Source organism: Culex pipiens, chromosome 1 (assembly GCF_016801865.2).
Source record: "Culex pipiens pallens isolate TS chromosome 1, TS_CPP_V2, whole genome shotgun sequence".
Classification (NCBI taxonomy): domain Eukaryota; kingdom Metazoa; phylum Arthropoda; class Insecta; order Diptera; family Culicidae; genus Culex; species Culex pipiens.
Window position 1 is genome coordinate 79,830,016 of NC_068937.1, and position 67,215 is coordinate 79,897,230.

The 67,215-nt window shown below is 41.4% G+C and overlaps 2 protein-coding genes, 1 long non-coding RNA gene and 3 pseudogenes across 3 annotated transcripts; 3 read left to right on the plus strand and 3 right to left on the minus strand.

Moving 5' to 3' along the window:
* Positions 1-2,239: 2,239 nt before the first annotated feature.
* Positions 2,240-3,866, minus strand: LOC120429563 (uncharacterized). The gene is made up of 3 exons (XM_039594615.2): positions 3,698-3,866; positions 3,205-3,637; positions 2,240-3,124 (listed from the first exon to the last, which is right to left on the minus strand). Exons 2-3 carry the CDS (start codon positions 3,273-3,275, stop codon positions 2,854-2,856), a joined length of 342 nt encoding a protein of 113 aa, XP_039450549.1. The 5' UTR covers positions 3,276-3,637; positions 3,698-3,866; the 3' UTR covers positions 2,240-2,853.
* An 18,013-nt stretch (positions 3,867-21,879) lies between these two features.
* LOC120429553 (uncharacterized) lies at positions 21,880-22,678 on the minus strand. Its single transcript, XR_005607433.2, has 3 exons — positions 22,432-22,678; positions 22,070-22,356; positions 21,880-21,999 (listed from the first exon to the last, which is right to left on the minus strand). It is a non-coding gene; the product is annotated as an uncharacterized LOC120429553 (long non-coding RNA).
* Positions 22,679-26,645: 3,967 nt separating this feature from the next.
* On the minus strand, positions 26,646-28,219 carry LOC120429561 (uncharacterized). The gene is made up of 2 exons (XM_039594613.2): positions 27,741-28,219; positions 26,646-27,680 (listed from the first exon to the last, which is right to left on the minus strand). Exons 1-2 carry the CDS (start codon positions 27,914-27,916, stop codon positions 27,392-27,394), a joined length of 465 nt encoding a protein of 154 aa, XP_039450547.1. The 5' UTR covers positions 27,917-28,219; the 3' UTR covers positions 26,646-27,391.
* Positions 28,220-43,993: 15,774 nt separating this feature from the next.
* LOC128092344 (DNA replication complex GINS protein SLD5-like) lies at positions 43,994-49,747 on the plus strand (annotated as a pseudogene).
* LOC128092345 (60S ribosomal protein L6-like) lies at positions 49,693-50,225 on the plus strand (annotated as a pseudogene).
* Positions 50,226-50,820: 595 nt separating this feature from the next.
* Positions 50,821-51,618, plus strand: LOC120429574 (uncharacterized; annotated as a pseudogene).
* The last annotated feature ends 15,597 nt before the right edge of the window (positions 51,619-67,215 follow it).

The following is a 67,215-nucleotide window of genomic DNA, read 5'->3' on the forward strand; positions in this document are numbered from 1 at the left end:
GCATGTATAACGCCCTTGGTGTAAACTAAATGTTGCATTATTTTATGCAATTTTATGTAATTTTACACCCTGAAATATGTAGCCCATCAGTATGGGAAACCTACTTGACCGAATTGTCAAGCATATACATGCGTTTATCCTTAAGCTTTTCATCGGTCTGATGGTCAAGTGGGCTAAGGCGCCAGTCCTTACTATTGGTGTTGGGTTTGAATCTCGGCGGTTGCAACTATTTTTTTGTGTTTGCAAATATTGTACATGCAGTGTGTAGTATAATGTGTTTATTTTGACAAAGGTGATGTGCATGCTTTTGCATGCGATTTTACCATCGGATTTTTTGCTGTGTAATATGTATTTGAGCAAAGAAAGGTCGAATTTACAATATTCAAAATATGAAACATATTTTTTTTTCAACATTTTGTATGTTTTGAATAAATGGCAGCTGGCAAAAAAGCAAAGCAATCCACTTTAACGACCCCCGGGTCTTTTGTGGTCTCTGTTGCAAGTTTCTGCTCATTTCTAGACGTCCGAAGGTTATGTGTGGTGAGTCACCCAGTGGCAGCTGGCACAATTTACAAATTTGAAACGAATATTTGTAGAAAAAAAATATTCGACCGTGCACTTTATTTCAATTTCTTAAAATTTCTTAACAAGTGCAAATTATTTTTTTATCACTCAATATGTTTTGAACATTTTCTGATTGGTCAAAAACAATTCGCCCGTAATTCACTGCACTTTAAATATGGTATTATTTTTTTGCTTCAAATCTGTTTGTATTTTTTTTCTCTCAAATATTATGTTTAAATGTCCACCATTACGGGGTTTGTCTCCCGGTACCCCCTTAGAGCGCTCGTGGTACCCCTAGGGGTACATGTACCCCAGGTTGAGAACCGCTGTACTTGGCCATATACTCCTCGTCTGCGGTGTCTTTACCGGTTCCTAACGCCAGTTCCTCTTCCTTCAGCGGACTTCCAAACCCGGAACATTCTTTTTCGGTTCGACAAGCTAAACAATCTCTACTTTTTCCTCTTTTGACATTTCAAAATGAAGTGGTGCCAGTTTGGGAGAAAAAGTGACAGTTCAGGGCGTGAGCTGTGGGCGCGGACACCGCCAGCACCGTCGCGCACCATGTTTCACTCTGAACACAAACCCTCTTTCCGAAAACCGTGTAGAAAGTCTAACCCCTTGGAATTTTATTAAATTTTAACACTGGAAATTCATATTTTTGATTAAAGTTAGATTTTTGTGAATTTTTTAAACTAAGATTTTTTCTTATTCTGGGATGTTAAAAGTATTAGAAATTTCAAAATAGTTAAGATTTTTTTTGTTATTTTCAAAAATTTAAAAATTCATGGAATACGAGATGGAATATTAAGATTTTCTGAAATTCCTGGAACTTGAGAATTTTTGGAATTTGAAGATTACAGAATTCTCAAAATTTATAAATCCAGAAATTCTTAAAAGATCAAATTTCAAAAATTGCTAAAATTCTAAAAAATCTAAATTTTCTAAAATTTCGTAAGCATTAAAAATTTATAAAAAAAAACTATAATTTCCAAAAATTTAAGAATATTCGGAAACGCTAACATATCTAAATTCCAGATTCTTTTAAATCACATTTTTTTTTTAATTTTAAAAATCCAAAAACATTTGAAATTTCCAAAAGGTTTCAATTACTGAAGATTTTAAAATTCTAATCATTCATAAAACTTTAAAATTCCAAAAACTATACCTCAAAACAATCCAACAAAATACTTGAGTAAAGAAATTCCTGAAATTCTAAATTTACAGACATTTTTTAAATTCCTAAATAACCTAAAATTTCTGAATTCCCAAAAAAATATTAAAGTTCTTAAAACTTCTAAAATTCCAGAAATTTTTGAAAAATCTAAAATTCCATTAGAAAAAAAACTCTAATTTTCTGTTTTTTTTGATTCCAGAAATCTCTTAAATTCTATTATCCCAAAAAAATACTGCTTAAAATTCCAAACATAAGGCTGGATTTTTTTTTATTTTTTAAATAAATAAATATTAATATATAAAATCACGCATTTTTTATAAAGAATTTCATGAGTTCTAAGAGTTAATGTTATTTCAGGTATTTCTGTAATTTTACAAATTTATTATTGTTTTTTTAAAGAATTTCAAATATTTTTCTATTTATTTAGGTATGTCTGAATTCATAGATTTTTTACAATACCTGAAATTTTAAATTTTGATTATTTCTGGAACATTACGAATATAAGAGTTAATACACTGAAATAAATATCATGATTGTTGCTATTAGTTTTGCATATAGATTTTTGCAAAATGCTTCTGTACATAAACGGTGTGAGCCCTGCATATAAACTCTATCAGCATTACGTATACATGGATATGAATTTTAAATATGCTAACGCATATAAAATGTATGTTCACAGCACATGAACAGTATATGCAATGCTCACAGATTTTAATATGCACCCACTTATAATATGTTTGTTGCAAATTCATAGTTTTTAATATACTTTTCATTTGATTTTTAATAGAAACGTGCTTTATTTTTATTTGGTATCGCTAATGTAAAATTTCTGTTTCAATTTTCTTTCAATATTTATTACAATGTTTTTATTTATGATGCTACTAATTTACGTTTTTTATTTGAAAGTGTTTTTGTTTTTCGGGGAGGGTTTGTTATTTGTGAGTGTGTTTTTTATTTATATTCTAAGTCTAGTTCTAAGTACTCTTACAAGCAATCGCATTTGACAGCGGGAACCTCTTTTGGCAGGCCGTTGGTAAGTGGCCGGATCTTGGTGGCAATGATTCGTTGCTAACTCACTTCGCTGCCAAGGTGCACTTCCTGAGTTCGACGTTCTCCTATTCGTGAGCAGGACGATGTGGCCCGACGCGAAGAAAGTGGGTTAGGAGGTAGCACCAATCCCCAATGGAGGTCAGGCAGATCGATGGAAGATGTGGATGGCAGAACCAGCTCCATCGAAAACTGGTCTCAATCGACGCCTCCGGTCTCGGTAAGCACTTGAACAAGCCAACAGTCCTCTCCGAATCGCGACCAACTCCTTTCCGGAACGAATCTTTGGAGATTCCTGCAGCAACTGATCCTGCGTTAACCGGGTCATCTCGGCACCAGCTGAAATGGCGCACGCACTTTTATCATCCGCACTAAAGTGGACCCTTTGTTGGGGGTTCAACATCTACACCAAAACTCACCCCGAAGTCTGCTCAGGTCCGACAGAATGTCTTTGGCCGCCGGCGCTGTGACATCCTTCCGAGCAGATCATCGTGCGTTACGTGGAGCTCCTCGGCGTGGGTGTATCAGGGGGTTGACGAGCTGACTCCCAGGTTGGCGTAACGAAACGTTGCTGTATCTTGATCGCTTTTGAGATGGGTTGGTTACGGCGGCCGCCGGAACGGGTTTGCGGCGTCCACTTCGTCTGCCCTTCTCACCTTCCAGATCTAACAGTGGCTTGCACACCAATCTCTTTTCCTTTTCGTCCCGCTAGCAATCCTCGACCTAGATCGCTTCCTGCAAGCGTCCTGGGCACAGTACCCGCGATCTCCCCTCGACGGCGGAGGACTCCTGTACCGGTCGCGGGTTTCCATTTGCGGGACCACGATCCGACGCCGGAGATGGGCGTTTAAGCTGGAAGAAAAAAGGATTGTAAAATCTCGCCGTTCGAAACAATACCTAAATGTCTACAACCTTTTGCTGGATGGTTAAATGTTTTAAATAACTACCTACACCTTTTTTACTTTTGAAAACAACTCGTTTTTAAAGAAAATTCGAAATTATTTTGCACCAAATCACGAGCAAACCGATTTTATGCAATTCTTCGCCATGTTGTATGAGTGGTTTTGCACACCTTCGAGCATGCTGAGTATCACTCATAAATGTTGTGAGCATTGCATAAAAAGTTGTATGTGTAAAAGCATCCCAGTCAAATTAATCCGAATTCTGAAACGGAATCTAATTAGAATCGTATACAAATTCCGTTTCAAACGCAACAACCGGTTCGAACACGGAACCGGTTGTTGCGTTTGAAACGGAATTTGTATACGATTCTAATTAGATTCCGTTTCAGAATTCGGATTGATTATACTGGGATACTGCAAAAATCTATACTATCGTGAACATACAACTTATATGCGGTGCTCACAAAGTTTGTTTGCGAGAATAATATCGTTTAATAGGCAGGAAACAAACTCGGTTATGTGCAACGCGCATATAAAATCCATAAAGGGTTTTATCCAAATTATATGTGGAACATATAATGTTTAAATCGACCATCTATATATTTTATAACGCTAGTTCAAGACAAAGTTATGTGCAATTAGCATATAGAATTAATCATGATTTTAGCACAGACAAACAGACGTGACTCTCCATACAAATATTTTTTGAAATTCATCGTCCTTCGTCAAACCAACAAATCACGGCGACGCCAGCGCTGCCTGGTGAGCTTATGCCGAAGCGCAGCCCAAACATACCAATACAAACCCATTACTGTCATGTGTCATGTCAGTGTATGCGTGAGACAATCAAGCTTAACGATTGTAAACATCAACAGCTGATTTAAATAATGTTGTTGTTGCTTATCGTCAGTACTCGATGAAATAAAAATAAAAATTAACACCGACGGCCGAAGATGACGGCCAAACCATGCGGCAGCATCAGCAACGACGCACCACAACCGCAACGACAGAGACCAAACCAATAGTGGGGCAAAGAGTATGTCCTCGCTAGTCAGCCGCTCATCTGACCCTGGTCGAAACTGCCCCAATCTTGTCCCGCAAAGCCTGGATTGTGGATCACCGTTAGAATTCCTGAATTCTATCATATTTTGTTGTTTTCATTTGCTGCCACGTGCTCACGCTCAACTTTACAACAACAAAAACACATTACACACACTGAGGAAAGACGGGCGAGCTGTCACGATAGCAGCGCCATCAGCGCCGGGTGAGTGGATGCCGAAGCTAAATTGCATTTGAAATAACCGTTTTGGCTCGGTTATTGAAGGACGATGATTCCGAACTCGAGTGTCCCGTCTGTTTGTCTGTGATTTTAGTTTCCGTGTAGAATTTCAGGATTTTTTAGATCATGTTGAAAGCTTGGAATTTTTGGTAATATTAAGAACCTATAAAATTTAAAATAATTTGTAGAGTTTGAGAATTTTAGGAATTTCTGGAATCTTAGAATTTTAAAAATTTCTCGAATTTTTGGAAGCCTAGGAATTTTAGGAATTGAAAAAAAAATCATTTATTTCCTAATATGTACAGGAATTTTAATTGGCTTGCAAATTTGAATAATTTTCAAAAGAAGTTATGTTTGTTTTTCTCAAATAAAATTACGGAAATTATGTTTTATTGAATTTGGATAATCAAGTATCAATAAAACCACCTTTTTCATTGTTTGTTATCATTAGAACATCGTATTTTGCTTTTATATTAAAATGGGAATTGAAAATGGATGCTCAACATTCAAATGCGTTTTTCTCAAAAAGGATGAAAAATTTCTTGATATCTTTAGAATTACAGAAATGTTAATGGTTTTAGAAATTTCATAAATTTTATGAATATTAGGAATTTTAGAACTATACGAAATTTCAGAGTTACAAATAATTATCTTTTTTTTATTTTAAAAGTTTTTTGGATTTTGGATCTTGTAATTGAGTAAATAAGGTTTTTTTGAGTTTTTGGAATTTGTAATTATTTGGGTTTCCTTAATTTTTTTATATATTGTAGTTCCTGCAATGCTTGGCATTTTTGCCTGAATTTTAAAATTATAGATTTATTTGTAGCGACGCATGCTACATATTGTCATCAGGTACTATGGAAAACGTACTGGACGGAACACTTCGCTCAATTGGGTACTAAAGCCCTATGTCAATTTTCATGTACAACGGTAAAAAACACGATTAAAAACCATTTCTAATCCCTTTTTTTCATTTTAATGCAAATTTTTTTTTGACAAGACAACATTTTTTCGATGGATCAACTATGGTCCCCTTGGAACAAGCTGTCAAGTAGGAGCTTTTCTGTCAAGAAGGACCACGAGGTTAATTTTTCAAAATTGATTTAAAAATCCATTTTAAACTCTTTGGGGTCATACAAAGGGTCATTGTGCTCAGAAAAATAAGCTTTTTCGCTGTAAACAATAATATCAGCAATCTAAGCTTCATTTTAGGACCCAATTGAGATAAGACAAGTTCATTCCGTTTATCCTACTGCTTTGTCCCGGGACCACGTTTGGCTGGTCCAACCCGACTATGTTCACGGCGGGAAAGTCGACTTTCTTATAGCAAAATATTTTAAGTATTCCCCAAGTAACATTTTAAGCTTTATCAAAGCTGTCACAACCGCTATAAAACCTATCAGCCAAAACCAACATTAAAACCACCAAGTCGTAACAGCCTCCCCAGAACCCCGATAAACCTCACTTAAAACCCAAAAGGACCTCCGCAAAAGGTTGTTACGGCCTATTTATAAAACCCACATAGGAGTTCAAGGCTTTACGACGAAATCCTAACAACCTCCTTAAAGCCTTGATAAAGCCTTTGTTAAAACCTTGTTAGGAGTTAGGGAAAATGACATTTCATACGTCTTCATGCGTCTTATGACAAACAGATTTTATTCTGGCAAAAAAAATAAGTCTTCGTCTTGCCAAATGAAATTATGGAGATGGTTGTCAAAAATGGTGATGATGATATGATAGATATTGGAGGTAATTGAAATAATTTCAAACCTTATTTCTCGAAATTGGTGGCTCAAATTCAGCTGCGGTTAAAATTTTATTGATGATTGTAGGGGAGATAGAGCCAAAAAAATCAACTCGCTTCATCAAAAATCATTATTTTGTAATCATAGTTTTTAATGTTAAAAAAATATTGTGTTGCAAATCTTTGCAAAAAATGTTCAAATTATGTTTAAACTTCTGTGGCTATGCTAACGATGTCACAAATTCATCATAATTGTGTGTTTTCATCAAATTTATGATTTTTAATTTTTTTCTGCCAATATGGCGGTCAATCATATTCAATCAGAGCACGCGTTTAGCGCCATATTTATGCACTGCTTTTTGGCCGCGATAAATGCTCTATTAGGAGCTTATGGTTTTAAGTGAGCTTTTTGCATGCCTAATGGCACTTGACAGCTACAACACCCTTGGTTTTAACAAAGCATGCGATAAAACCGTTTGGCATGGCATTGCCTCTATTAAAACTTTCATAAAACCTTATTGAAAGCCAGTCGGCTTTTATTTTCACCCGGTTTTATGTCCGAGGCATAAAACCTTGTTAGAACCTATTAATTAGCTCTTGCTTGTTGGTTGCGGTGAATGCCCAAATAAAACTAGTAAGCAATCAAGATGCTACAATAAAACCCTCATAAAACTTGGTGGTGGCTAGTTGGTTTAAAAATGTTACTTGGGAGTGTACTTCGCTGTTATTTAAATGTTGAATTTCTCGATATAAAACGCCGTTCATCAGTGCTTTAATAACGAGTTTTTCCTGTAAATTTTACAATGACAAATGCTGTTCAACAGTGAAATTTAATTTTGTTAAGAATAAATTAAAACAGGTCATTTTACGCAGAAGTATATATTTTAAAGCAAATTATTTCACAATTTTATTATTATTAGCACTCGATTCGACTCTTCTGGTGGCCCTCGCATCCCAAGTCCAGCTACACCCTAGAAACATTTTAGGTTTTAAGTAGGCCATAAAAGCCTATTTACACTCAAAATCAGAAGTACCCTTCAAAAAGGGTTTTATCTACCCTTTATCTGTCATCCCAAAGAAAAAAACCCTTTTTGAGGGTTACTTCCACCCTTTTTTCAAGTTTACCGGTAGTAACCCTTTGCAAAAGGGTGACGACGGGTGAACTTGAAAAAAAGGGTGGAAGTAACCCTCAAAAAGGTTTTTTTTTCTTTGGGATGACCAGGGGGTAGCGAAGAAGCCGCCATCTTGGAAGTTCAGATAACAAACACTCAGAATCAGTATTATTCATATTACTATGGTAACACGAATGTGTTATCCTGGTTAAACTCAAAAGTCCCATGCAAATGGGTAAAACCAAACTGAAAATGTGTAATGCCGATTCACAGTGTACGGGCGCACTGTTTGATCGACACGCAAATTCCAGATAACACAGATCTGTGTAAAAAAATTACACAGATTGTAGAACATGTTCTAGCTGTCAAAACTGTGTAGTTTTATAACACAGATCTGTGTAAAAAGTTACACAGATTTCCGATCAGCTTTCCTTTCAAATCTGGGTAAAAAAGGAAAAGCTAAGATGGCGTCGCTATTGCAGCAAACTATTGTAAGTTTTTCCTCGTGATCAAAATATTGGAAAATTATTAAAATACTTCAATGTTTTTAGACTTATCAGCAAACTGATCATCGTATGCACCATAAACCCCTTGGGAGCAGTGCTCGTATTTGGATTCAAGGTAATGTATCTCATAAATATTTGCTTGGTAATCCTAACCTAACTCAATGTTTATTCAAGTTGTCTCACACACACTGATTTCCTCCGACGTGGTGCTTTTGCGGAACCTCGGAAGTCCAGAGCCCCGGAACTCGAGCCCGCGCTAACCATTTTCCCAGTTCCGGTTCCGAGCGGAGAGTTCCATGGACAGCATTAGTAAACGGACACTGTCAGCTTTTCCGGGCCGGGGAAGTACGCTGAGTGGTCAAATATTTAGTTTATGTTGTCTTATGTATAAAACCCAAAACAAAGATTAATAATTGACATTATATTTTTTACTTGTATTGGCCTGAAAAATCAAAATTAGATTCTGATTTTTTTTTTAATTTTTACCCGGATTCTGTGCAAAATTTTACCCAGAATCTGTGTAATATTTTACCCAGAATCTGTGTAAAATTTTACACAGATTTGACAGACAACGGTTGTACACAGTTCTGTGTACAAGGCTTTTACACAGATTCTGTGTATTCCAGGTTTTGAGCGATCTGTGTCAAATTTTACACAGATCTGTGTTATTTGGATTTTCGGTGGACCACACGGAAAACATGCATTAGTCTTTAAAGACTTATTTTTAGCCTTTTTTGAAGTTCGGTCGGTATTGTCAGAAAAAAGCCTAAAAATTAGTCTTTTTTTGGGCCTAATTTTTAGTCTTTTTTTAGAACTTGGTGCAAAACTAAGAAAAAGACTAAATTTTAGGCTTTTCTGTACTATAAAGTTTTGGCTCACGTTGTGACATGTCAAATCAGAAATCTCAAGTCAAGTCTTTTGTTTGTGTCTTGTTCCGGGTTATATTTCGGGAGGAATTTGGCCAGCAGCTAGGTAAGTTGTGGTGCCTTTTTGCAGGAAGGAACCGGTCGGTGTGAGCGAGCTGGCCGAAAGGTGTTTCCGCGGGAGATTGCGTACGTTCCTCCAGTGGAGGAGGAGGATGAAACTGCGGGTGCTGAATGTTCCGCTCAAGTGATCAGGAAGAGGACGGAATATTCAACTCCCGGCGGCTTCTAGACGGTAGACAACGGCAGCAGCGGAAAAGGAGTACGAAAGAGAAGAGGTATTTGTATCCGCCGGAAGTTGTTACGTCGTGTTTATGAACGCTGGAGGAGGTGCATTTTGAACGCGGGTTGTGACGACGAAAAAGCTCAAAATCCATCCGCCGGGGATTCCAAAGTGGAAGTGGAAGAAGACGCAGAAGCGGAAGCGGTGATTGGGGTCGGTGGTAGTTTGTGGTTGTTGTGGATGTGGTGGTGGTGGAGGAGTGTGTGTGTGTGTGTGTTTCCGAAATTTTGAGAATTTGTTTGTTTGCTACCCGGATGTGTGTGTGTGTTCAAAAATTCAAAAAAAAATTAAAAATTTAAAAATTTTAAAACTTCAAAATTTAAAAATTTAAAAATTTAAAAATTTAAAAATTTAAAAATTTAAAAATTTAAAAATTTAAAAATTTAAAAATTTAAAAATTTAAAAAATTTAAAAATTTAAAAATTTAAAAATATAAAAATTTAAAAATTTAAAAATTTAAAAATTTAAAAATTTAAAAATTTAAAAATTTAAAAATTTAAAAATTTAAAAATTTAAAAATTTAAAAATTTAAAAATTTAAAAATTTAGAAATTTAAAAATTTAAAAATTTAAAAATTTAAAAATTTAAAAATTTAAAAATTTAAAAATTTAAAAATTTAAAAATTTAAAAATTTAAAAATTTAAAAATTTAAAAATTTAAAAATTTAAAAATTTAAAAATTTAAAAATTTAAAAATTTAAAAATTTAAAAATTTAAAAATTTAAAAATTTAAAAATTTAAAAATTTAAAAATTTAAAAATTTAAAAATTTAAAAATTTAAAAATTTAAAAATTTAAAAATTTAAAAATTTAAAAATTTAAAAATTTAAAAATTTAAAAATTTAAAAATTTAAAAATTTAAAAATTTAAAAATTTAAAAATTTAAAAATTTAAAAATTTAAAAATTTAAAAATTTAAAAATTTAAAAATTTAAAAATTTAAAAATTTAAAAATTTAAAAATTTAAAAATTTAAAAATTTAAAAATTTAAAAATTTAAAAATTTAAAAATTTAAAAATTTAAAAATTTAAAAATTTAAAAATTTAAAAATTTAAAAATTTAAAAATTTAAAAATTTAAAAATTTAAAAATTTAAAAATTTAAAAATTTAAAAATTTAAAAATTTAAAAATTTAAAAATTTAAAAATTTAAAAATTTAAAAATTTAAAAATTTAAAAATTTAAAAATTTAAAAATTTAAAAATTTAAAAATTTAAAAATTTAAAAATTTAAAAATTTAAAAATTTAAAAATTTAAAAATGTAAAAATTTAAAAATTTAAATAAATAAATTCACCTCCGTGTACGCACGAGTGCAAGCAGCAGTCAAGTGCTCAGTGCTCCATCGTTTTTTCGAAATTTTTCGCCGTAATTTACCGGGATTAGCCGCGAGTTTGCTCCTGCAGCATGCCAAGGGCCGGCCGTGGCCGTGGCAGTTCGAGTGCGGCCTCGAAAAACCCGCGAAGTTCGTCTACCGGCCGTGTGCAAAAAGGTAAACAACCCAACGCCGCGTCGTCCGCCATCGCGCCGGGGAGTGTGTGCGCCAAAGGATTCGACCCGAAATTATTACACGCTAATTACCGCGTCCAGGATCGCAGCCCTATTAGGCTCCGTTCAGCTACTTCCGGCAATCCGTCGACCGATGGCGCTTCAACATCCGCCAACATTCCCACCAGTAACAAGTTCGCAAGGCTGAGTGACGAGGAAACCAACAACAACAACACCGACGGTAGCACTACCGACGACGACGACGACGATGGTCGTACACGGAAGAAAGTGATTTCGCCAAAAAAAAGTAATTACTCCAAAGGAACGACGACCACCACCAATTTTCGTTTTGGACACGTTGGCGGACGATGTTGACGAGCAGCTGGAAGGCCTCGTGTACTGCCTCAAAATAGGTAATTCGTCAGTGCAAGTGTTCACATTTGACCAAAAGAACTTCGACCTGGTTGTGGAGAAATTGAAGCGTAAAAACTTCAAATTCTACACATTCGACCCCGTGCAGAAGACCGCTGTTAAGATCGTCTTGCAGGGGTACCAAGACCGCCCGATCTCCGTCCTCAAGGAGCACCTCTCGGGTGTCGGAATAACGCCGCGAGACATAAAAGTCCTCTCGCGGAAGACAACAGTCACAGGTACACACACACTGTACCTGTTGTACTTCGATCGCGGCACCGTCAAACTTCAAGACCTGCGGCGGACTAAGGCGTTGGACGGTTTTTGGGTAAACTGGCGGTTCTACTCAAAGAACCCGTCGGACGCAGCACAATGCCACCGTTGCCAGAAATTCGGCCACGGCTCGCGGAACTGCAACCTCCCGCCCCGTTGTGTGAAGTGCGGTGAAACACACCTCTCTGAGGCGTGTGCACTGCCGTGCAAGGCGGACCTGGGGGACAAGGCAGAGCAAACCAAGGCGCGCATCAAGTGCGCGAACTGCGGCGGTAACCATACCGGTAATTACCGCGGATGCGTCGCGCGGAAGTCCTACCTCGAGGAGCAGGAAAAGAGGAAGAAGAAAGCAGCAGCGTCCCATCCTCCTCAGCGAAGTACGAGCGCAGCCGTTCCTGCAGCTGGCCAGCGTACGGTTCCAGCGGACAACCCAGCGTTCCCTCCTGGATGGGGGCGGTCGTTTGCAAGCGTGGTCGCTGCCGGTAGCGGCGATGCGACCCAGCAAGGAGTCACCGGGGAAGATCTCTTTACCCTGCCGGAGTTCTTTGCTCTCGCGGGGGAGATGATGACGCGGTTTCGGACCTGCCGTAACAAGGCGGAGCAATTTCTGGCCCTCGGGGAGCTGATGATCAAGCACATCTATAAAGGATAAAAAATTGTGATCTAGTTTTAAGCTTTCTCTATTTCTATCCCCTTTCCCTTGCAATTTTAGTAAGTTTTTTTTCCTTATCTTTTTCTTACTATCGGTAACCCCTTAACTACAAGCAACAATTGTTCCAAAATGGATTATGATGTAACACACAGCTGAAAGGAACTCCAAAACTCTGTTATGTATTTCAAAAGAACTTATTGTATATTGATAATTCACCAATAAAACCGAATTGAATTGAATTGAAATAAATAAATTTCTTAAATTCTTAAATTCTTAAATTCTTAAATTCTTAAATTCTTAAATTCTTAAATTCTTAAATTCTTAAATTCTTAAATTCTTAAATTCTTAAATTCTTAAATTCTTAAATTCTTAAATTCTTAAATTCTTAAATTCTTAAATTCTTAAATTCTTAAATTCTTAAATTCTTAAATTCTTAAATTCTTAAATTCTTAAATTCTTAAATTCTTAAATTCTTAAATTCTTAAATTCTTAAATTCTTAAATTCTTAAATTCTTAAATTCTTAAATTCTTAAATTCTTAAATTCTTAAATTCTTAAATTCTTAAATTCTTAAATTCTTAAATTCTTAAATTCTTAAATTCTTAAATTCTTAAATTCTTAAATTCTTAAATTCTTAAATTCTTAAATTCTTAAATTCTTAAATTCTTAAATTCTTAAATTCTTAAATTCTTAAATTCTTAAATTCTTAAATTCTTAAATTCTTAAATTCTTAAATTCTTAAATTCTTAAATTCTTAAATTCTTAAATTCTTAAATTCTTAAATTCTTAAATTCTTAAATTCTTAAATTCTTAAATTCTTAAATTCTTAAATTCTTAAATTCTTAAATTCTTAAATTCTTAAATTCTTAAATTCTTAAATTCTTAAATTCTTAAATTCTTAAATTCTTAAATTCTTAAATTCTTAAATTCTTAAATTCTTAAATTCTTAAATTCTTAAATTCTTAAATTCTTAAATTCTTAAATTCTTAAATTCTTAAATTCTTAAATTCTTAAATTCTTAAATTCTTAAATTCTTAAATTCTTAAATTCTTAAATTCTTAAATTCTTAAATTCTTAAATTCTTAAATTCTTAAATTCTTAAATTCTTAAATTCTTAAATTCTTAAATTCTTAAATTTTTAAATTCTTAAATTCTTAAATTCTAAATATTCTTAAATTCTTAAATTCTTAAACTCTTAAATTCTTAAATTCTTAAATTCTTAAATTCTTAAATTCTTAAATTCTTAAATTCTTAAATTCTTAAATTCTTAAATTCTTAAATTCTTAAATTCTTAAATCCTTAAATTCATAAATTCATAAATTCTTAAATTCTTAAATTCTTAAATTCTTAAATTCTTAAATTCTTAAATTCTTAAATTCTTAAATTCTTAAATTCTTAAATTCTTAAATTCTTAAATTCTTAAATTCTTAAATTCTTAAATTCTTAAATTCTTAAATTCTTAAATTCTTAAATTCTTAAATTCTTAAATTCTTAAATTCTTAAATTCTTAAATTCTTAAATTCTTAAATTCTTAAATTCTTAAATTCTTAAATCCTTAAATTCATAAATTCATAAATTCTTAAATTCTTAAATTCTTAAATTCTTAAATTCTTAAATTCTTAAATTCTTAAATTCTTAAATTCTTAAATTCTTTAATTCTTAAATTCTTAAATTCTTAAATTCTTAAATTCTTAAATTCTTAAATTCTTAAATTCTTAAATTCTTAAATTCTTAAATTCTTAAATTCTTAAATTCTAAAATTCTTAAATTCTTAAATCCTTAAATTAATAAATTCTTAAATTCTAAAATTCTTAAATTCTTAAATTCTTAAATTCATAAATTCTTAAATTCTTAAATTCTTAAATTCTTAAATTCTTAAATTCTTAAATTCTTAAATTCTTAAATTCTTAAATTCTTAAATTCTTAAATTCTTAAATTCTTAAATTCTTAAATTCTTAAATTCTTAAATTCTTAAATTCTTAAATTCTTAAATTCTTAAATTCTTAAATTCTTAAATTCTTAAATTCTTAAATTCTTAAATTCTTAAATTCTTAAATTCTTAAATTCTTAAATTCTTAAATTCTTAAATTCTTAAATTCTTAAATTCTTAAATTCTTAAATTCTTAAATTCTTAAATTCTTAAATTCTTAAATTCTTAAATTCTTAAATTCTTAAATTCTTAAATTCTTAAATTCTTAAATTCTTAAATTCTTAAATTCTTAAATTCTTAAATTCTTAAATTCTTAAATTCTTAAATTCTTAAATTCTTAAATTCTTAAATTCTTAAATTCTTAAATTCTTAAATTCTTAAATTCTTAAATTCTTAAATTCTTAAATTCTTAAATTCTTAAATTCTTAAATTCTTAAATTTTTAAATTCTTAAATTCTTAAAATTTCTTTAAAATTGTACGCAAATCCAGTTCTGAGATAAACTCCTCAATGAAATCACCCAATTTCTAAATAACTATCAAACTCTCACAACTCATCTTCAAAATATTGATTTTTTTTTATTTTCAGGTTAAATCTAAACGCATACGTGAATCTGCCGTATTCCGAAACTACCGAATTACCGAATAAAAACATTTTTTATAAATATTTAAATAATATATAACAATATTTTATTTTCTACCTTTTATTCCCGCCATTTTGATCCCCTAGGCTTTTCTGGCATAAAATAAGTATTCCGCCATCTTGGATTATGTCCGATTTGACCCCTCCCATTTCCTGTAAAAGCCTAAAATTTAGTCTTTGAAACCTATAAATAAGTCTTTTTAGGCCTAAAAATAAGTCTTAATCAAGTTCCGCCATCTTGAATTATGTCCGCTTTGACCCCTGCCATTTCCTGCAAAAGCCTAAAAATTAGTCTTTTAAACCTATAAATAAGTCTTTTTAGGCCTAAAAATAAGTCTTAATCAAGTTCCGCCATCTTGGATTATGTCCGCTTTGACCCATGCCATTTCCTGCAAAAGCCTAAAAATTAGTCTTTTAAACCTATAAATAAGTCTTTTTAGGCCTAAAAATAAGTCTTAATCAAGTTCCGCCATATTAGATTACGTCCGATTTAACCCCTCCCATTTCCTGCAAAAGCCTAAAAATTAGTCTTTTAAACCTATAATAAGTCTTAATCAAGTTCCGCCATATTGGATTTTGTCCGATTTAACCCCTCCCATTTCCTGCAAAAGCCTAAAAATTAGTCTTTTAAACCTTTAAATAAGTCTTTTTAGGCCTAAAAATAAGTCTTAATCAAGTTCCGCCATATTGGATAATGTCCGATTTAACCCCTCCCATTTCCTGCAAAAGCCTAAAAATTAGTCTTTTAAACCTATAAATAAGTATTTTTAGGCCTAAAAATAAGTCTTAATCAAGTTCCGCCATCTTGGATTATGTCCGCTTTGACCCCTGCCATTTCCTGCAAAAGCCTAAAAATTAGTCTTTTAAACCTATAAATAAGTCTTTTTAGGCCTAAAAATAAGTCTTAATCAAGTTCCGCCATCTTGAATTATGTCCGCTCTGATCCCCTCGCATTCTCGAAAAAGACTAAAATTAAGGCTTTTTGACGATAACATAAAGCCTAAAATTTAGGCTTTTTCGTACTAAAACGAAACTAGTCTTTTAAAGACTAACCCATCATTAGGCTTAAAAAGACTTAACACGGTTAGGTTCGATAAAGCCTAATTTTAAGTCTTAAAAGACTAATGTCGTCTTTGCGTGCATAAGAAAAAAGGTGCAGGTGGTTATGTTACACATGACCAGTATGACAAAGAACTTTGCTAGATGATTGTTGAAATTTTCGATTAGAACGTCCGACCCAAATTTCCCCATGATTCCCTTATAATTACACAAGACAACTCTTTTGTGGTCTATTTCGTGGCTCTGAAACAGACTGTTTGATTTGTAAAGTTTTAAGACATAATATCAACGTCCTATCGAACTAAGGGGATGAAAATTGCAAGTGGAGCTGAACTGCCCTATTCAGGGCTCTAATTGATTACGAAATAGTTATTATAAATTTCCAGAAACAGATTTCAGAAGTTTAACAGTCATTTTTCCCCAACTCTTATGGTTCGGCAAATGTCCCCCCATCGGAACATCCGCGGGGCCCTCCGGATTGTGGCCACTACTGCTGAAATGTCAAATTTCATGTCCAGTATCAAAAACCTTAAAGTTTAATACCCATATTGCAACAACTCTTATGATTCGGCAAATGTCCCCCCATCGGAACATCCGCGGGGCCTCCGGCCACTACGGATTGTGGCCACTACTGCTGAAATATCAAATTTCATGTCCAGTATCAAAAACCCTAAAGTTTGATACCCATATTGCCCCAACTCTAATGGTTCCGCAAATGTCCCCCCATCGGAACATCCGCGGGGCCCTCCGGAGTGTGGCCACTACTGCCGAAATTTCAAATTTCATGTCCAGTATCAAAATCCATAAAGTTTAATACCCATATTGCAACAACTCTTATGATTCGGCAAATGTCCCCCCATCGGAACATCCCCGGGGCCTCCGGCCACTCCGGATTGTGGCCACTACTGCCGAAATGTCAAATTTCATGTCCAGTATCAAAAACCCTAAAGTTTGATACCCATATTGCCCCAACTCTAATGGTTCCGCAAATGTCCCCCCATCGGAACATCCGCGGGGCCCTCCGGAGTGTGGCCACTACTGCCGAAATTTCAAATTTCATGTCCAGTATCAAAATCCATAAAGTTTAATACCCATATTGCAACAACTCTTATGATTCGGCAAATGTCCCCCCATCGGAACATCCCCGGGGCCTCCGGCCACTCCGGATTGTGGCCACTACTGCCGAAATGTCAAATTTCATGTCCAGTATAAAAAAACCCTAAAGTTTGATACCCATATTGCCCCAACTCTTATGGTTCGGGAAAAGTCCCCCTATCGGAACACCCGCCGGGGACTCCGGTCACTCCGGATTGTGGCCACTACTGCCGAAATGTCAAATTTCATGTCCAGTATCAAAAACCCTACAGATTGATACCCATATTGCCCCAACTCTTATGGTTCGGCAAATGTCCCTCCATCGGAACATCCCCGGGGCCTCCGGCCACTCCAGGTGGTGGCCACTACTGCCGAAATGTCAAATTTCATATCCAGTATCAAAAACCCTAAAGTTTGATACCCATATTGCCCAAACTCTTATGGTTCGGGAAAAGTCCCCCTATCGGAACACCCGCCGGGGACTCCGGCCACTCCAAGTGGTGGCCAATTCCAATTCCCGCTCATGCCGGCTGGCATGTCTTGGCGTGTCCATGCCTCCAGGCCATCTGCTCCCGGGCCTCCAGGCCGTCTGCATACGGGCCACCAGGCCATCTGCTCCTGATGTGTTCTCGTCGACGGCCAGCAACAGACTGAATTTTCGGGACCGACCGAGCCGAGTTTTGTTAATTTAGATCGGGGACATTCTCCTACATCTCCTTATTCGCTTTTTGCCGCGTCGACGATCCGAAAATTATGAGGTAAAGTGGGGGTGATTTTAGATACATCAATCTCACGTCTCTATATTGACTGATTGGGAAACGTTTGTTCAACCAACCAGCGTGCACCAAAAAGAGGGGAAATTTGCCGAGAGAGGAATTCGTCACGTAACGTTTTCGCTTCGCGAAAATTTTGGATTGACACCCAGTATAGAAACCTTAGGACAAAGTTCTTTGTCAAAAAAGCAAAAAAAGGTAAACAGAAAAATCGTTTTTTTCGATATGAATTTTCAGCCAATATTGGGATGGAATCTCCAAGGATATGATAGAATTTGCCATCAGCAACACAATTCACGTGTTTTTTCAGATATTTATCGTTTGAATTGCGTGAAATTTGAAAATCAAAAACCCAAACAATGATTTGTTATGGGCTACCATTTGACAGCTAGTGCTTTTGTTGTGGGCTCTCATTTGACAACCGTGCTAATGTCGACTGTTGTCAGTTTGCTTTGGTAGGAATAGGGTTGCCATCCCCCCGGGGATGACAGATAAAGGGTAGATAAACCCAAGGGGGTTGACACATCGAATATTTTCATTCGAATCATTCTGTTCATTCCAGAATTATTCTGGAATGATGCTGGCATAAACATAATAATTCCGTTTCTACCTAATTTTGTTTTTGCGTGTTAGCAGTTTGAAACTGTCATTCTCTTCTTGGAAAAGTAAACATCTTTCCAAAATCAAACATTGAAAATTCCGTGTCCTTGTTCGTGGCAAGCAAAAGTCCCTGCGGAGGCGTTTTTCAACGCGTACCAGATACCCTGGAGTGGACCTCGCGCTGGCCTACGAGATATTCGGTGACTGGATGGCGGAACAATTTTCGGTGGCCGTCAACCGATGGGGGTGAATGTTTGTGTGGTCACCGGCAGGACGGATCAGCTACTGGTGGTGCAACGGTTGCAGACGCGGCCACACATTGTGGTGGCGATGCCGGGCCGGTTGGCGGCCTATTTGACCGTGTGCAACACACATTTTGTTTCTAATAGTGAACGAGGCGGACTGGATGCTGAGCGGAAGTCTCGACGAGGATTTGAAGGCGATTGGGCGGTTTCTGCCGGAGACGCTGGATCAGAGGTACATTTGTGTGTGGCCTACGATCGGAACATGGTGCTGATTGAGACGCTGAGGAAGTTTAAAAGGAACACGAGGATGCGAATGTGCCAGGTTTTGTCGTTGACGTTGAACAAGATCGGGTTCGATAACGTTTGTTTGCTTGGATCTCTGCAACAGGAAATCGAAGCACGTGATAATCTTGACTGCCACGGATGTGGCAACTGGTGGCTTGGGCAACCCGAACGTCCACCTTTAGCTAAGTCACTGATTGCCCAAGGTTCCAAACGAGTACATTCGCCGGGTCGGTCGCACAGCTCGAGTTCGCCGGAATGGCCTTGTGATTCCAATCTTCCGATTCTCGCGCGATCTGGAATTTCTGGGGGGAAATTGAGCTCTAATCAACACGAAGCTAACGGAACATCTGGTGTCAAGCATATCTTCATGCAGGTCAGCGTGGCGCATGCACTCCCGGTTATCTGGTACGCGGTAGAAAACGCCTCCGCAGGGACTTCTGCTTGCAACTAACGACGACGGAACGAACCCTCGATGCATAAAAACAGTTCCACAAAGGGCGAATATTTTAGTCAGTGGACGACGGATCGCGTTCGCGAGGTAGGCGTCAAGTTTTGGCCCAAGAAAAAAATGCGTGACTTTAAAATGTGTAGGTCACGTCCCATTACGATCAACTATCTACCCAACAGAACGCCGGTTCTGCTTAAACTGGTAGAGGATGTCGGTTGAGATTGGCTCGTGTAATGATAATATCTGAAGTTTAGTACGAAGGCGTCACGATTCCGAGCCATCGAACGCAGCTACAACGCCGACCCAATTTCCACCTGCGAGTTTTCCTAACATGTTGTGCACGTCGTGTTAAAACGAACTCATCTCGCTCAACATCTTTGCCAAATCAGTTTACAGATTCTCGGAGTCCAGTTCGGCCAACTGGCTAACTCGACGATCAACCAGCGAGTGTTCTCTGGGATTGACGCAGTTTGGTAGCCTTTCTGTTGAACTTCCTGTCCAGCAAACTCATTGTGAGGAACTCTACCGTGGCGTCAACTTCGGCTTCGGTGTTGAGATTGGCGACTTCGGGGTTCAGCAAGTCAAGCTTCAAATTCATCTCCATCTGAAAACGCGGCCAGTCAGCTCGAGCGTACCAGCAAAACATGGGAGATGACTACTTAATCAGAGCTTACAGACTGACGTCGAACAACACATGCTTATGGTCTGCAGAAAGCTCGTTCAGAGCGACCGGATTTGTCATGGCCAGCAAGTTTTGGAGAGCGCTAAGTCTAACGTTGAGTGTCGACCACGCCTCGCTAGGTTAAAAGGCCCGCGTAACGTTTAATTCTTCATTTTACTTCCAGCTGCTTCTTCGAGTAAAGGTACTCGGAGAAATGTTCTCGGGCAGCCCCATCTCCCCATACAGCAGAAACGACTTCTCACGTGGCAGCTTCTGCCAATTTGTAGGCCAACAAACACCCTACGAAGTAACTGAAGACACGATCGGTCCAGGTTCACCGCGTTGATCTTCCATATCACTTGCCTGGTACCCACGTGAAGTCTTTGCGACGGATCACATGCGAAGATTTGGCGGGGCTCAGCTGCATGTTTCCGGTCATAATTAGCGTTATGTTTCCCGTTCGCAGGAGTGGACATCAGCGGCATGAACGGAGCTCACAGCAGATTGCGAGTTTCTGGCGAGTTCGCATTGCGCTTGAAAATAAAGTTGCATCGATTCCAAATCTCCGAAAATTGCACACAAGGTCTTCGATATACGCCTCGGTTCTGGACCAGCACATGTAACAGCGCGCAAGAGACTTCATGTGCACGATCCCGAGAGGCGCGTTGTGCAGCTGCTTGAGAATGCGCTTGCGCTTAGACTTCCGGAACCACGACGTGTTCATCCAGAAGAAGACATCTTTCGGCATCGCTAAGACCAGAACGGCCGATTCGAGTTTACCACTTGCAACGGCCACTACTCCGACGTAGCCTTTCGGATCACGGCGTGCGTGACCAGAATTTGTGAATAAAAACTTCGAGTTCATCATCCGACGAGATTGCGAGGAAATCGTTGGTGAGCCGAATGGTAACCCCACCCTGCAGTCGGTCCGCCGAGTGGACTGGGATGCCCTTGTGCAAGCCGATAGATTGCGGACGATGTCCACTAACTGATGCGGCGGTTACGTCACCGAGTTGGATGAAATCAAATTAACTCAGTTTAATTATACTTTATTTCACAATATCACCAAATTGCATTACACTGTCCGCCATGTTGTGGCCCTTGACCCCGTACCATCTGGCGTCGACGTCCAGATGGTACGGGTCGAGGTGTCAATTTTTGCATTCTTTCGGTGGTCATCGTCGGTTGCCCCTGACTGGCCACTCCGAGTGCGCGCAGTATGGATAGAAATCGGTCGATAATGTTGAACAGCACGACGAGAACGGTGTGGCCCAACGCGTTGCAGGATCAATCTCCACCGGAACGACCAGCACGTTGACCTCGCCATTGCGTAACTGGTCCACGAAGTTACTCTATGGGGTGTTCAGTACCGGGATGTTCGTCGAGCTGAAGATGGCTCGCGGATAGTTCAATCGCCAGACTCACAAGCGGCTGGATAATGGCCTTCATGAAGGCAGCCAGTTTGAATAAGGCTCACTTGAGCGCCCGGTACACATAGAAGTTGAGCAAGTGGATCCTAGGCCAGGTCGTAAAAAACGCGCGGCAAATTTAAGAATCGTTGGGCAATGTACTGGGTGAGGCCGGACTTCAGTTGTGTGATTCCGTAATGAAAAGATTTGTAACACGCCTACTTTAGCACTTCAGCACGTCCCAGGCGTTATCGAGAAATTAAAAGTGAGAGTGTGTGCAACATGGAGTTAAACTTTCTATGAAGATGCTGTGAAGGTTACCATGACTCTTTGAAAAGTTTAACTCCATGTTGCACGCACACACTCTCACTTTAAATTTCTCGATACATGTTGAACCTATTAGTCGAAATCTTCTGCGACTGGATCTGAATTTACGTTTGCTTCTTTTTGATTTTGTTCATGACGATCTCGGCCGGCAAGGCAAGCACGTTTTGACGCCGTTCCTAAAAGTTTAAAAAAATACGTTAATTATTCCATTACTTCAACTCATAATATCTCACAAAAATATCGTACTTGTTTTGAAAAATCTCCCGCTCATCCTCCTCGTTAATCTTCAAATCATCAAAAAAAAGTCCTGCCCGTCGGCATCAGCCTCCTCGCGAACTCCTCATCCGACTCGTCCAAGGAATCTCCGCCACCTCAGTCCCTTCCCTTGCTATCTACGGCCCAAACAAGTCCCCCAACAGGTTCAGTTCCGTCTGCCGCTTCCGAGCCTGATCTTGGATGCGCTGTATCAACCTCCACCGGAATAACTAGCACGTTGGCCTCGCCGGTACGTAGCTGGTCCACTTAGATGCTGTCTAGAGAAATCATAAATTGAAAGTCAGTTTTAAAAATCCACTAAACAACCACTTAGCAAATCCAATAATACCAACCTCGTCTAGTGGCCAACAGCAGCTCGGTCAGATTCCAGTGAAAGCCAATCCGGCCGTTGCTCTGGATGTCGCACGGCACCGGAACAGTACAGAACAACCGCCGGTTCTGTTGTCCTACCGGGTCCTACTCAATGCTGCAGAGAACCGTAACATGTTTTGGTTTAGAAAGATAAATATTATGACAGTTACACTCTTACCCGCACTTGATCGTTTTTGCTAGAATCATCATCGTCATTCCGTTCATTCCAGAATTAACCCAGAATTATTCCAGAATGATCGAGTGTCAACCCCCTTGGATAAACCCCTTTTTGAGAGGTACTTCTGATTTTGAGTGTAGGCCGTATGCGGAACCATGAAAAAACCTGTAAGTTTAAAAATGTTACTAGGGCGGTCGGCCTCTTCCAGCACGGGGAAGCGAATGTTGTACAGGTCCACCGTTTCGTGCATACAAGACGTTTCTTTGAATATTTAAAGATTTGCTTGTCCAACTCACGAATCTAGGTCAACACCAGTTTCAAAGGGTACTGCATGCGACGGTTGAATAACCGATTTGAGCTTGCGCTGCAAGTTGCGGAGGATATCGCGATTATTCATACCTCCGATTCAGGTACAATCAAACCCTTCGTCGTCCAGGGATTCCATCGTAAACGTCATCCTGAGCACGGGCGGCAGCCTCCTTCTTGGCCATCTGGTCCTTGGCCTCGAGCAGACGTTTGCGTTTTTTTTCGAAGAATCTGGAATATCGAAAGAAACTTTAAAAATCCTACTAGCGAAGTAAAAAAATGGGACTCCCCCAAACATGTACCACTTGTCTCCGGTGCAGTGATCTATGGTGAGAGTGTGCTCCAGCAGCTCGCGCGATCCGCTTGATACGTACACACAAAAAATATTACGGTAATGACAAAAGTACCTTACTTTAGAATTAAAAAGTTGTTAAAATTTGCTACATTAAAAGTTTTTTTCTTGTTTTGAAAATGAAAACTTTTACTGCTACAGTTTTTGAAAATCTCAATGCTCACTGATTTAAAAGTTTTCACTTTTAATTCGACTGAAAAATTTCTTTCATTTTGTCGTTCTCGTGTAACCGTGTCGCCTAAGTCCAAAATGTAAACAAACGTTTTGGTGATTCCGGTGAGTGGAGGTCCACAACGACTATCAAAACCGAACGCGGCCGCTGCCAGGACTTGGACGCGGAAACCTTCGAAAGAGGATGGTGCGGGCTCGGTGCGGGTGCGGAACAAGGTTGGGAGATTAGGAAAAAATTGGTTTTCAAAAGGATAAGGCCATGACTGTAGCATCCTGCAGGACCTGCAGCTGTTTCATGACCGAAATGGGTAAGAATGAAGCTTGGGTGTTTGGTGGCGTTTGAGATAATTTTGTTTGTTTTTGTAGGACGCTGTTTATGTGGTTGCCGAAGATCGGAGGTCGGGATGTGGATTTGCACCGGTTTTATTCGGTGGTGGTGGCCCGTGGTGGGTAGACGAGATTAACGTTGAAGCAGATTTACATCCTCTTTTTGAACAAGTACGAAAAAGTTAATTTTCACGATCCGACGGAAGAGGGAAACGACGAGTAGCGGCATAATCGGAGGTGGTCAGCGCGGATGTTGCACTCGGTGCCGGCGGTTTACGACCATCAGCAGCATTATGTGCCAGAATTGATGACGGGACAGTGTGGGATGTCCCGAGGGTTCGGAGTCCATTTCTCGTTGCGGGACGAGTATTACCTAAACATCCGGAAGAACAGTTTGCACTAGTTCTGGAAGGACCGTCTGTACGAAAGCCGCAGGTCCTGGAGCTGTCGTACTCAGATTACTTCCAGAGGTTGGAGCGAGATCCGACGAACCTGATCTAAAACATCTACCTGGAATACCGAAGAAGTTACAGGTGAGTATTGAGAATGTGTTCAGTGTCTAGCCAATTTCATTTACTTTAAAACTCTTTCAGCAAACGCTCATCTCGCAACGGCGCAGCTTCGGCCGGATGAACTTTGACGGCGAGTTGGCAATATCTGTATCATTCTCGAAGGAGGACGAAGTGATCGTGAACTATCCGTTCATGCGCTTCACTTCCTAGCCGGAAAACGTCGACTTCCCTTCCCGAATCACACGGAAAAAAATCAATTCTCGAAATCGTGAATTAAATTCACGAATGCGAGAACCACGAAGGAATATATTCACGTTTATAGTGCAAATGCACCATACTCATACAATTCCTTCGTGGTTCTTACATTCGTGAACTTAATTCACGATTACGAGAATTGATTTTTTTCTGTGCAACAACCAATGGCCAACTCCTCCAAGCCTGTCCTGATGATGGCCGGCAACGAGACCTGTTCTCTACATCGCTGTCGCGCTCCAAAATAAAGGCCGCGATGTTGCTCCCCAACGAAACATCCGTAACCTGCTCAGCCTGGGGCCTTCGAACGTGACCGGTAGCGTACCGTAAGAATCGGTGCAGCTTGGACGCGGAAGTTGGCCAACCATAAGCAGATCCGTTAAATACAAAAAAAAAAATCGAAAACATACTGTTTTAATATTAAAATATTGAAATAAAATCCATCACATGTTTCGAAAATCATCACTGTAATGATAAATGTTATTTATTTTTGCCATAAAAAGTTTTTTCTTATATTAAAAGTAAAAAACTTTTACCTATACAACGATTTTGTTCCAGAAATGCATGGTAGTATCAACAACTTTTTAACTTTTAAATTAAAAAGTTTGAACTTTCTACGAATATTCACCAACGCGAACTTTTAATCCAACGAACGATCTTTTTAAATTTAGAGTATTTTTTCTTTGTGTGTAGTCGCCCATCCGCGCGTTGTTGATGAAGGCATGCGCAAATTTCTCTTCCGCGGCTTCGTCGACATAGCTGATGAGGATGAGGACTCCGCAGATGCGCGCCTTTGCTCCACCTGGAGCAGACGTTTGATGAAGGCGCGACCTTTGCTCCCGCATTAATCGACGGAAACGCCACTACTATCATTTTCTGGGAACTCGTGTGGTGGCAGAGTTTACCCTGAAACATGTAAGTACCAAAGTTAGTGACATAATCACCTGCCCCACCCAAACTCTCACCTGGGAAGTCAGCTACTGCTGAAGGTGTTGCTGCTGATGCGGGTTTCCACACCGGCCACCGCCGCCGCGATTTATGTAGCCACCTGTTGTGTTCTGGGTAAAACCAACTAACAGTGTACGGGAAGGGAAAATGTCAGAGAGTATCGGAACGTAAATAAAGTACAACGTGGAGTAAAACTATCAGATTAAATTCGGTTTTATTTTACTATAAATCGTCCGGAGTAGGACACAACATTTGGCGACGAGGCGGAAAGTAACCCGGGGATTGAATTCGAATCGAATTTGGTTGAATCCGTAGAGAAAAACCGGTTCCGCGCGGTAGGAAAAAGTGTCGCGTGAAAGTAAACAAACGAACTTTTAAGATGGATGACGCGGGCCGCTCGAACATTCCATCTTTCGATCCGGAGGACACTTCCACAGTTTCGGCAAGGTGGAAGAAGTGGAAGAGAAGTTTTAAGATCTTTTTGGACGTGCAAAATGTGACCATCCCTGCCCGCAAGCGTTCCTACCTTCTGCATTATGTAGGGCCCCAGGTGCAGGACGTCTTCTTCAGCCTGCAAGGGGAGACAGCGCCGCCGGTTCCGGCGGGCTCTGACGAGTACAAAGAGGCGGTCAAGCTCCTCGATGATTACTTCCTTCCGATGAAGTGCCTCCCGCTAGAGCGGCACAAATTTCGGAACCTGGAGCAGGCCGAAGATGAGCCGATTGAGCGTTTCGTCCTCCGGCTGCGCGAGCAGGGGAACCTGTGCGAGGACGGCGATCATCTTGACGAGGAGATTAAAGAACAACTATTTGAGAAAAGCGCTTCCGACGACTTGCGCGCCCGAATCTTGAACAAACCGGAAATGACGCTTGTGGAAACGGTTGAAGCTGGACGTTCGCTGGAGACCATCCACACAAAGAAAAAATACTCTAAATTTAAAAAGATCGTTCGTTGGATTAAAAGTTCGCGTTGGTGAATATTCGTAGAAAGTTCAAACTTTTTAATTTAAAAGTTGGAAAGTTTTTGATACTACCATGCACTTCTGGAACAAAATCGTTGTATCGGTAAAAGTTTTTTCCTTTTATTATAAGAAGAAACTTTTTATGGCAACAATAAATAACATTTAACATTACAGTGATTGTGTGTGTGTGTGTGTGTGTGTGTGTGTGTGTGTGTGTGTGTGTGTGTGTGTGTGTGTGTGTGTGTGTGTGTGTGTGTGTGTGTGTGTGTGTGTGTGTGTGTGTGTGTGTGTGTGTGTGTGTGTGTGTGTGTGTGTGTGTGTGTGTGTGCAACCAACCAAACGGGACCACGCGACCGCTTCTTACAAACTGAGTTGTTTCCATGTATTTTTAGATCTACATTCTATACATGCAAATAACTCGCATAGGCATATGGAAGGTGTTAGCTCTGCCGAGCTTCGGTGACCCATTTCTACGCTGGCTAGCCGAGCGCGAGGTACTTCAGCTTTATCGACAAGCCCCGCCCTGAAGAACGTTTGCACCAATCGGGTTCAAACGTTATTTAGAACTTCCGAACCCTTGTCAAATGGACAAGGACTCAGCGCGTATATATTTGATAGCAACAGTATTCCTAATTCCAGTTATAGCTCACCAAGTCGCGATGGCCTAGTGGTTAGCATTTTTGCTTACCAATCCAAAGGACGGGGGATCGAACCCCGACTCGAGCGACTTTGATGTTTCGTTCATGTTCAGAGTTTCAAGATTTATAATTCCTATACTTTCTCGTTGGGAGCAGATGGGAATCGAACCCAGGACCATTCGCTTACAAAGCGAACATCGTAACCAGTCAGCCACGGCCGCTCCTATTTAACATTACAGTGATGATTTTCGAAAAATGTGATGGATTTTATTTCTATATTTATTTTTATTTTAATATTAAAACTGCTGCTTATGCTGCTTAACATCGCGGCCTACATTTTGGAGCGCGACAGCGATGTAGAGAACAGGGTGGTCTCGTCGCCGGCCATCATCAGGACAGGCTTGGAGGAGTTGGCCATTGGGTGTTAATTCGGGAAGGTAAGTCGACGTTTTCCGACTGGGAAGTGAAGCGCCTGAACCGATAGTTCCCGATCGCATCGTCCTCCTTCGAGAATGGCACAGATGTTGCCAGTTCATCCGGCCGAAGCTGCGCCGTCGCGAGATGAGAGTTTGCGGGCGGGAGTTGCTGAAAGAGTTTTAAAGTAAATTAAATTGGCTAGACACTGAACACATTCTCAATACTCACCGGTGACTTCTTCGGTATTCCAGGTAGATTTTCTTTATCAGGTTCGTCGGATATCGCTCCAACCTCTGGAAGTAATCCGAGTACGACAGCTTCAGGACCTGCTGCTTTCGTACAGACGGTTCTTCCAGAACTGGCGCAAACTGTTCTTCCGGATGTTTATGTAATACTCCAAACATGTCCCGCACCGAGAAATGGACTGCGGACCCTCAGGACATCCCACACTGTCCCGTCATCACTTCCGGCACATAATACTGCTGATGGTCGTAAACCGCCGGCACCGAGTGCAACATCCGCGCTGACAACCTCCGATCGCTTCTCGTCGTTTCCCTCTTCCGTCGGATCCTTCTCCTCACAATTAAAATTAACTTTATCGAATACAACCGGTGCAAATTCACATCCGCATAAACGGCGTCCTACAAAAACAAACAAAATCAAACACAAACGCCACCAAACACCCAAGCTTCCTTCTTACCCATTTCGGTCGTGGAATAGCTGCAGATCCGGCAGGAAGCTAGCCTCATCCTTTTGAAAACCAACTTTCCCCTAATCTCCTAACCTTGTTCCGCACCATCCTCCTTCGAAGGTATCCGCGTCCAAGTCCTGGCTGCGGACGCGTTCTGTTTTGATTGACGTCGTGGACCCCCCACTCACTAACCACCGGAATCACCTAAACGTTTGTTTACATTTTGGACTTAGACGTACACGGTTTCACGAGAACGACAAAATGAAAGAAATTAAACAGTCGAATTAAAAGTTAAAACTTTTAAATAAGTTAGCAATGAGATTTTCAAAAACTGTAGCATTAAAAGTTTTCATTTTCAAAACAAGAAAAAACCTTTAAATGTAGCAAATTTTAACCACTTATTAATTTAAAAGTAAGTTACTTTTGTCATTACCATAATATTTTTTTGTGTGATCGGCAAGCATCGCCAGTCCATTAAGATGAGCCCTTGTCTGGAGGAGGTCAACAAAATGGCTCGAACGACCAGCGCTTCGAAGAACAAGGCAAACAGGGAGTGCTATCGGTGCGGAAGATCGGGTCACTACGCAAACGACGAGAACTGTCCGGCTCTGAACCGGAAGTGTGAGCGGTGTGGATTTGTGGGGCACTTCAAAAAGAGGTGTAACACGAAGAGGAAGAATAGAGTGGGTGAAAAATTGCAGAGGCGAGTGAGGGTGAATCAAAAAGTGGAGGACTCAGATGATTCGGACGATCTGGAAGAAGACAGCGAAGATTCCGACTCAGATCGAGTGCAGTATTTGTTTGCTACCGAACCGGACTGCATAGAAAAGGTTGTGTGTGCTGTGGGTGGAGTGAAAACCACTTGGGTTGTAGATTCCGGCGCGGGAGTTAATGTTATCAATCGGCAGACTTGGGAACACCTGAAGCAGCAGAAAGTGCGCGTAATCCACCAAACCACGGCTGTAAACAAGTCGCTGAAGGCTTACGGTGGCAATCCAATAAATGTGGCTGGAATGTTCTCGGCGGAAGTAGCCACCATGGAGAGCGTAACTGAAGCGGAAATCTACGTGGTGGAGAACGGAAGCTGCTGTTTGCTGGGGCGCAAAACGGCTAAGGCCCTCGGCATCCTGAACATCAATACGGCCGTGTGGGAGGTGAACGATGATTGCAACAGTAGCATCGACAAGGTACTTGCAGCAGTCTCCAACGCCGAGATTGAACCAGAGGTGAAGCTGGTACAACAAACGCGGTGCCGCACCCCCATCTCGCTGCGAAAGAGGGCCGAGAGAAGAATGCAGAGACTGCCCAATCAGGAAATCGTCAAAGAAGCATCGCGAGACTCAACCAGGATCTCAAGGATTGTTGTTCGACCGCTGCTAGAAGACCAGAAGTGGTTCCTGGAGAAGATTGCTTCCCTCGGAGGTAAGAACACCGAAGCTACGCCGGCCTGTAAGGGCAACCAGCTGCACACCGCACAGTTGAAGGAGCTGAAGGTCTTTGGCGTAGAGTGCGCCTCTTCGAGGCTTGCCGTTCGCCGCAGATGTGTGAATGCTGTGCTCAAGACTGAGAACGTTGCCTACACGCCTGAAACGACCAAGCGGCTCCTGTCGGCGATCAAAGGGGGGGGGAGTTCCGACCATGAAGCTCAAGGCTGAATGACAAGAAGAATCGGATGGGAAAAAGAACAAGAACTTAGAAGATGCTACTCCAGAGGCTTCAATCTCAACTTCGACACGTGGAGCTGAAAAGCAGCAACCAGCAGTCGGCTGTTCGAGTGGGGTCTCAAGTACAATGATTACATAATCAATTTGAATACAGATGGACACTAGGAAAGCAAGCTGGAAAAAGGGGAAATTGTTGTGTTCTGGGTAAAACCAACTAACAGTGTACGGGAAGGGAAAATGTCAGAGAGTATCGGAACGTAAATAAAGTACAACGTGGAGTAAAACTATCAGATTAAATTCGGTTGGCTGTTGTTAACCTTGAGATTATTTACTCCGCCACGCCGTTCCCACCGCTCCCATTATTGTGGCAACGATCTCCACCACGGGTTTAGTAGCGTCCATCGCCGTCGGAATGTCCGCCGCTGCTTGCTTGGTCGTTATCGGGAGACATCAAAGCATCTAAATCACAACAGGTGCCGTAAAACGGTGATGTGCATGAAGAAAAAGCAGGAAAATATTTTAATGATATATTATATTTTACAAAACAGCTTTTTCCTGCAAAAAAACAAACATCCGGAAAATCAACCCAATCTCTTAATGCCCACTTTCTCCCTTTTACGCAAAGAACTCCTTCCGGATGGTGGCAGACTCAGCAAAAATCATCCGGAAGGCCAAGAAACCCTCATCCCTCTTGCGCAGGGAATTCCTTCCGGATGGTCACAGAACCGGGAAAACCCTTCCGGAAGGTCATGAAGCATCGTTACTCTTACGCAGGGAAACCTTCAGAATGGCCACGGAATCGACAAACCCCATCCGGGAGGCCAAAAATCATCATCCCTCTTGCGCAGGGAACTCCTTCCGGATGTTCACAGAACCGGCAAAACCATCCGGAAGTCCAAGAAGCATACTCCTTCTTGCTCGGGAAGCCTTCTGGAACCGATTCCGTGGTCAATAAAACCGGAACCATGATAATTAAAAAGATACTTACCCGAATGTTGATAACCGCAATCCAATTTGTCCAATTTTCCACCATTCACACGCGAACAAATCGAAAACAACGAACAGCTGATTTCGATGTTTACAAACATCGTTTGTTGGTGTGCGAGAAACTCGCACGAAACTAGAAAAAAATCGAGTGCGGCACTCGCCAGCACTCTCACTTTCAGTTCCAAGATGGAGGCAAAACTCGTGTGGCACCAGGCGCTAGTTTCTTCAAACAAACTCTTTGACAGCTCTGAATGCGGCACTCAGTGCGGAACTAGCCCTCAAACGAACGTACCATTTCCTACACTTATGGTACGTTCGTTTGAAAAGCCGGTGCGGCACTGAGTGCCGCACTCGTCGGTGCCAGTTTTGGTTCAATCGAACGTCATTTGTCAGTGCGCGTGGAACTCGCATGAAACTGAAAAAATATCGAGTGCGGCACTAGAGTTTCAGTTCCAAGATGGCGACGAAACTCGTGCGGAACTAGCGCGAGTTTCTTCAAACAAACACTTTGACAGCTCTGAGTGCGGCACTCCCCAATCAAATCGTTTTCTGCTTGACGGGTTCATTCCGCTTCGAATTCCGCTTCGAAAATTGGTTCGAAATATTCTAAACAGATTGTCTGATTGGGTTCCGCTTCGATTCCGTTTGAGCATTTTTTGCACAAGGGCGACAGCTGCTGGTGTACGGCGGAACCTCGATGACATTTCGCCGAGTTTCGCCTAAGCGGTTTTTCGTCAGTGTGTGAGTGAGGTGACATCAAAAGAAATGAAAAAACGCGTTTCATTCAGCATCGAATTTTTTCAATCAGATTTTCTGAATTCTGATAGAAAAATCAAAGTTTGTGGCCGGATTTGTTGATTGCCAAGTGCCCCACGCCCGGGACTGGCGGAATGACCTGTTTAGACGACTATCATCAACGTTATTTAGGCCAACTACTGTATTAATATGGACCGCGAGCCGGATTTGTCCTGCGTGCGTTTCAGGTGAGTTTGGATAAAGACTGAACTCTTTTTTTATCCTCAACTGATTTGACGACTATTTTAGGAATTTGTTTATACCTGGCGCACCACTGCGAGAAACTCAACAAGCAGACGAACCCGGTCCAGCCCCGCGAGAGGTCACATAGAACGGTCCGGATCAGCAAGATGATCTTTGACAGCCATGTCAAGAATCAGACACGTGCAGACACCGTAGGGCAGCGGCAAGCGGGACGACGTGGACCAGATCAGAATAACGGCGGACGAGAACCAGCCGAGCGGATAAGGGTCAAAGCAGGAAAATTTCAACTCTAGCGGAGATCGCCTCGCTCGAATAGGACGGATTCCGTGATTCTCGTTTAATTTAATCCGGCGATTGGCCCTCAGTTCTGCAACGTCGACGTGGCCAACAGACTCAGCGATTCAATTCCTCAGAGGTTTCCTGTTAGCCTAATTTATTGTGAAAGTTGCAAATTTTGAGTAGGTAATTAAAAACATGGGGATTCATGGTGGGAAGTGTTTTCCTTGATTAATTTTTGAATATTAATAAAAACGGCTTAAAATTTGCCAAAAAAGATAAAACAGTAGTAAATTTCAATCTAATCAAAACAAAAAAAGAAAATCATAAAGAAAAAAGAAGAAGAAGAAGAGGCAGCTGTCAAAGCTTACCCGTCCGTTCCGTTTCAATTCCGTTTGAATTCCGCTTGAACCGATTTGCGGCGAAAACTCAAGCGGAACCGGTTGTTGCGTTTGAAACGGAATACGTTTCCGAATCTAAAACGAACACTGTTTAGAATTCGAATCGAACTTTTTTCGCTCAAGCGGAATTTTAAACGGAATTCAAACGGAACGCACTGAGTGGGTTAGTGTGGAACTATAGCCATCAAACGAACGTACCATTAAGGTAAAAACAAGATTGTCCGTCAGGCCTGGACGCAAACGCAAAATTTTGCGCCTGTCATCATAGCCTGCCAGTCAGTGTTCGACTGACAGTTGATGGAAAAATCGAACTGGCACAGCGTTCTGCGTTCACCACTGCGTCGAACGGACAATCTTGTTCATACACGGAGAATCAGCATTACACTTTTTGCAGTTCGATTTTACACCACCGACTAGTTTCAACCCCCGAACTGAAAAAGGTGTAAAATGCGAACTGCAAAAAGTGTAAAAGTTACACATTTACCAGTTCAGGGGTCCGAACTGGAAAAGGTGTAACTTTTGGACTTATGGCATGGCTTTCTACCTAAGGTACTCGCGATTGAGTGCGTAGTAGCAAAGATACCTAATTTAAAAAGATAGACAACTCCCAAAATCTGGGAACAACGCTCAATCATCAAAACCGCAGAGCCATCTGGTGGGCTGACATTCAAGTTGTCGAGCTTTCCAATGCCTGTACATGCACACAATGAAACAAAATATGCGCGCACGCACACAGTCAAACATGGTAGTGACACAGAGTAAGACAGAGTCACTACTGCCATTTGATTTTTGGTTCCACTTTGTGGTACATCGCAGGTACATCGCACGCCTGCTACCAGCAAACCTTATAGAAAAAAATAAAATGACGTTTCTTCGGACTGCTCGCTCTGTGTTACTCTGTGGTAGTGATGTTGTTTTTCGTTCATCTCTTTCGCACTGTTTTGACCTCGGTTTTGACCAAATTTTGACAGAGCGAGGAAAACATTCAGCGAAATGGCGAGCAAGTTTTGGAATTTCACAGAGTCTCGGCCCGAAACTTCAAACACGAACAAAAGCGGCGTTCCGAAGATTGGCAATGACGTTTTGGAATTTTGACAGTCTGGAACGCATGAATTATCCCATTATCGGTTTCCCGCACGGGTGAGGTGGATATTGTTGCACATGGCAAAAGTTGGGAATTTTGCAACTTTTTAAATTTATGCTAAATTTCGAAATTGAAACACAAATCTGCAGTAAACTTATTTGAAAATATAATAATATAATAATAAGCTAAATGCACGATGATTTCATTTATTATCTGGCTCAGAGAAGCGATAAAAGCGGTTTAAATTGAAAAAAAATAATATTTTTTTTCTTTTCTAGAGTTTAACGAAATTTTGTCTGTTTGTAAGTCTTAAAGTTAGTACACAATGGTTATAGAAATATTTCCAAAAAAAGTAAATTTTTCGGTTCGTCTACACAAAATCTAATGTTTGTACACAAACGACGCCATTTTGCCAATGTTCTTTGGTAGCTCATATCAGGCCACTGCCGGGGCCCTGGAATTTCATGATTAAGTTAATTATTAATTTTTTATTAATTAAGTAAATTAATTTTGAACAAAGGGGCCCTCAAGACGAGTTAATTGATAGGTTTAAAAGCAAAACTATTTTCAGGTGATTCGGTAAGACCGGATTGGCCAACAATCGGACACAGATCAGACGGGTGTTACGGCAATATTTGTATTTCTTTGAATCCCAAAACATTTTTTTTATTAATAATCTTTTGATTGTGTGCATGTGTTTTAAATACTTGTTTATTTTTTAATTTAAATTAACGAATTTCTCTATTTATTGCTAAATTGATCAATACGTATCACTACACAATCGAAAAACAACAACAATGTTCGCTAAATGATTGGTTTGCTTCAAATAAAAATTCAAAACAAAAGGCGCTACGCACAGCAAAACACATCCGTCTCGTGTGGTGGCGCGAAAAGCAGTGACAGCAGCAACAAGCTTTTTCGTTTCTTCTCTTCGCTGCGCTGAAACTTTATTTTTTTCTCTCGCTCTCCCACCATCGCTTTAAAGCTTAATGTTTGAATATTTTCCCGTTCGCATCGGAGTGGCGCTAGTGTTTTGATGCCTGAAATTTGACGGAGTTGACGGCATGTGGTAGTAGTGCGGTTGTCAAAATCGTTATCTCTGACTCTCTCACTCCACTGACACTAACATTGTTTATGTTTTGGTTTTCCTGGCACGGTCCATTGTTCGTTTGTTATTGTTTTGGTTTTAGTAGCACGGAGTCATGCACTCACACTAATGCAAAGCAAGATCGCGAGTACCTATGATATACAGCCTTGGATTTATGGTACGTTCGTTTGATGGCTAGATCCACACTGAGTGCCGCACTCAGAGCTGTCAAATGGTACGTTCGTTTGATGACTAGTTCGGCACTGAGTGCCGCACTCAGAGCTGTCAAAGTGTTTCTTTGAAGAAACTCGCGCTAGTTCCGCACGAGTTTCGCCGCCATCTTGGAACTGAAACTCTAGTGCCGCACTCGATATTTTTTCAGTTTCATGCGAGTTCCATGCACACTGAAAAAGAATGTTCGTTTGAACCAAAACTGGCACCGACGAGTGCGGCACTCAGTGCCACACTGGCTGTTCAAACGAACGTACCAAAAGTGTTTCTTTGAAGAAACTCGCGCTTGTTCCGCACGAGTTTCGCCGCCATCTTGGAACTGAAACTCTAGTGCCGCACTCGATATTTTTTCAGTTTCATGCGAGTTCCACGCGCACTGACAATTTTTTTTTTCATAGCTTATTTTTATTAGGTCGCCCGCATAGTCAACAACCATACAGTCACCATTTGTCGAATGATTTTTCCTAAATGATCTTGATAATACACCAAATAGGGTGCAACCGTACATTTTCCATTCCCCAAACAATCCTACAATTTATTAAATAGGTCGTTAGGTTATGTTACAATACATTTTTACAAGGGATTTTTTTCGTGGATCATAGTCGTACCCTACCCCAAATGTTCAATTCTCATTTTATGTGAACCGTACCACAAATTAATAAAATATGATTTTAAATGGTGAACTGCTTTACCGACACTTACCGACACCAATTGAAAAGGGAGGAGCCAAAAAATAAACTTTACAAATGTTCTGGGAACTGTGGATTTAACGGGAATGGTAAGTATATGATTATTAATGGTTAGCGTTTTTTTTTTTTTGTTATGTCCGGGATTTGTTACCGCTTGATGATGATGTCTCCTGTTGATTCTTCCGTGGTGCTGCCGCCTTATCTAATTGAGCTATCTCAGTTACATTACGTTTGGTGGTTTAAAATGCACTTTATTATGAAATGTGGCCTCAAAATTTATCGTAAATATATCGTAATATGTATGGTAGAACCATACAAAAAAATTATAGACCAATCACATGGTGAACAGTTATCGTTCTGATAATGGGCAATCAATTGTTTAAATTATTTGGACTTATTAAAATTATCACGAAAATAAATTAGCTTTACATACAAACTATATGGCATACAGATATATCGTTCCATGAATTGGGTCCTAAAATGAAGCTTAAATTGCTGATATTATTGTTTACAGCGATAAAGCTTATTTTTCTGAGTACAATGACCCTTTGTACGACCACAAAGAATTTAAAATGGATTTTTAAATCAATTTTGAAAAATTAACCTCGCGGTCCTTCTTGACAGAAAAGCTCCTACTTGACAGCTCGTTCCAAGGGGACCATAGTTGATCCATCGAAAAAATGTTGTCTTGTCAAAAAAAATGTTTGCATTAAAATGAAAAAAAAAGTGATCAGAAATGGTTTTTAATCGTGTTTTTTCCGTTGTACATAAAAATTGACATAGGGCTTTAGTACCCAATTGTTGAACAATGGTTTGAATTGTTGGGACTTAGGAAAATTTCCGCTGAAGTTCAGGTATATCGTTCCATGAATTGTTGAACAATGGTTTGAATTGTTGGGACTTAGGAAAATTTTCGCCATAATTCAGGTATATCGTTCCATGAATTGTTGAACAATGGTTTGAATTGTTGGGACTTAGGAAAATTTCCGCTGAAGTTCAGGTATATCGTTCCATGAATTCTTAAACAATGGTTTGAATTGTTGAGACTTAGGAAATTTTTCACCATGATTCAGGTATATCGCTCTATGAATTGTTGAAATATTATTTGAATTATTCGGACTTCAGATTTTTTTTGCTGTAGTTCATTTGGCTCAATCATACAATACCTGTTTCAAATAATCCTAACCATTTGGCGAACAGTTATATCGTTCCCATGAATTGGGTCCTAAAATTAAGCTTAGATTGCTGATATTATTGTTCACAGCGATAAAGCTCATTTTTCTGAGTACAATGACCCTTTGTACGAGCACAAAGAGTTTAAAATGGATTTTTAAATCAATTTTGAAAAATTAACCTCGCGGTCCTTCTTGACAGAAAAACTCCTACTTGACAGCTCGTTCTAAGGGGACCATAGTTGATCCATCGGAAAAATGTTGTCTTGTCAAAAAAAAAATTTGCATTAAAATGAAAAAAAGTGATCAGAAATGGTTTTTAATCGTGTTTTTTACCGTTGTACATAAAAATTGACATAGGGCTTTAGTACCCAATTGTTGTGCAATTGTTTGGATTATTGGGACTTAAGAGTTTTTCGCTGAACTTCAAGTTGGAAATACTACGTCGGCTATGGCATCCTTACCCACTCAGCGCGTTCCGTTTGAATTCCGTTTAGAATTCCGCTTGAGCGAAAAAAGTTCGATTCGAATTCTAAACAGTGTTCGTTTTAGATTCTAAAACGCATTCCGTTTCAAACGCAACAACCGGTTCCGCTTGAGTTTTCGCCGCGAATCGGTTCAAGCGGAATTGAAACGGAATCGAAACGGAATGGACGGGTTAGTTTTGACAGCTATTTCTTCTTATTCTTGTTTTTACTTTTTGATTTTCTTTTTTGTTTTGGTTGAATCCAAAATTTATTTGAATTCAACCAGAGAGGTTGATTAAAGCATTTTTTCATATTTTGAACGAATTTTATTTATTATTATTTAAATTTCTCGTTAAATGAAACGCCTAACACGAACCCAACCCCCCAGTCCTCTTATTTTTTATTATACATTTAAAATAAACATAAACCACTAACAGGACAGTTTGTATTTCTCGGTGCAATCCGTAACGACGTCATTGTTGGTGGCCCCGGCCAACATTTCGGATCCCTTGTCACTGACGTCGTGCTGCTCCATTAGGTTGACGATCTGGGCCGGGCTCAGCGGACCAAACTGGCTGTACTGCGTCGGGAACTTGATGAAGGAACCTGCCTGCTGGAAGCATTGTGGACCGGCGGTTGCACCACCCGGTTGTACGTCTGATACCTCCCACGACGCAGGTTGGCGTGTTCTTGTTGTGAGCGTGAGGAAGGGCGGCCACTTCGGTTGCTACCGCCGTGCTCTTAATCTGCCTCAGCGATGAAATTCCGCGACGCCTTCTTTGCCCTGGAGGATGGTTTCGTGCTTCCTTAGTCTTGAGATACGGACCAAGCATGAGCTGGCCAAGGCCCGTCAGGCTGAACTTTTTATGAAGTAGCTGCTTGAGCAGATGCAGCAGGAACAGACGGGTAACCGGATCCGCAGTCTTGCGAGCGTTGGAAGCCGCCTTCCGCTCGTCCCCCAGCTGCCGCAAAAACTTGATCACCACCTCGATCCATAGCGAGGACTACTGGGACGTGTCGAATAGGGAAGCTCCCGCCAGGTTTGCAGCGCTTCCAACGCCTCGGAGATGAAACGAACCTCGCTGTTGCGACAAACCCTGGTTGAGGTTTTTGGTGGCCAAACTTCTGTTCGTGTCTGCGGGAAAAACGAAATAAACTGTTACTGTTATTTTATATATTGTTTTAACGAGCTTAACTCACCAGTCCGATTCATTCCACGGCAAATATGTTTTTCCGTAAAAAACGTGGCGCGACCGAACAGGACCGAACAAGTTTTCCTACTTGTGTTTTCCTAACACTTTGACGTTTGATTGTCAAAAATCTACAAGAAAACCGCTTCGGCGAAACTCCGCGAAATGTCATCGAGGTTCCACCATACACCAGCAGGTGTCGCCCTTGTGCAAAAATTGCTCAAACGGAATCGAAGCGGAACCCAATCAGACAATCTGTTTAGAAAATTTCGAAGCAATTTTCGAAGCGGAATTCGAAGCGGAATGAACCCGTCTAGCGGAACACGGTTTGATTGGGCTATGGCACCCTTACCCACTCAGCGCGTTCCGTTTGAATTCCGTTTAGAATTCCGCTTGAGCGAAAAAAGTTCGATTCGAATTCTAAACAGTGTTCGTTTTAGATTCTAAAACGTATTCCGTTTCAAACGCAAGCGGTTCAAGCGGAATTTAAACGGAATCGAAACGGAATGGACAGGTTGGCTTTGACAGCTTCTTCTTCTTCTTATTTTCTTTCTGGTTTTCTTTTTTGTCTATAGGTTGAGTTCAAATTAGATTCGAATTCAACCAGAAAGGTTGCTTCAACAAGTGGTTTTTATTATTTTAAAGCTATTTTTTATTTATTTGTCGTTAAATAAAACGCGATCCAACCCCAAGCCCCTTTATTTTTGATGTTTGTTTCCAGTATAACAAAAAAAAACTATCCCTCGGGGCGGCCTACAACGTCATTCTAGGCGGCACCGGTCGACACTCCGGATCCCTTGCCATCACTAAACCCGTGCAGCTCCACTAGGATGACCAGATCGAATTGGGCCTTCTTCGGGACCTTGAACTTTCCGAACTCCGCTCGCGCTTGAACTTTCCCGCTCCGTCCGCCTCGTTGAGCTTCTTGTCGTGGTTCTCCAGCAGCAGGCAGTGTCCATTACGAACGACCGCAGCAGCGATTCGGCCGAAACTTCCGATTCCATTGGGTAGAGCAGTGGCGTTTGCACCACCGGTGCATGTTCCCGCGGAAAGTCCCGGCACACCTGCTGAACAAAGCGCGTGTACGTCGAGTTGGCGAGGCCGAATTCATTTTGCTTGCCGTGCGACAGCAACGATAGAATGTGCTGCAAAATTTCGTTGAGACTTCCCTCCTAGCTGGATTGGCTTGGTTCTGCAAAAGCAAAAATAATGTTAATATTTATTAATAATATTCCTCCACTTGAAAGCAAGTTCAAACCTCAAAAATTATCCATTGGAAGAGGATTTCTTCCGCGTGGGCTTCGACTGCTGCGATCGCGAAATTTTCTAGCGCACACTTTGACGCACGTTTGACGTTTGCTTCAGCAGACCACACTCACACAATGCAAGAAAAACCGCTTCGGCGAAACGCGGCGAAGTGTCACTGAAGTTCGGCCGTACACCAGCAGGTGTCGCTAATGTACCAAAATGGCTCAAACGGAATCTAAACGGAGTCCAACCGGAGATTCCGTTTAGAAAAATTCGAAACAATTTTCGAAGCGGAATGAACCCGTCATGCGGAAAACGGTTTGATTGGGTATGTTTTAACAATACCCAGTCAAATCAATCCGAATCCTGAAACGGAATCTAATTAGAATCGTATACAAATTCCGTTTCAATCGCAACAACCGGTTCCGTGTTCGAACCGGTTGTTGCGTTTGAAACGGAATTTGTATAAGATTCTAATTAGATTCCGTTTCAGAATTCGGATTGATTTGACTGGGTAGCTGTTCCGAAAAATCCTTATCATATGGCGAAAAGTTATATTTCTCCATGAATTGTTGAACAATTGTTTGAATCATTGGGACTTAAGAAAATTTTCGCCAAAATTCATTTTTGGCTCAATCATACAAAAACTGTTTCAAATAATACCTAACATATGAGGAATAATTATATCGTACCATTAATTGTTGTGCAATTGTTTCAATTATTAGGACTTAGGAAATTATGGAAATTTTCCGCTTAGGTTTCTTTGACTAAATCATACCGAGTATCATAACTTTTATCATACCAGCTACAGTACTATTATGTTCTAACAATAGCTGTTTCGAACCATCCTAATCGTATGACGAATAGATACCGTTCATTAAATTGCAGGGAAAAAAATCAACCATTCGAATATGTGTAACCATTCGGGAAATAGTACCATTTTAATTTGGTTATATGATCGTGACATTATATCAACAATATCACAAATGGTAACCATACCAGAAATAATTTTCTTATGATTTCGACAGTTTCACCTTTGGTATTTGATTATGCGGGATCCTTTTAGGTGCTGTGACCAGGTTAGGACCGAGGATCAAAAGTACAAAAAATAATGAAAGAAAAATAAAAAAAAAACCGTAACTAATTTAGATTATCATTTTCTCGTGCCATGTGTCAGCAAGTGTGCGATCACGTCAATCTGTTCCTCGGGTGTCTTGCACTGCCTCAAGCGACCTCTGTATTCCTTGTAAATGGACCACAGCTCCGACTCGCTGTACAGCTTCGGTTCGCCTTGATCCGCCTTCGGGGTTGCACCGGCGCCGGCGCCAGTATTATCTGGACTTCTTCCTGCAGGACGAGGATGTTTTTCTTCCGTCCCGACGGACGGCACCGCTCCAGGTAGCGGAGGAAAATCCGCCGCGGTGAACGCGGCTCCAGCCAGAGTCTGTTTCTCCTTCTTCCATGCTGGCGGCTTCGGCTTGGACGCCTGCTGCCTCGACTGGATGAACTGCGCACGTTTGGGACAGCTGCGGTCCAGACCCTCGTGAGATCCATAGCAGTTGACACACTTCTTGGCTTCGGTTTCTTCTGCTTTGCACTTTTCGGTGCTGTGGGCACCCCCACAGCTGCTGCACCTAGGCTTGAGATGGCAGTTACTGGTTCCGTGACCGAACTGCAAGCAGTTCTTGCACTGGGTCACGTGCGGTTCCTTGTTCCGGTAGGCCACCCACCGGACGACGACTGGTCCCACTTTCTTCACTTTCATACTCAACTTCTTGAGACTGGTGTGTCCCTTGGGGAAGAGCACGATGAAAGGCGTCTCATCGATGGCGTCCAGTTGATGTTCCGTCTTGAGCAGCTCCTTGATGTAATCTGGTTCCACGTTCGGGAGACCTCGCAACACTACCCGGTGCGGTCTCGCACTTCGCTTTCCGTGCGTGTAGAACTGCACCTTGTTCTTCATCAGGTGGGCTTGCACCGTGTCAAAGTCGTCGCTCGAGAAGCACGTAATTTTGGTGCCGTACCGCGTCAGTTTGTGTTCCGGCTGGACATCACATGACGACATCACCTTCGCAAGGCTGGCGAAGCTCGTGTCTTTCACCACCAGCGGCGGCTGCTTCTTCTCCCCGGCCGACTTGCCGGGTGCTGGTACCACGGGGGTGGTTTTTTCTGCTGCTGGGTTCGCATTGTTGTTGTTGTTGTTGCTCTTCTCCGCTAGCGGACTGAACTTGTTGTTGCTGAGCAGTTTCTCCACTTCCTGGCCATCACCGACGTTGATCTCCTCCTTAGCCTTCCTGCGCCGAACCTTGACCACGGGACGAAATGCGCCCCCGTCCTCTCCTCCTCCTTCGGCTTCGGAGTCTTCCACCTCCATGCCCGTCACCACCTGCTTTTTGGGTTGGAACCCGTCCGGTTTCTCCCACACACTTTTCTTCATGGCCGCGTTCCAGTAGAACGGCCTTCTATCCTCAGTCCTGTGCTCCGTCCACTCACTCTCCGCCGTCGCGGCCGCCGCCATGGCCGTCGGCGAAAGTTAGAAAAAACACCGTCAAAAACGCGCTAAGCTCCAATCAAAGGACACACGTCTGCTCTGTGCGAGCTGTCAAACTGGAATCCAGCGCACTGACAAATGACGTTCGATTGAACCAAAACTGGCACCAACGAGTGCGGCACTCACCCAGTCAAATCAATCCGAATTCTGAAACGGAATCTAATTAGAATCGTATACAAATTCCGTTTCAAACGCAATAACCGGTTCGAACACGGAACCGGTTGTTGCGTTTGAAACGGAATTTGTATACGATTCTAATTAGATTCCGTTTCAGAATTCGGATTGATTTGACTGGGCAGTGCCGCACCGGCTCTTTAAACGAACGTACCATTAGAATTTTTTGAAGATTCTGCGGAATCGTTTCGCTTGCTGTCAAATCGGGACTTAGTGCAATTTGGTTTCTGGTGGTCAGAGGAGTTGAAATGGTAAGTTTTGCGCCAATTTGGGAGCAGTTGCCGGAAAAGGCACCATTCCGGTTCACCCCGACCGGAAAACCAAGAATGGAGCACTTCCATTCGAGCAGTTTTTGCTTTTTTTTACAATGTATTCCTTATGGAGCGAACTGTCAAAAACTGCTCGACTGCGGGTGCTCCATTACGGGCCAGTGAATGTTTTTGTGGCCGGATTCGGTTGAATTCTTTGTTCTTCGGTCTGGAGGAAGCGAAATTCTATCATCCGGCAGGAACTTAAACAAATCTGTCGGTTGCAGCAAGAAAGTGCAAGATTTCGGTTCCCCCAGACCGGATAACCAAGAATTACGGGCCAGTGAATGTTTTTGTGGCCGGATTCGGTTGAATTGGGTACTAAAGCCCTATGTCAATTTTTATGTACAACGGTAAAAAACACGATTAAAAACCATTTCTGATCACTTTTTTTTCATTTTAATGCATAATTTTTTTTGACAAGACAACATTTTTTCGATGGATCAACTATGGCCCCCTTGGAACTACCCAGTCAAATCAATCCGAATTCTGAAACGGAATCTAATTAGAATCGTATACAAATTCCGTTTCAAACGCAACAACCGGTTCGAACACGGAACCGGTTGTTGCGTTTGAAACGGAATTTGTATACGATTCTAATTAGATTCCGTTTCAGAATTCGGATTGATTTGACTGGGGAGCTGTCATGTAGGAGCTTTTCTGTCAAGAAGGACCGCGAGGTTAATTTTTCAAAATTGATTTAAAAATCCATTTTAGACTCTTTGTGGTCGTACAAAGGGTCATTGTGCTCAGAAAAATAAGCTTTATCGCTGTAAACTATAATATCAGCAATCTAAGCTTCATTTTAGGACCCAATTCTTGGTTTTTCGGTCTGGGGGAAGCGAAATTCTATCTTCCGGCAGGAGTTGACACAAATCTGTCGGATGCGGTAAAAAAAAAAGTAAGATTCCGGTTCCTTCAGACCGGAAAACCAAGAATTACGGACCAGTGAATATTTTTATGGCCGGGTTCGGGTTAATTCATGGTTCTTAGGTCGGAGGGAAGTGGAATTCATGGTTTTCCAGACTGGAGGATTTTCAGACTGAAATCTAACCCAACTTTTTTTTAACTTGTTTCCAGGTGAAGCTAAACCGACGCTAAAGTGAACCCAGCGCGCCACGGAACTCGGTCCGGCTTGAAAGATGCCCACGGCAAGCGCCTGTAAGTATTTGGGGGGTTTTGTTGTGATGCCACTCCTAAAGTGCACAGATAAAAAAAAATGTAAATTTACCCGACACTGAAACCTTGTATTAAACGTAAACATGCTCAATGTAAGTTTGAAATTCAATGTAAAACGTTGTTTCTCATTTAAAGCGCCTTCATGTAAAGTGAGATTCAACGTAATGCTTGAAACTCATTCAAAATGAACTTTTGTTTTTGGTTCATCATAAATTTGAAAATTTGAAAAAGAGTTGCTTTGGAGGATTTGAACAGTGCGCGTCGCGGTTATCACGCAGGATTTTCGCGGCCGTTTCCGTCTTTGTTTTCCCCCCGATTGTGTGTGTATTTCGACCCGGGTGATTTCGCGATTGTTTGACAGTTGCTTTGGAGGATTTGAACAGTGCGCGTCGCGGTTATCACGCAGGATTTTCGTTGCCGTTTCCGTCTTTGTTTTCCCCCCGATTGTGTGTGTATTTCGACCGGGTGATTTCGCGATTGTTTGACAGTTGCTTTGGAGGATTTGAACAGTGCGCGTCGCGGTTATCACGCAGGATTTTCGTTGCCGTTTCCGTCTTTGTTTTCCCCCCGATTGTGTGTGTATTTCGACCCGGGTGATTTCGCGATTGTTTGACAGTTGCTTTGGAGGATTTGAACGGTGTGCGTCGCGGTCATCACGCAGGATTTTCGATGCCGTTTTCGATTGTGTGTGTTTTTCGGTCCGGGCGGTTTCGCGTTTTCGCATTTTATTTGGTTTTATCTTTCCACAGCCGGCTGTCTAAGATTGAATCATTTATGCTAAACTCAACACCAAATAACCGGGAATAATCTCATCCGCAAACTCCGACTGTTTGCCTTGAGAATGCATAATACATCACACTATTAAACAAAATTTATTGATTATTGGGTCGCATCATCATCCTCTATGTTGAATCCTGGCCATTACCACTAACAAAATCCCAAGTACACAGAAAAAAATATGTGAATTTACTCGACACGGAAAAAATGAATCACATGTAAACTCAGTTGATGTAAACTTGAGATTCGACGTAAACGGTTGAATCACACGTAAAATCATGTTTTTACGTATAATTTGTTGCAAATTTACATCAAATTGAATTTAAAATTAAATGTTTAATGACGTGCAAAAGTGTTACATCATAAATGATGTAACATTCAGAAATATTTTTTTGTGTGTAGAAGTAGTTTTCCGGCACACGTGGGGGTGTGGATATCGTATAGAACCCACCCTTGGTAGCAACCTGTGCTAACTAACATTCCCGTCCCAATCCCCCGAGATCTACAAACTGACATGGCGGGCGCCGTTGGTGGCCAATGACTGTTACCTATTTGATTCAGATCTAGTTTTAATGATCTTGATGTTTTATCTTTTCAACGCATTCATACATGCTGTTGATAAGGGAAACACCATTAGATCGTTCAAGCGTATGGTCGGTTGTATTGATAGGATATTACGGTCCTGTTCAGCAACGGAGAAGGACAACCATGGGTGGTCTCTCATGCTCATGCTCATGCTCATGCTCATCATAAATTTGAAAATTTGAAAAACATGTAAATGTAGATATAATGTATTTTTTCATGATGTAAACTTAAAAATCATTTAAATTTAAAGTTTATTTTGCTTCACAAGTGACAGCTGAAAAAAACAAACAAGTTTGTTGGATGTTGATGTTTGTTGCGTTTGGTGCGGACGTGTTTTCATGTCCAATAGAGATATCCACGCGCGAGAGTGTGTTAGTTTGGAGTTTAGTTACACGCAGACATAGGCAAATCGAGTAGAATGATTCGTCTGTCAAAATCAGCTGTGTCCTTTGTTATACCACGAGCACGTGGAAAACAGCTGTTTTTTACAGTCGATTTGTCTACTCGATTTGCCTATGTCTGCGTAAAAATAGTGTAAACAAAATCAGCTGCTTGGAATTCAGCCAATCACAATCGATCAAAACCAAAACAATACTTTAAATACAAATACTAACACAGAAACATGGTGTGCGTGAGAGAATCCGTGGAGATCTCTATGACAAGTTAAATGCTGTATTTTAGTGAAGACTAACTTGATGAATTTCATCAGTAGCTGCAAGAACTTAGCAACAGTTAAATAACAATGGTTAACGGATGTTATTACCGTACTCCGTGAAGATTCTGGAAGGCATTTTCAAATTATAATTGAGTGCTTTATCGCAGACAAACGGTAAGCATAAATAAAATTTAAAGCAAAACATTTTAAATGGGCCTATGTGGATTTGTGAACAAAGATTTTATACTTCTCATTTTAAATGTAAACATTTACGGTAATAAAAGAGATGTCCTGTTTGTTTTCAAATTCACGATGGTCCAAAAACAAGTTTTGCTAAATTTGTTGTACATTTTCCTTTTGAAAACAGAGGATCTCGATTGTTTACCTCATCACTTCCAGCATCCTGCTGTTTGCCAACTACTTCTTCAACAGATTTAACTTCAGTACGGTTCTCAAACCCAGATGTTGGCGACGGTGGCTTGGTCATCCAATGCCGGAAGAGCAGAGCTCGGAATCAACGTACGCGTTCGCTTCCGATAGGCTAGATGTCCTCCTGGCACGCTTGGCATAGATCACGCAAAACAGGCCGATCAGGTAAACTTACTAGGGGGGGTACCGATCGATGTTGCTGTTCTGGGCGTATTCATGCACCACCACTGGAACGCTTATTTGCTAGCAGGAACTCCTCTCAGGTCTGGTACCGGACGAATTTTCGGCATAACCATTGTAGCGGGACTGGGACTTCCTGACTGCATTGGAGGTTGGGGTTTGATTCCCAGCTGCTTGTGCGGAACCAGTTCTGTGATGGGCTTTTACGGCTCGTTAATTTTCGCATAACCAGAAAAAGATTGCGTTCACGACATACCCCGCTGAGAATTTTGGCTCGAGCCTCGACTCGATTCAGGCTCGAGCCAAATTCTCAGTGGGACCCGGGTGTTTTCGTGAGCTTTTCAGAAAATTATCAAAGTTTCACACTTTCAATAAATCACAAAAATGGCACTTTTTCGGAAATTCAGATGAAAATCTAATGAAAACACTCTGTGTAGCTTTTTCTGGAAGCGGACTGTCAAAGTTGTCGGAGTTGGACACGATTATCTTGGCCTACTGATTTTTTAACAACTCCGACAAGCATTACCTTCATATTTGAAAACACAGCCTTACCCAAAAGTGAGTAAAATAGTTCAAGTCTCAGGGTGCCTACAGAGTGGAAGCGGTAAGCGAAGTTTTAGTGGAGCACTTTCATTCGAGCAGTTTTTGTTCTTTTCTACAATGTATTCCTTAAGAAAACTGTCATTTCTACCACTCGAATCCGGTACTTCGTTGCGTCGCATCGCATCGCTCGTTCCTTCCACTTTGTAGGCACCCAAAGTTTCTAAGCCTGGGAAACCTTTAGGGAGTGACCCATCGTTGAATCCAACGAATCCAAAGATCTGACAGTCCCGTCACAAGAATTTATTTTTGTAATGATGCTTAATTTTTAAACAGGTTGAGATGTATTTTGACTGAATGTATTTACTACATGAAGTTTAATTCAGATCCACATTACCTATTTGCCCTGATATACAGTGTAAACTAACTGGATATCGTTTCAATAAAATTACAATTTCATGAATGTCAGTTTGTTTAGAAAAAAATCCCTCTTATACTCTTTGTTGTCGTTCAAAGTGTTATTGCGCTTAGAAAAACAAAATCTAATTAACAAGATCAGCAATTTGAAGTTAGTAAGCTGTCAAGCAAGATACTTTCTGTCATGGAAGGTAGAGTGGTACATTTTTTAAATGGATTTAAAACTCCACTATAAAACTTTGGGGGCGTACAAAGTGTCATTGTGCTCAGAAAAAAAAGTTCTAACCGTTGTGTGTAACAACATCAGCAAACTAAACTCAGTTTCATGATGCAATTGGGTTTTGAAATTAAGCCTAAATTTATGATATTATTGTTCACAACAATAAAACATTTACAATCTCGTATACAACACATGGAGTTTCAATTCAATTTATAAAAATGTATGGCCCTTCTTGGTAGAAAGCAAAGTTGGTCCATATTAAAATATTGTCTTGTCAATTTATTTTTTTGCATATTGTTGTACATAAAAATTGACATATAGTTTTAGGAGCCTATTAACGTTGATAATAGAAGTAAGAGGGATACAATTAATGTATATAGCGCTTTGAGCGATATGTAAAAAATCCAGATTTTGAAATCTACTCTGAAAGACCAATGACGAATTACACCACATTTTGGGAAAGTGTTAGTAAACCATCTAAGAACAATTCTACAATATTTTTTTTTCGATGTTATTTAAATTATTTTTGTTACGAGAGTTTGTTCATTTTTTGACCCATAGTCACCCCCACTGACGGTATATTTAGAAGAGCGCATGGTGATTTAACTCTTCGATGTGGTGAGGATAATCATGACTATTAAATGTTACCATGAACGGTGATTAAAATGATCTGGCCAGTTCGACTCCCAGTTTACCACAAGGAGTAGAAAATAAATAATCTTTCTGACTCAAGTTTTCTAATTTGAGTCAGCGAGAACTGACAAAAAATTTGTGTTGACCCACTACAACCAAATACCAGTTTACCTTTTTTGCGTTTATTTCCATCAAAAAGCCAACCTGCTGAGAATTTTGGCTCGAGCCAGACTGACTCAAGGATCGAGCCAAAATGGAGCACCCGATTTGAGTGGTAGACATGACAGTTCTCCCATAAGTGCTCCATTCTCAGTGGGAAGGTTATTTCAAAAAGCTGCGTTTTCAGCATTTTTTTTTTTCTAGGTTAACATGGTTGAGATTTGAGTGTATAAATGATTTTTACTTGAAATAAGTCAACTGTACAAAGCGTGTACCGATACCCTAATCCGAACTCCGACAGCTCTCAAACTGGTCTATTAAACGCATGCCAAGTCATTGAGACTGTGCCTGAATGTCAAAATTTGTAAACAAGTCAAAACAAAAACAAGGTTTCGATAAAGTGCCTGTTTTCGTTTAGTGTTCAAAATGTCCCGCTACGGCTTGAGCGCTGGGGACGACCGCTTCCTGGGCGAGATGGACTAGTCGGAGGAGGTCGGCACGGACGCCGCACCCCAGGAGGAGGAGGACAATCAGTCGGACGGCGAGGAGATCCAGATGACTAAGTCTCCAAGCAGTTTCTGGACGCCCTTCAGCGCACCTAGATGAACGAAAAGTTCGCCGTGCAAATCTTGCCGTACGAGAAACCGATCGTGGACATGGTGCTGATTCAGTTGGTTTACATGGAGGAAAATCTGGCAAGTACGAATAAAAACGAAATGCTGTACATTGCGCACCGAATGGAGGTGGAGCGGATACGGTACCTGCTGGTCAGCTATCACCAGTGTCGGTTGCAGAAGATTTAGGAGTACACGTTCCACATCCTGGATAAGGAGTCGAAACGCGGGGCCGGGGAGAAGCGGCTGTCGGCGGGGGAGCTTCAGTTTGCAACGGATTTCTACAAGAGTGTGGAGAGTCATTTTCATCAGGTGGCGGTGCGGCACATGCCGCGAAGCTGCCAGAACGATGAGAACATCCGCAAGGTGGTGCCAAACCTGGACAGCCACGTGTTTGTGCGGGCGATTAATGTGGCGGCGGGGTCGGTGCATATGTTCAAGTATAGGGACGTGGAACCACTCGTGTTGGAGGAGATTGTGGAGTTGATTTAGAAGGGTGTTTTAAATGTAGATTTGAAAAAAAAACGGTCCGGTAACTGTTGCTTCCGGAACCACAAGCGCAACATCCGATAGATGCAGCAGGAGGGTAAAGTGCGACCCTGTTGGCCGGTCATCATAAGGGAAAGCGCGTCGTTCTGCTGATGTCGGGTCTGCTGCTGGTGACCGGTCCTTTTGCCCTGAACAGCTGTCTGGTTCGTCGTGTCTCGCAGAACTACGTCATTGCGACCAAGACCCGCGTCGATCTGCGCAAAGTCAATATCCCGAATCACATCAACGACGGCCACTTTCATCATGCAAAAGAAAACCAGCCACATCGAGAAGGACATCTTCAAAAGGTACGTGCCGTCGAAGCAGCGCAAGGCCGACCAGAAGAACGTCGACGAGGAGGTCCTGTCATCGTAAGTATATTCTCTAAAAGTTAAGCCTTCAAAGGATTATGCTAAAGAGTTCAATCATTCCTTTTAGGTCATGTGCAGCACCAGTCTGAGAATTTCGCGGGTCAACGGAGACTCAGCAGCACAAACAACCCAAATGCATCATTAAGTAAGTGCATTCCGTATTGCAAAAATCACCAGATAAGATTTATTTTCCACTACAAAAATTAAATTGCTTTTGTGAACTTAATTATGCCCCGTTGAATCTAGATTTCGATTCAATTTTCAAACACTTTTTTGTATTGATAGTTGAGCGTTATACTTTTGCGAATTGTTTGATGAACGTTCTTGAGTATTAAAACATGTTTGTATAATGCTTAATTTTGTTCAAAAAAGCAATCCAAAAGTATGCTATCCAAAGCAACGATCTACAAAAGCGTCTTAAAATTACATCGGATTCTAGATTCAGCGGGGCAAAAATTTTTTTCATTTGGGTAAATTTACGTTATTTTCATCGGAAATTTACACGATTTCGAAAAAAATTTCTTAGGCACATTTACGTCGGATGAAACGTAAATTTCCAATGAAAATAATGTAAATTAGCATCATTAATGACGTGCACTTTTGGTACATCATAAATGATGTAAATTTACCGGAATTTTTTTTTCTGTGTGGAGCTAAATTTTTTGATTGCTCTTTATCGGGGGAACCGTTTTTTTTATTTTGTTCTCTTCCAGCGTCATGGGTGAAGTTCTTCACCAATGCCGGCATCTCGTCGTAGGTGGCCGCCGGGTACGCGCATGTTTTTGTTGAGAACCGGTTCCAGATGGACATGCTGCTGGATTTGAACAATGAGTACCTGTGGGAGATGGGCATCACGACGGTGGGGACATCATTGCCATCCTGTGCCACTCGAAGACGGTGTGCAACCAGTGCGCCCGCGACCGGGTGCTGTCCTCGCAGTCGGCAGTCGTCGAGGGGCCAGTGCTGCCGGAACACTTGGCCTATCTGGTCCCGGTAGCGGCGGTTTCCGCCACGCTTGAGCAACCCACCCAAATCGGCGGTGTCCCGTAAAATCCTTTCTCCTCAGGAGAGCTGAAGAATTTGCCTTTAACAATTGTTGACCTTTTCAGGCCCCAGCTCGGCGGTGTCTCTGCCGAGCAAATCGCAGAAACACTTTTTCGAGCACAAAATCAAACTTCCGGCTGGCGGCGGATCTACCACTAACATTGTGCGCATCATCAACGCGGGTTCGGACAAGAAGGCATCGCTCGTGTCGACGGTCGGTAGCTTAGGCAAGCGGAGTGTCGTCTTCGAACGGCTCGAGCGCAACTCCAATGACGGGGAGAAGGAGGATGGATAATTGGACGATGACATTGGCGACGCCGGAAACGGAAGGGAACCGCCGAAGAAGATGGTCTCGAAGGTCACGCTCAAGGATATCGAGGCGCTTGGGAAGAAGAGTGACAGTTTTCCTCGGTCGATGTTCCTGAAGACTGATAAAATGTTGCACTCCTTCCAGGTGGCACCCGCCGGATTTTCTACTGAAGGTCAACCCGAAACCGTTCTAAGTCTCATCAACATCATCGACTTAGTGCACCACAACGATATCGATCCGGATTGAAAATCCGGAGAAATTTGGACGGGAAAGAGTTGTTGCCGGTAGCGCTAAGTTTCCGTGACATCCGTCAGGACCTGTGGATCCGGATGGGCATTGCCAAGAGGCCATGGCCACTCCCTGCTAAAAAAATTACGCCATGACCTGAGAGCGGAGTGTGTGAACTTGAATTTCAGCAAAAATGTCAATTTCTCTTTTGTGAAATAAAAAATAATAATTTGTTGGAGAAGCAACCGTAGAATTATAATTAGTTATAGTAGTCTATGACTTAGGAGCTACTAATAAATTTGTTCATTCGTTGTCTATCACTCGAACCTACAAGACCTACTGCCTTTAGGTTATGGGCCCAGACAGTTCCGTAGCAATAGCAACGGCTGTTTGGAGAAAATAACAGATAGAAGGAAATTTTCACTGAAGAATTTGGAAGAAGTTTGTCCTGAAACGATGGCTGATGAAGAAGTCCGAGTTCCTGGCGCTGGAAGAGGCGTGGCGGTGGTTCAACCTGGCGGTCCAAGGCTACCCGGAAGTTCCGTTTCGCTGCCGGTGAAGGAGGTGCTGCGTGGTTCGGAGAACTAGAATTCCTGGGCGTTTGCCACGAAGATGGTCCTGATCAAGGAACGAACCTGGCGCGCCGTACGGGATCCTGTAGATGGAGAACCGGAAGTGGACGCGGATACCTCGGAGCAAGCACTGGCGACTATCTGCCTCAGCATGGACCGGGGCCTACGCGGCATGGTCCAGAATGCGGCAACAGCGAGGGAAGCTTGGGACATCTTACGCAACACGTTCGAGGACAGCGGTTCCACCCGGAGGATCGGTCTCCTGAGAAAACTGACCGGGATTCGGTTGGTGGGAGCTGAGAAGGTGGAGGAGCCTGTAACCAGCTGGCGGAAGCCGGCTTCAAGGTCGACGATGATTGGGTGTCGAGTTTGCTGCTGAAAGGCCTGCCCAAGAAGTACGCGCCGATGATTCTCGGTCCGGGGTCAAGCTGACGGCGGAGAAGGTGAAGGCCACGATCATGCAGGAGGTGAAGGTCGAGGCTGGATCGAGCTCGAGCGAGAGCGAGGGCGCCTTCTACAGCAAGCAGCGGCAGCAGAAGTTCAAGAAGCCCGTCGAGAGTCTGACGTCAAGTGTTTCCGTTGCAAGAAGATGGGACACTACGCGTCGGAGTGCACGAACGGGACGAGCGCGAAGAGCAAGGAGAAGTCTGGAAACCACAAGGGGAATGCGATTTCGTTCTTTGCTGCGTTCAACGCGGTGGAGTCACCGGCAGGAGCTGGTGGTGACTGGATCATCGATTCCGGAGCGACAACCCACATGTGACGGAACGAAGCGATCCTGCAGGACCCATCGAGTGTGTCAGCCAAGATTAATGTGGCCAACAACGAGGAGGTCGCCGTCATCGTTAAGGGTTCCGTCAAGCTGGAAGCTGACTGTGATGGAGAAATCCGGGACCTGACGATGACCGACGTGATGTGCGTTCCGGACCTGGCGATTAACCTGCTTTCAGTAAGTAAAGTGTGCAAGAAGGGTTTCCGTGTGGAGTTCACGAAAGACGCGTGTGCGGTGCTGGACGCGAGTGACACGGTGGCAGCGATTGGTCGAGAGTCGGACGGTCTCTACAAGCTCACCGAAACCAAGCGATCTTGTGCGAATCTGGTGCAAGCAGACGACCAGTTCGAGCTGTGGCATCGCCAGATGGGACATCTTTCTGCTAGCGGAATGAAGCGATTACGAGAGATGACGACCGGCGCCCAGTTCGACGTGAAGGACGGGCTGCAGTATGTACCGTGCATCGAGGGCAAGCACCAGCGTCAACCGTTCAACGCGCGAGGGCAGAGAGCGGAGCAAGTCCTTGAACTGGTCCACTCGGACCTGTGCGGTCTGATGGAGACGGAGTCGATCGGAGGCAGACGCTACATTTTGACCTTCATTGACGATGCCAGCCGTAAGGCCGTCGTGTATTTCCTGAAGTCGAAGACTGATGTGCTGGAAGCATTTCAAAACTTCAAGGCGATGGCGGAGAACCAGACAGGTAAGCGAATCAAGCGGATTCGTACCGACAACGGTCGTGAGTACGTGAACCGCGAGATGGAAGAGTTCCTGCGCAAGTATGGTATCCACCACGAGAAGACCGTTCCGTACAACCCGGAACAGAACGGTCTGGCTGAGAGACGCAACCGTACGTACATCGAGAGAGCGAGAAGCATGCTGTTCGACGCTGGCCTGGACAAGAGATTTTGGGCGGAAGCAGTGGCAACTGCGTCGCACGTGATCAACCGATCACCGGCGAAGGGACTGTCGGTGACACCGGAGGAGAAGTTCACGGGCAAGCGACCGGATCTGTCGCATCTCCGCGTGTTCGGGACCAAGTGCATGGCGCACGTACCGAAAGAGCGACGACGAAAGTGGGACAAGAAGTCGGAACCTTGCATTTTCGTCGGCTAGAGCGACAACTCGAAGGCGTACAGGGTCTACAGCCAGAGGACGAAGTCCGTCGTGGCAAGCCGAGACGTCATCTTCCTGGACGAGAAGTCCACCGGGACTGACGTTGCTTTGACGGAGCCTGCGGTCGGAGATGAAGAAATGGAGCTGATCGTGCCAAGTATTCCGATCGAGGTCGGTCCAGCTGCTGAAGAGGAAGCTGAGCTCGAAGAAGACGAGTCGGACTTCAGCGATTATGAGTTGGTCGAAGGCGATGCCGATTCGCTGGTTGAGGCGGAGGAAGAACCGTTGGTGCTCCCTCCACAACCAGAGGACCCACAAGTGTTGGTAAGGCGCAGTGGTAGGGAGCACGTGCCCCCAGGCAAGTATAAAGATTATGTGTGCAGTACCCTTCTTGAAAAAGATTCCCAACCCAGACAGAACCGTTCCACCCCGATGATGGTCGAGCCTGACACGTACCGTGAGGCGATTGCTCGAGACGATAGCGACCAGTGGAAACGTGCGATGGATGCGGAGTTCGGAGCGCTGGTGGAGAATCGGACGTGGGAACTAACCGATCTGCCGAAAGGGAGGAAAGCTCTACGCTGCAAGTGGGTCTACAAATTGAAGACGAACTCGGATGGATCTGTTGAGCGCTACAAAGCCCGCTTGGTGATCAAGGGCTATTCGCAGATCAAGGGCGTCGACTACAGTGAGACGTTCTCACCTGTAGTCCGGTACGCTACCGTCCGATACCTGATGTCGTTGGCTGCCAAGTTGGATCTCAAGGTGCACCAGATGGATGCAGTGACGGCGTTCCTGCAGGGTAACCTGGGAGAAGAGGAGATCTACATGGAGCAGCCGGAAGGATTCGCGGAATCAGGTGCCCCCACGAAAGTCTGCAAGCTGCGAAAGGCGCTGTACGGTCTGAAACAAGCCAGCCAGGTAAGGAACCAGAAGCTGGATGCTGAGCTGAAGCGAACTGGGCTGAAGCGTTCGGCGTACGACACGTGCGTCTACTTCAAGCTCGAGGGCAACACGGTCCTTATCGTTGCCGTTTACGTGGACGATTTGTTGGTGTTCTCGAACAACCAGCAGTGGGTGACCAAGCTGAAGAGGGACCTGATGGCGCGATTCCGGATGAAAGACTTGGGCATGGCGAGCAAAGTTCTTGGCATGCGAGTGACCAGAGGCGACGGCAAGGTGATGTTAGACCAGGAGCAGTACATCAACGAGTTGCTGCAGCGATTCAACGTGGCCGATTGTAATGCCGTCTCGACGCCTGCTGATCCGACCCAGAAGTTGACCAAGGAGATGTGTCCGAGCACTGTCGAGGAACGGGAGCAGATGGCGAATGTTCCGTTTCGTGAACTGGTAGGCGGACTGCAATATTTGGCGATGTCAACCCGGCCAGATATTTGCTACGCGGTGAACGCGGTCAACCAGTTCAGCAGCAACCCAGAGAAGGCACACTGGATTGCGGCCAAGCGAGTGCTGCTGTACCTGAAGGGGACCAAGACGATGAAGCTGATCTACTCGAAGCACGGAGACCAGGGCTTCGTCGGATACAGCGATGCGGACTGGGGAAACGATCCCGAGACCCGTCGATCGATCACTGGCTACGTCTACATGGAGGCTGGTGGTTCGATCTCATGGAGCTGCAGGAAGCAAACCACGGTGGCGCTGTCGACGATGGAAGCGGAGTACATGGCCGTCTCAGCTGCTACTCAAGAGGCACTGTGGTGGCGCGGACTGCTGAAGGAGCTGTTTGGTGTCGCTCAACCGGTCACGATCCACTGTGACAACATGAGCGCGGTGCACCTGGCGGATAAGGAGATCGGCTATTCGCCTCGGAGCAAGCACATCGATATTCGGCACCACTTTGTGCGCGAGAATGTCGAGGAGAAGCTGATCAAGCTGGAGCACGTCGCAACGGAGGCGCAGAAGGCGGACGTGTTCACGAAGCCGGTAGCTGTTTCGAAATTTCTTGAAGCACGGAAGGCTCTCGGAATTCTCGGTTGAGGGGGGATGTTGGAGAAGCAACCGTAGAATTATAATTAGTTATAGTAGTCTATGACTTAGGAAGCTACACACAAAAAAATATTACGGTAATGACAAAAGTAACTTACTTTCGAATTAAAAAGTTGTTAAAATTTGCTACATTAAAAGTTTTTTTCTTGTTTTGAAAATGAACACTTTTACTGCTACAGTTTTTTAAAATCTCATTGCTCACTGATTTAAAAGTTTTTCCTTTTAATTCGACTGTAAAATTTCTTTCATTTTGACGTTCTCGTGTAACCGTGTACGACTAAGTTCCAAATGTAAACAAACACTTTGGTGGGCCTGGTGGTGCTGGTGAGTCTAGGACGCAAAGCAAAGCCAACCGTGGCAGCAGCCAGGAATCGGACGCGGAAACCTTCGTGAGTCAAACAGCAGCAGCGGAACGCCTTCGAAGGAGGGTGGTGCGGGTACGGGATGAGGTCAAGTGCTCAAAAAGGACAAGGCGAGCTTCCTGCAGGAACTGCAGCTGTTCCACGACCGGAATGGGTAAGAAGGAAGCTTGGGTGTTTTGTGGGGTCTGTGATTGATTTTGTTTGTTTATTGTAGGATGGGAGGTTGGAATGTGGATTCGCACCGGTTGTATTCGAAGGTGGTGGCCCAGAATTGGTGATTGAAGGTCAATTCCCGCGAGGACTGGAACGAGATCATCGAGGAGATGGCGCTGCCGAAGCGTTGCGTGAACAACGAGATTGCGTTGAAGAAGATAAACATCCGGGTTTTGGACAAGTACGAGACAGGCGATTTTCACGGTGAGGAGAAGGAGCCGACGAAGAGGAGGACGACGAGAAGCGGGATAATCGGAGGTGGCCAGAGCGGATGTTGCACTCGGTGCCGGCGGTTTACAACACCGGTGAGTAATGATAATGTGTGCAGTGGCTTGCCAACTTCACTAACTTCCATCTCTTTTAGCAACTAACCGCCCACAAATGCTCATTTCGCGACGGCGCAGCTCCCGCCGAATGAACCTGGACAGCGTGCCGAAAAAATCTGTGTCATTCTCGAAGGAGGATGAAGTGCTCGAAATCGAATTCCGTTCCGAGGGCCTCATCAACCCAATGTTCCGGATGCGCTTCCAGAATCTGGAACTCCCCGTTCAGGCACTTCACTTTCCAGCCGGGAAACGTCGATCACCCTTGCCGAATCTACAGTCAACTTCTCCAAACCTGTCCTGATGAAGGCCGGCAACGTGACCATTCTGTTCTCTACTTTGCCGTCGCGCGTCGAAACGTCCATCCGGAACTGTTCAGCTTGGGGTCTTCGGAAATGACCGGTGGCGTACCATAAGAATCGGTACAGCTTGGACTCGGATTTTGGCCAGAAGCGTTAAATACAATAACAAAATGTATTTTTTTAACATTCTGTTTAAAACTTTTAAAAATAAACATAAAATCAAGCCTAGAATCAAGCCCATTTTTCTGAAACTATCACTGTAGTATTAAATGTTGTTTATTCTTGCTATAAAAGATTTCTTTTCAAATTAAAAGTAAAACACTTTTACCGATACAACGATTTTGTTCCATAAATGCATAGTAGTATCAAAAACTTTCCAACTTTTAAATTGAAAAGTTTGAACTTTCTACGAATATTCACCAACGCGAACTTTTAATCCAACGAACGATCTTTTTAAATTTAGAGTATTTTTTCTTTGTGTGTACTAATAAATTTGTTCATTCGTTGTCTATCACTCGAACCTGCCTTTATAATTGTAAACAATTTAGAATATAATAAAAATATTTGATTCGCCAGTTTTTATTGCAATTTAATAATCAATTAATCAAAATCCGAAACAAAATGAAAATACGCCCGCATGTATGCAATTTTCCAACCAGTGAAACGGGTGAAACGTTTCAATTTCAATTTTACACGAAATCCAGTTCGACCCCTGTTACACGAAAGTATGTAATCGTACTTGAACTGAATTTCGTGTAATCGAACTCGATTTCGTGTAATGCCTATCCTCCGTGCAAGTATGATCGATTTTGTTCGGGGATGTAAACAAAGAATAGGAATCTCCAAATCTTACAACTAACAATATCCGGAATTTTAAACATGGTAACATTTATTTAGGTAAGTGAAACACGAGTCATAATAAAGGGTCATCCATCAGAACATAATATGGCGATTTCTGTATTCTAACCGTATTACCTGAGAAGACAGTCAAAAAAACATTTTGATGATTTGAAAATCAAGATTTTTGTTGAATCAACGAAAAGTTTTTTGTAGAACTGAGAAAATTAAGGTATATTTCAATGCAAAATCGGCGTTGATTATATTCAATAAAAAAATTATTGAGTCAAACCTAGTACAGGCTGATCGTACAACATATTTTTTGCGTGTAGATACGTACATTGTATGATGCATGAAGTGATTTGTTTACCTTTTTTACGGCACCCTCCGCAAACTTCCAACCATATGAAATTGCTGCCGGATCTTTTCCGGGTGGGATCCGGAAAATGATCCAGCAGCAATTTGTAATGATTTTACGTTGGCTGAGGGTGCCGAAAAGTTTGGTTATGTTTTGCTTGTTATGTTACAACAGAAACGGATTCGAGTGGTAGAAATGACAGTTCTCCCATAAGGAATACATTGTGAAAAAAAGCAAAAACTGCTCGAATGGAAGTGCTCCATTGCACAGTGTTCGGAATGGCAAAATTAAGTGGAATAAATTGATAACTCCTTTATTTGACGTCCTAGCCAAATGGTGTCTTCGGAAGAGTTGTTGTACTTGATAAGGGCTATCTTTTGATGTTATTGACATCCAGGGTGTCAACCGAAAACTAATGGTACGTTCGTTTGAACAGCCAGTGCGGCACTGAGTGCCACACTCGTCGGTGCCAGTTTTGGTTCAAACGAACATTCTTTTTCAGTGTGCATGGAACTCGCATGAAACTGAAAAAATATCGAGTGCGGCACTAGAGTTTCAGTTCCAAGATGGCGGCGAAACTCGTGCGGAACTAGCGCGAGTTTCTTCAAACAAACACTTTGACAGCTCTGAGTGCGGCACTCAGTGCGGAACTAGCCCTCAAACGAACGTACCATAACTCTGTTGGATGACGATCTAGGGCTTTGGTGTCTTCGGCTAAGTTGTAGAGGAGAAATTTCATGAAAGTTTGTCGGAGGTGACAAATTTGTAGTTCTTAATCTACTCGAGATATACGTATTTTTTGCAAAAATGGTCCAAAAAATCACGTTTTTTGGTGATAACTCAAAATGTTAGAATTTTAGCGGCCTACTATGTTCTGAAGAGTTGTTTATGTGTTGAGCCTTTATTGAGGAGTTATCAACATTTTTATGTGTTTTTGTGCCTATTTTCAAATTGCTATGTACACACTTTCAACTACATTTCCTGCAAATATTTCCGTGTCTATCGGTGTCTATTTTTAGATATCTCAGTTTGAATTTGACGGTTTTTGATCAATTTATTAATAATTTTTAAGAGGAATCTTATTGAAAACGTGGTAATAATCGGTATCCGGAATCGGTTCCGGAGTGGCGAGATATGGTCCAATTGGCTTTTTACTGTTTCCAGTGTGCATGGCTTTTTATTCCATGTTGTTTGATATGTCGCACGATAGGCTTTTACCAAAATAGCAATCAGGCCACTTCCAGGGTATCCGGAACCGGTTTCGGGGTGGCCAGATATGGTCCAGTTGGCTTTTTACTAGTTCCAGCCTGCATGGCTTGTTATTCCGTTGTCATACGCCGATGATCTGAAATTATTTCTCCGCATTCACTCCATCGAAGACGCCCTACTTCTTCAAACCGCCCTGACAACCTTTGCTAATTGGTGCTGTACTAACCGCATGGTCATAAATCCGAAGAAATGCTGTACATCTCTTTTTCTCGCAAAAAAAAGGTTGACCACATTTGAATATTGCCTACACGGCGAAGTCGTCCCGAGGGAACGTTGCGGGAAGAACCTTGGCGTCCTCCTAGACTCGGAAATGACGTTTAAACACTAGTTTAAACATCATATTTCTTATATTGTTGACAAAGCTTCTAGACAATTAGGCTTCATTTACCGAACGCCTAAGCGGTTTACTGACATCTACTGCTTGAAATCCCTGTATTGCTCGCTTGTCAGCTCGACTTTGGAATACTGCTCTTCTGTCTGGAGCCCATAATACCTGAACGGTGTAAAGAGAATCGAAGACGTTCAACGCTGGTTCATTCGGTTTGCCCTGCGTCGCCTACCCTGGAACGATCCCTTCCGTCTCCCCAGTTACGTGAGTCGGTGTTTGTTAATCTGGACACCCTCGAAGTTCGCAGGAATGTCGCGAGAGTCCTTGTGGTTGCTGATTCATTAGCTTCAAGATTAGATTGTCCCGCTATCCTGCAACGTATCAACCTTCACGCCCCCATGCGAACCCTACGCGACACTAGGTCTATTCCCGTACTGCAGAATTCTGCACGAAATCGGTAGCAGAGCGTTCCCGTACTTTTCTGCAACAAAAGTATTTTTTTTTCTCAGGCAGAACTTCTGCAATGAGAGAAACAGAAGTTGCAGCGAAACCGTTCCCGAACTTTTCTGCAAGCTCTCTCTTTTCTTTCGTGCTGAAAAGTAGGTCTATTCCCGTAGTGCAGAATTCTGCAATTCTGCACGAAATCGGCAGCAGAGCGTTCCCGTACTTTTCTGCAACATAAGTAACTTTTTTCCCAGGCAGAACTTCTGCAATGAGAGAGACAGAAGTGAAATCAAGCATTTTATTATTAGTTGTAATATTTAATTTTTTTTATCACTAAATTGAATTAGTCTTTTGAAGAGACGTTTGTATATTTTGAATTGATGATTTTTTTTGGGTAGTTAGTTTTTTATGTCTGGTTTAATTGAGAACGATTTTTTGTGTTAACGATTTCATGCTTAGTTCATTAATGTAAATGATATAGCGATATTTTTTAGTGTTAAAATGATAACTTTTTGAATAGACTAAATATGTGTGTTTAAATAATAGGTAAATTTAATTGCCAAATAATAATTTGTACCTTTAACGGTGCTACCAATTTGTATTCTTATTTGAACCAAAAAATGTGATGTAATTTAGTCGAATTCTTAAATTTTAGGAAGTTTAAATTCTAAAATTCGGAAATTCTTAAAAGCCATCTTGAATCGCAAAAAGTACATTTTTTTGAGTCGTTAGAAAATCAGGTTTAGAGGATTTAGAGATTGAACATTTTGACGAGTTCTTCGGAAAATAGAGTACGAACTGTTTCTATGTTTTTAATATTTGAGTTTTCATTTTTTTATGTACAGAATTTTAAAATTTTACTTTTTTTTTAGTTTCTTAATTTTTTATTATTTTTTTAAACTGTAACTTTTGTATTTTTGTTGTTCTGAACTTTGAAATAATCAAACTTTTGATTCATTTATTTCGAATTTAAAAATATTTGAATTTTTAAGTTTAGTAACTTTTAAGTTAGAAACCTTTATTTTTTATTTCAAATTTTGAATATTAAGATTTTTTTGAAATTTTCAATGTTTAATTTTTAATTATTTGAATTATCAAGCTTTGAATTTCTGATTTATTGTTTTTTTTTCAGAAATAAATATTTGCATTTTTAAATTTCTCTAATATCTGATTTATTTTTTTCAAGTTCCTCAATTTGAAAATATTTTTTTTTTTATATTCACGATTCACGAATTTCTTAATTTTCAGATTTATAAATTTATGAGTTTCGAAATTGTAGAGTTTGTGATTCATTTTTTTTATTTGTCAATTTCGCTGCGTCACCGTTGTTCTTCGATGTGAAATCCAATCATAATTTATTTATGTTATCTTTCAAACATTTTGCTATTAAAACATGTATTTATGGTCTATATAAATTTATTTCATTTCATTTTTCGAGACGAGATTTGTCTGATCACGCCTTCCGTCGGACGGGAAGTAAATGTTGGCCCCGGACTAACCTAAAAAAAGGTTAGGTCGTTAGCTCAGTCCAGGTGTAGGAGTCGTCTCCCTGGGTCCTGTCTCGGTGGAGTCGCTGGTAGGCAGTTGGACTAACAATCCAAAGGTCGTCAGTTCGAATCCCGGGGTGGATGGAAGCTACGGTGTAAAAAGAGGTTTGCAATTGCCTCAACAATCAAGCCTTCGAACACCTAGTTTCGAGTAGGAATCTCGCAATCGAGAACGCCAAGGCAATGTTGTAGAGCGAATAATTTGATTTTTGATTTTGATAAATTTACCTTCTATATTAAACCTTTTTTTTTTTAATTATGCTTTTTAAACGTACCTGCCATTCTTATTTCTTAAATTGTTTACCTAATGTAAAAGTTTTGAGTTGTTTCTAATATAAAATGTCTACCTAAGCATTATTAATTTCTAGTTTAATGAATGGTACATTAGGGTGTAATATCAAAATCGATTTTCCAGCACAGCATTATTTTAGTTCCTTTTGGGGTCCTAAACAACTCCCCAAAGTTTGGGAACGATTGGTTTAGTCCTCACTTTGCGCAAAGCGATTCAATTTTTCATACAAATTTGTATGGAAAAAATCATTTTTTTGAATTTTGATATTTAAAAAATCCACGTTCAACGCGATATCAGAACCGGATTCATATTCAGATGCTCTGGAATGTGCTCTACAACTTTCCCGGAGAGAGTATGGTGCTAACTTGCTCCTGAAAGAAGATACAGCGTCCTCAAAACTCGTCTAAAATGTGATTTTCGAGCAAAACCAAAAAGTTGCTGTGCTAGCTAAATTTGGACAACTTTATTTTTTTCCATACAACCATATTACACCCTAATGGTACATGCTTGATTTTTTTTAGATAAAATGTTGATTTGCATAAAAAATAAGTCCCCGTTCTAGAGATAAACTTCTTTCAATTACCATTTTTGTCAATCCATTTTTTTAATTGTTTTGAAATAATTAAAAAAAACTTCAATACCCAATTTAAGTAAATCCACTCAACTGTGTACAACATTGCAGAAAAAGTACTGGAACGCGCTACCCAGGCAAAAGTATTGCGGCTTCTCTCCTTGCAGAACTTCTGCAAAAGAGAGAGATGAAGAGAGCGAGTTGAAAAGTACGGGAACGAGCTGCAAAAAAGTGACTTATGCTGGCTGCAGAATTCTGCAGAAGCTGCAGAAATTCTGCAATTCTGCAAGTACGGGAATAGACCTAGTATCTGCAAGTGGTGTGATGGATGTTGAGTACACGCTTTTGAATTGATGGATTTTGGGGTAGTTTTTTGAATGCCTGGTTTTATTTAGAACAATTATTATTTTTTTAGTGTTAATATTTTAATCTGATAAAAAGTCGATAACTAATGCCAGTATTACAACATGGCTAATACACCAACAAACAATTTGTTTCATAAAAACAAATGAAAACTTTGAAAACTTTTAAAAGAAAAAAATCTTTTGAGTTGAATAAAAAAAAGAGTCTAGAACAGACTACATAATAGGTAAATTTGATTGGCAAATAATAAATTATACCTGAAAAGGTGCTACCAATTTGATGTTAATTTGTCGAATTAAGGGATCAACAAGGAGGTATTAGACTACCGTAAACTGGGTTGACTTTGATAGCCCGGGGTGACTTTGATAGCCCGGGGTGACTTTGATAGGTTAGAGAGTTTAGAGAATTTACACATTTTACTTATTTTTTAAATTAAACTTGTCATTTTTAAATTATATTAGTTAAACGTACCTCTTATTTCTAAAATTGTTTACCTAGTGTCAAAGTTTTAAATTGTTTTTAATGTATAATTTCTACCTAAGCATAATTAATTTCTAGTTACTTCAAAAATTGTACATGCATGGTTTTTTTTTTAAATAAAATGTTGAGTTGCATAGAGCAATGAGTTCTAGAAATAAACCTTTTAATATTAAAAAAGCCGGGAACCATGGTGTAGGGGTAAGCGTGATTGCCTCTCACCCAGTCGGCCTGGGTTCGATCCAGGACGGTCCCGGTGGCATTTTTCGAGACGAGATTTGCCTGATCACGCCTTCCGTCGGACGGGAAGTAAATGTTGGCCCCGGACTAACCTAAAAAAAGGTTAGGTCGTTAGCTCAGTCCAGGTGTAGGAGTCGTCTCCCTGGGTCCTGCCTCGGTAGAGTCGCTGGTAGGCATTTGGACTAACAATCCAAAGGTCGTCAGTTCGAATCCCGGGGAGGATGGAAGCTAAGGTGTAAAAAGAGGTTTGCAATTGCCTCAACAATCAAGCCTTCGAACACCTAGTTTCGAGTAGGAATCTCGCAATCGAGAACGCCAAGGCAATGCTGTAGAGCGAATAATTTGATTTGATTTGAATATTAAAAAAAAATAAAAAACTTTAATACCCGATTTGACAAAATCCACTCAACTGTGTACAATATTGCAGAAAAAGTACTGGAACGTGCTACCCAGGCAAAAGTTTTGCGGTTTCTCTCCTTGCAGAACTTCTGCAAAAGAGAGAGATGAAGAGAGCGAGCTGAAAAGTACGGGAACGTGCTGCAAAAAAGTGACTTATGCTGGCTGCCGAATTCTGCAGAAGTTGCAGAAATTCTGCAATTCTGCAAGTACGGGAATAGACCTACTAACTTGATTCAGCTTCCCAACTGCTGTATGTATGGCGCCTTCTCCGGTATCCTCCGAGTTTTCAATCGTGTTTCGTCTATCTTTGACTTTGGTTTATCCCGTGACGCCCTCAAGGTTAGGTTTTTGTCTTTTTTTTTAGAAATATGTAGTTTTTATTTTAATGTGTTGCGAGCACACCGTGCCGACTGCGCTGACTGCGCCGACCGTGCCCCTCGGATCATCGCCCAAACGAGATTGAATAAAAATGGTATAGATAAGATCCGTCACGCTGACGCAGGGAAGACAGATAAGAGAAGACGATGATCTCGCAGGTTTAAGGGTATCAGTTGTCAACTAGCAATTAAACAAAATACTAGCAGTTGAATTTTGGTAAATTATATTTTCTGTAATTTCTTTATATTTTCTAACCAGAACTGTATTTTTTAGCAATTAATTGATTAATCGAGCACTCTGGCTCGTTGATAGAGTTCGTCTGTTTGTGACAAGTGTGAAAGTAGGAGACTAAATGTAAGTTTTGAACTATTAATACGCGAACCAAACTGAACTTAACCCTAACTGAATTTAAATATATATTTTAGCTTTGAGCTATACTCTACCACAAAACCCAGAGTTTGCTACAAGAAGTCCGAATATTTTACGTCGCCAACAGAAACTCAAAGATTTATTTACGATGGCCTCTAATCCCCGTAAGTCGTTCGTTCGCCAGACCCGCTCGATGACGCGCGCGGCTCAAATTGGAGACGATCGAGATGATGCAGCGAAACCGTTCGAGCCGTCTGTCGTCGAACCGGAGCGAGGGGATGAGCAGGATTGCGCTGGATGTACCAGGCCGAACAACGCCGAGCTGTACATGGTGCGGTGTGAAAAGTGCGAGCTGTACTTCCACTTCGCGTGCGCGAACGTCACCACCGCAACCGTCAATCAGCCGCCGTTTGTGTGCCATACTTGCGTGCCCTTTCGGCCGAGATCTGCCCGTTCATCGGGCTCCCATGTGAGCAGTACTCGTTCGGCACGAATTGCCCTAGAACTGCAGCAGAGGAGCAGTTCCGGATCCAGGACTCGCGCAGTTGGAGCGACAGTACCTGTACACGGAGAGACCGGCCGGGGCAAATCTAAGAAAATCTTGGTTAATTTAACTAAAAGTATGGGTTAATTTTTTACACAGCTTATTTTCAACAATCGATTGTTGATTTTGTTAACCCAAAATTGCTGACCACCAGTTACTAAAATTAACTAAAAAAATAGTTGAAATATTGTGGAATATTCTGTTAAAAACTGGCTGGGACATATTTTTCAACTATTTTTCAACAATTTTTTTCGTTGTATCAACCGAAATATTTTTGCATGCAGCAAATTATTAGTGGTTTATAACAAATCATTTCTTAATTAGACATAATTTATGTAAGTGTTCATATATATTTTCTTTAATTATCTAACGATATAGACAGGGCCGAATTTCTAGCTATATTTCAACTAATGTAGATACAAAATATTCGTACATGTAGTCAATAATTAGCTGTTGTTAGCAATACTTTTATTGAATTTGCAGTAAATTTTATAATAATGCCTCACATTATTCAATTCAATTCAATTAGTGTTTATTAGTAAATAATCAATTTACAATTTTGTGTTTCTTATAACCTAATAGAGTTTTGGAGTTCCTTTCAACTATGGTTTACACTATAATTCATTTAGATGTAATTGGATATTCTAACAATGGATTTGGCAAGAGAAGGAAAAAATAAAAAAAAAACCTTCGAGATTTGCTAAGGAAAAGGATAGAAATAGAAAAAGCTTAAAACTAAATCACAGTTTGTGTTGTCTGTTGACGTCGAAAACCTTCGCTGCACAAGACAGCTTATCCGTTGTAGATGTACTTCATCATCAGCTCACTGAGAGCTTGGAATTGTTCTGCCTTGTTTCGGCAGGCACGAAAGCGCGTGAGCAAGGATCTCGACCCGATTTCAGAAGAGCTAAGTGAAGAGACGAAGAAAAACGAGCAAAACTTGCTTGTGCTCCTTCAGCAGCTCGAGGATCAGCGCGCCGAGGACCAGCAGTTGCAGCGCCAGCGGGAAGAGCAGCTAAAACGCAAGCTGCAGCATCATGAACGTGAGCAAGCGAAGCAGAAGCAAGAACTGCAGCGTTGACTTCAGCAGGTGGAAGCAGAGCAGAAGGAAGAAATGCAGCGTTTACTGTAGCAGCAACAACGCGAGCTGGCCGAGCATAAGCGGGAGCTGAAACTGCGCCTCAAGGAGCAGAAGCAACAGCAAGCCAAGCAGCAAGAAGAGCTTGACCGTTTGCGAGAGCTCGAGAGGCTGCAAAAGCTGGCAGAATCTCGGGACAAGAACCACTCGTCGGCAGCGGGCCGCAACGGCACGGTCGAAAACAACAAAAGCCGATCAAAAGAAAGCATCCGATCAGGAACAACATCTGTACCACGCGTTGACGATGAACTGCTACCTCCATCTAACGAACGATCTCGCGCCTCTGCAAACTTTGGCAGTTCTTCCGTACGGAGCTCTCGATCTTCATCTTCAAGGTCGTACCTTCCGTTGAGTCATTCCCCTCTCTCGTGCCGTCGCTGCCGGCACACTATGG

Coding starts and splice junctions, on each gene's coding strand:
- LOC120429563 (XM_039594615.2), bottom strand. CDS start 3,275: ATGATCTGCTCGGAAGGATGTCACAGCGCCGGCGGCCAAAGACATTCT. Junction 3,125..3,204: donor GGACCTGAGCAGACTTCGGG/GTGAGTTTTGGT, acceptor GCGCCATTTCAG/CTGGTGCCGAGATGACCCGG.
- LOC120429561 (XM_039594613.2), bottom strand. CDS start 27,916: ATGTTTGGAGTATTACATAAACATCCGGAAGAACAGTTTGCGCCAGTT. Junction 27,681..27,740: donor GAATACCGAAGAAGTCACCG/GTGAGTATTGAG, acceptor AAACTCTTTCAG/CAACTCCCGCCCGCAAACTC.